The sequence below is a fragment of the Anomaloglossus baeobatrachus genome, chromosome 1 (genome assembly GCF_048569485.1).
Source record: "Anomaloglossus baeobatrachus isolate aAnoBae1 chromosome 1, aAnoBae1.hap1, whole genome shotgun sequence".
In the NCBI taxonomy this organism is placed as follows: Eukaryota; Metazoa; Chordata; class Amphibia; order Anura; family Aromobatidae; genus Anomaloglossus; species Anomaloglossus baeobatrachus.
In genome coordinates this window covers 166,061,167-166,133,255 of record NC_134353.1, presented here as the reverse complement: position 1 = coordinate 166,133,255, position 72,089 = coordinate 166,061,167, and the positions used below count along the sequence as shown (strand labels likewise).

Here is a 72,089-nt window from a genome sequence, read left to right as displayed (position 1 = left end):
AAAGCAGTTTATACAATCAGCTGATGCATCAGTGAAAAAAAAAAATACACACGTCTGTGCTGACTCCTGTCCGATCGCTGCAGGAGCTACCGGTAATCAGCTGCTGAAGTCTCCTGACGGCATCAGCTGATAGTTTAAGCTGGCCGGGCGGTAAAAAGCCAGCGTCACCGCGAGACTTACGATCAGCTGATGCCTCAGGTAATCGCATCAGGTGATCACCTCCAGGTCCTGCAGCTACCGGACGTGCCCGGGAGACTGCACACAGCCGGAGCGGGGGTGGTGGTACCGGGAAGAGGAGCTGGAAGCGGACATGGCACCGGGAGTCTGCAGACAGGTGAGTATTATGACTTTTTTTTCTACTGTTCACGTTTGATTTCATAGCTTCCGCCACCTCCCAGGCGGGAGGTGGACGCAGCGGTGGCGATACCGGGAGGATTCACACTTCTATGTTTACCAACAGAAGGAATCCTCTTCCTGTACACGTCACTGTACTACCCACCCCTTGCGTCTATAGCTGCTATATTTGCAATTTGCATATTTCATTGCGTTTTTGAACATCTCATTGAACTCAATGGGTGAAAAACGCAGAAATAATTGACATGCTGCATTTTTGTGGTCACCACAAAAACGCAGCTACAAAAAACGCTGTGTGCGGACAGGATTTCTGAAAACCCATAGACATTGCTGGGGAAGCAAAGTCACAGCGTTTTCTGCACAAAAATGCGGTAAAAACGCAGCAAAAATGTCTAGTGCGCACAGGGCCTTAGTTAGTTGCTCTTGGTCATAACCATAGATACGTAAGGTCCTGCAATGCCCTGTACATGAGGTAAGGGACAGTGAATCAGTAATACTATACTACATTTCTAATTGGAGTTATTTGCTAATATACTGTAATTATTATTCCACCTATTATACAGTGCTGTGCAAATTATTTAGGAGAAAGCAAAAAACACATTTTTGAATATTTAATAATAAAATGTTATAATGCAGTGTAAAGCCCGCTTTACACGCTGCAATGTATCTTATCTTGTAAGTTACATTGCAGTGTGTGACAGGTACGTGCGATTGCGATTGAACGTTAAAACGTTCCTCGCATACACATCGTACCTTTCTCTAGAATTGCACGTCAGATTGTTCATCGTACCCGGGGTAGCACACATTGCAGTGTGTGACACCCCGGGAACGATGAACAGATCTTACCAACATCCTGCGGCTCCCGGCCAGCAATGCGGAAGGAGGGAGGTGGGCGGGATGTTTACATCCCGCTCAGCTCCGCCCCTCCGCTTCTATTGGCCGGCTGCCGCGTGACGTCGATGTGACGCCGAACGTCCCTCCCACTCCAGGAAGTGGACGTTCGACGCCCACATCGAGGTCGTATAGACCGGTAAGTACGTGTGACGGGGGTTACTCGTATGTGCGGCACATTCAACAAATTGAACGTGCCGCACATACGATGGGGGCGTTGCAAATCGCATACGATATCGTATGCGAAATTGCAACGTGTAAAGCAGGCTTTACATACCATTTTTAGTTCCAAACACGTCCTCCTTTAGCAGATATGAGATTTTCAATGAGTTTTGGCATTGATTCTACCAAGTTGTTGCATAAATTATCAGTTCTTGGTGTCGTTTTCCTTTTTCTTCCACGTTTCCCTTTTTAAAGCAGTTAAAACTGGTTTGAATCACTGACTGGTAACCAACTTACGATTTTACTTAAAAAATGCTTTGTCCCAATTAATTTGCACAGCACTGTACATTAGGATAGGATCTTGGAGATGAGAATACCCCTTTAAGCCTGAAGTAGATAGATATAGATAGACAGACAGATAGATAGATACAAAAGTGCAAAAAAGATACATGTAAAGTCCTAGAAATGCAAACTCACTATACAACTACATGCCATGTGTGGACTATGTTATATGTATGATTGCTTCCTATCACACTTTGTAATATTCTATCTTTCCTCCAGCTTTCCATCACCAGGATACAGGTATACACATTGTCACTTCTACTACATCTGCTACTGAACCATAAAGCCAGGGCTACACAGGCACATGTGAAGCGACACTGAAATCTCTGTGCCACATTGCAGCATCACATCTTCTGATTCCTATGGTGCCTATGACAGTCGCAATTTTAATTTTCTGGAGATGTCACACAGGCGTCACTTGCTGTAGACTTCTATACAAACCACATGTACCTGTCACTAGCACACAACTTAGATGTGATTTGACTTTTTTATTACAGAAAAATCACAGTTTTGGAAAAGGCACCGACACATTGCACAGATGTTTTCGATAGCGCAACACGTTGTCCTGTAGCCGCAGTCTAATACATGTAGTGTAGATGAGGCCAGGCCCATAACCAGCTCATGTATCATGGTCTTCATGTTCATTAATCTCCAAATAACAATCCTGCCAATCGCACTTAGGCCAGCTTCTCAAGTCCATGGTTCATGGTCCTGTGGAGACAGCTATTTCCAGCCTGGCAATACAGATCTGTGAACGGACTATGAAGGCCCTTGTTCTGTTAGGTTCTTCCAAATGGGTCTCTTTGTCCTCATCACATTAAGTATATTTCTTCTTTTGTACCACCGTATCGGTTCGGTAAATATTGTCACACACCTCTCCTATACACTGGTTGTCTCCCTCTGCGAGTGCTCCTGAGCTCACTGTAAGAGAGCCACCACCAGCCAACTCTGGAAGCAGCTTATCCTGGAAGAAACAAAGAATCGGGAGTCCAAAATCAGCTTTTTTGGATCCTTATCTTCCCCGACTATCATGTCTGGGGCCCTCATACACATTAGATTGTTGGCTAAACACATTATCGGCAGGTGCATCTGACTCTAGTCTAATGGGGGCCTTAATGTTGTTGTGGCCATGATGCAGTTTTTTCCCACACTAGTGGTACAAATGTATCTGTTTGCCACGATTTTCTAAAAATATTGCAGGAAGAGAAAAAGGCAATGCAGTCATGAAGGTGGATGTCGCCTGTAAAAGCGGTTCACCAGATTTTTCTGCCCCATGTGAGGGAAGCACAAAGTAGAGATGGAGACTGTGATTCCTAATTATATTTTTTCCTGCCTTTCATGAAATCCCTGTATATCTGCTGCAGTGCCAGCTAAGTATAGAGAAATCCTATATACGTGGCTCCCAGCACTTACCACACAGTTTTTGCAGGTAGGTTGGCAGATGGTAGCTCGTAAATTTGAGGACTTTTACTTTGGCTTTTGCTGCAGCAAATTAACAGAGGTTTTATGATGGCAAGAAAAAGGCCACACTGTTAAATATGGGGGTCTGTCTGTATGTTAAGTTGCTCTCAGGTAGGGCAGCATAGATGTAGGAACAGGTTTTCTTTTAAAAGATGTATTCACAAGTTTGAAAGGGGATAACTTCCGGGACGCTGGGGTCCAACTGCTGGAACACCCACAGATTCAGAGAACCAGGGCTCAGAACAGGTCCGGGTGACTGGAGTTGCGGTTGATTATGCACATTGCAACTCCACTCATTTGTAAAGGAACACTCAGGGATTGCTGAGAGCTGCACTCGACTGATCTTCAGCACTCCCATAAGAATGAATATAATGGCAGTGCACAAGATTTACCTCCCCTCCATTCATGTTGGGGTCTTCAGAGCCCTACTTCCCACGATCGATAGGGGCTCAGCAGTTGGACCTCTAGTGTTCGGGAAGATATAAATAGGGGACAACTTTCAAACTTAAGAATACCCCTTTAATGGTAGTAAATGGTTGTTTCATCAGTCTTAATATTAAAAGTGAACATTTCCAGTGTGGATTTAGAGTTTAGTCGAATGAGGATTCCCTGAAATTACCACATTGTCAGTTTATTATTTAAAGAGTGTATCAGTATAAAATGACTGTTCAAACAAAGCACAGCACTTAGAGGATCCTTGGTGTGGCCAAGCAGTTCAGTACAAATTGTCCCCTATTTGTTTTCCATTTATCTCTGACTTCCTCTTCCTTCATTGAAGGAGACAAAGGAGGTTGGAGATAGATGGAAATAAAGTAGGTGGGAAGGCGCATTGAACTGCTCGGCCAGGCCAAAGCTGCAGTGATTACCCATCCACGGTTTGAACAATCATTTTGTGCAGATAAACTCCCTTTAAAGGGAACCTGTCAGCACCATCTTGTAATTTAAAGTAAAGAATTGGCTGTAATACAGGTTAAACTGATACCTTTTTGGTTCTTCTTTAATCAGCATTTGAAGTTTTCTCCCGGTCTGTGATTTTCTGGCCACTCTATCTCTAGTCTATGAATGCCCTGGCTCATCTGCTTCATATCTTAGCAGTGACCAGTCATTCAAAGACCGTAGGCAGACACAGGGTCGGGGAATCATAGACAGAGAGACCTATTTAGTAGAAAACTACAAATGCTGATTTCAGAACAACAAAGCGGATTTCATCACCAAATCTATCAATGTAATTAATATTACAGCCATGTCTTTACTTTACATTGCAAAATCTTGTGGACAGGTTCTCTGTAAATAATCTCGGAAACAGCCACAAAAAGAAGTCTCCAGGATCAGGGAGAACACTTCCTAAGGATTCCTCCAGATCCATTATGTTGTTTAAGTCATCATTAAAGGAGGTCTGCAACCAGCTTTTTGGTATTTAATCTGAGAGTAGTATAATGTAGGGGCCAAGACCCTGATCCCAGGCATTTATCCCTTATTAGGCTGTCTGCTGTAGTTTCAATACAATCAGTGTTTTATTAGTAGAACATTATCACTACAGGACAGGTCTCACTGCTGGTCAATTAGGCTAATCTGTATAACTCTGCCCCCACCACTGATTGGCAGCTTTCTGACAATGCACAATGTACACAGGTAGCTGCCACAAGAATGTTGGCGGGGTTATACACAGCTCAGTATTCTGACCACTACTTCATTTACAGCAGGGAAAACAGGGATTCTAACCAAACTGCACCAAGCAGGCCAGTAAGTGGTACATCACTGGAATCAGGATCAATGTCTCTACATCATGCTGTTCTTAGATTACATAGCAAACACCTGCTGACAGATTCCCTTTAAGAATTCACAGCACATGGCCATTCTTTTCTATTGACATCATATAAATGTGTATAGTCCATTAATAATTACTAATTAAGAACTAAATATTGAAGTCATTGTGATTACAGTATTTACCTTGTCTTCATATTATACAATTGTGATGGTTTTGGAGTGTGTTTTGTACAGATAGCACCTGTGTATTGCATGTTTTTTTTTTCTTTCGGCATGGATACTTGTTTCTCTTTCCCAATATATTCTATTACAGTAATCACTTTCATACATTGAAAAGCTCAGGATTTATATTGTTTAATTTTTTTATTACAGTTATATGAAAAAGTTTGGTCACCCCTATTAATGTTAACCTTTTTTCTTTATAACACTTTGGGTTTTTGCAACAGCTATTTCAGTTTCATATATCTAATAACTGATGGACTGAGTAAGATTTCTGGATTGAAATGAGGTTTATTGTACTAACAGAAAATGTGCAATCCGCAATTAAACAAAATTTGACCGCACCCTTATCAATGTCTTGATTTGAACACTCCTAACTACTTTTTACTGACTTACTAAACCACTAAATTGGTTTTGTAACCTCTTTGAGCTTTGAACTTCATAGGCAGGCGTATCCAAGCATGAGAAAAGGTATTTAAGGTGGCCACTTGCAAGTTGTTCTCCTATTTGAATCTCCCATGAAGAGTGGCATCATGGGCTCCTCAAAACAACTCTCAAATGATCTGAAAACAAAGATTATTCAACATAGTTGTTCAGGGGAAGGATACAAAAAGTTTTCTTAGAGATTTAAACTGTCAGTTTCCACTGTGAGGAACATAGTAAGGAAATGGAAGAACACAGGTACAGTTCTTGTAAAGCCCAGAAGGGGCAGGCCAAGAAAAATATCAGAAAGGCAGAGAAGAAGAATGGTGAGAACAGTAAAGGACAATCCACAGACCACCTCCAAAGACCTGCAGCTTCATCTTGCTGCAGATGGTGTCAATGTGCATCGGTCAACAATACAGCGTACATTGCACAAGGAGAAGCTGTATGGGAGAGTGATGCGAAAATAGCCGTTTCTGCAAGCACGCCACAAACAGAGTCACCTGAGGTATGCAAAAGCACATTTGGACAAGCCAGTTACATTTTGGAAGAAGGTCCTGTGGACTGATGAAACAAAGATTGAGTTGTTTGGTCATACAAAAAGGCGTTATGCATGGAGGCAAAAAAACACGGCATTCCAAGAAAAGCACTTGCTACCCACAGTAAAATTTGGTGGAGGTTCCATCATGCTTTGGGGCTGTGTGGCCAATGCCGGCATCGGGAATCTTGTTAAAGTTGAGGGTCGCATGTGTGTTTCAATATTTTTATTACATAACATAACATAACATAACAGTCATAGAATTTCAAACACTCTTATGTAAGTATATCCAAAAGTAGATAAGTAATCATAAAGATGTTTAACCATTGAAATTTAAGGGGGAGGAGGATATTGGAAGGGAGGGAGGAAAAATAAGGAAAAAGGCTTTTATTGGGGGAATTTTGGAAATATATAGGGAAAACCACAGGGGGAGGGAAATTGGAGAACATACAGGATTAAACTATTTACAAAAATCGTATCAGACTAGTGAATATTGTAGACTTGCAGATGTTGACACCCATAACATTTGCTATTATTTACATTATTATTGGACTCTGTGAAGATATATTTAAATGCAATAACAAGCAAAGAATGAAAAAGAGAAGAGAGAGAAAAATAAAGATAAAGAAAAAAGGGGGGAAGGGGTTCATTCCATTTACATTGAGGCATTACTGATGTTTGTAGGCCATAGACTCCATCTTTTGTAGTATGAACTGAAAAGATTATTGTATATTGCATACTTTCTCTCATATTCTTGGTGTTTATTCATTAGCTTAATTATTTCCGAGGTGGTAGGAATAACATTACTTCTCCAGTTTACTGTTAACAGTTGCTTAATAATCAGAAATATATGTATAAATATGGGAACCAAGGCAGGGTCAGTGTCCTCCAAATCTAGGGACAGAAGGGCCATTTGTGGGGAGACTGTAACCTTTGAAGTAGATATTCGATTCAAGAGGTTGTTGATCTCTGACCACATGTTTCCAATTTTAGGACATTCCCATAGGATATGCAATAGGCTACCCTTATGTCCACATCCTCTCCAACAATCAGGAGAGTTTGATTTATCAAATTTGTTTAAACGGACCGGAGTAAGATACCATCTTGATAAAGTTTTATAAAAGGTTTCTTGTAAGATAGTGGAGATGGTGGAGGAATACGTAGCTTTTAGGCAGTTTTGCCATTTCTCATCAGAGAAACACATCTTTAAATCCTTCTCCCATCTTTCCATGTAGGTTTGCTTACAAAATATATAGTCATCATTTAAGAATCTATATATGTTACTAGTACTCCAGACGCTTTGTTTCTCTAAGTTGCAGAATAGGATACTAATAAAGTCCGGGAGAGGATAGTTAGTGCTTAGGATTTTCCGGAGGGAGGTCCTCAGAGAAATTAGGAACTTAAAGTCAGAGTCAGGTATATCATATCTTATTTTAATGTCTAAGAATGAGATGAAATCTCTGCCATTGTGTATGTCTTTTATTAGTTTTAGACCCAAAGTATTCCATGTTTCAGGAATGGTCTCATTTGTCATTAAGGCAAGGAATTTTAGGGGGAAATTACTGATTTGTTCAAATTTGGTTAATTTGGATTTTTGCTTGTTAAAGTTTTTCCAGATTGATAAAGTGGATGCAATTGTAGGGGAGTTTGGGAGAGGTAGCTTAGGGTTCAGGATATGAAGTAGGATAAGGGATCGCAGGGAAGAGTAGTTATTGAGGGATAATTCCAAATCGAGCCATGGGAGGGTGTGAATGTTTAGAATCCAATTTATACTCTGTTTGATGATATTAGTCTTATAGTAACATAATATGTTGGGTAAGCTGAACCCACCTCTTCTTTTGTGTTTTGTCAGTGTATTCTTGGCAATTCTTGGCTTTTTCTTGTCCCAGATGAACTCATTCAAGTGACTTTGTAGTTTGTATAGATAATTTAATGGGATTAAGAGGGGTATCGTTCTAAAGTAGTATAAAATCTTAGGTAATATAATCATTTTGTATGCCATAATTTTTCCCAACCAACTTATATTGTTCTTGGGCATTTCTGTAATCTTTCTTTGAGTAATCTTAATTAGGTCCTCCATATTTGTTTCCACTAAAGAATCCAGGTTATTGGTAATTTTGATCCCTAAATAGGCAAATGAGTTTTCTTCCCAAGTAAAAGAGGAAACTTTTTTAATGAGACTAATAGTACTAGTTTTAAGGAAAAAGGGAAGAAGTTTAGATTTATTGTTGTTTAATTTATAATAGGAAGCCTTTGAATAGTCATTCAGAATTTTTTGGGCTTCTATGATAGAGTTTAGGGGGTCTGAGAGGGAAAGAATAATGTCATCCGCAAAAAGTCCAATTTTATGATGGCGGTTACTTGTTTTTATACCTAAAATGTTGGAATTGTTTCTGATTAACTCTGCAAGGGGTTCTATAGCCAGAACGAAAAGGAGGGGAGAAAGGGGGCATCCTTGTCTAGTACCATTTGTAATTGGGAAGGGCTTTGATAAGTGATTATTGGTGTATATTTTTGCAGTGGGATTAGAATAGAGGGCCAAAATGGTTTTAACAATTTTTTTGTCGAATCCAAATTTAAATAAAGCCAATTCCAAATATTTCCAATTGATTCGATCAAAAGCCTTCTCTGCATCCAATGCCAACAGCAGAGAAGGGATTTTTCTATTGTTGATATGAGAGACTAGATTTATTACTCTCCTTGTACCATCAGAAGTTTGTCGGTTTTCCACGAATCCCATCTGGTCATTATTGACAATATCAGGAAGTATTTTTTTTAACCTGTCCGCGATCAACTTGGCATAGATTTTTACATCAGTATTTATCAAGGATATAGGCCTGTAGTTGCTTACGAGGTCTTCATTTCCCTTCGATTTTGGGATTATAATAATTGTAGCTTCTAACATTTCTTTAGGAAATGTTCCTGTGTCAGCGGCTTTATTAAAAATATTGACCAGATAGGGGGATAGAACATGTTGAAAAGCTTTATAGTAGTCATTGGTAAACCCATCTGGCCCCGGTGATTTTTTGGATTTTAAGTTTGATATTGTTCTAATAATTTCTGTATCCGTAAATGGGGAGTTAAGAGTGTCTAGTTGTTGTTTGGAAATTTTGGGAAGTTGAATTCTGTCTAGGAAACTATTAATGGTCGTGTCATCTGGTTGGGAAATTGATGGGTCATTTTTTAGGTTATATAGTTTGATGTAATAGTTGGCGAAAGTTTCAGCAATTTCCTTTGGATGATATGCAAAGGAGCTGTCGGGTTTTGCAACTTTATGAATCCTTTTCCGGATTCTGGCTTGTTTGACTCTTTGCGCCATCAGTCTACTGGGTTTATTGATAGAGGTGTAAAAATTGAAATGCATATTGTGGGAATATTGTTCAAAATCTTTCAATAGTTCAGATTTTAATTCAGCTCTAAGAGTTAAGATTTCCCTGTGGATTGTTGTGGATGGAGAGACAAGTTTTTGTTGAGCTTCTTCCTTCTGTCTGATCATATTTTGTATTGCTGTAACTTTTTCCCTTTGACGTTTTTTATGCTGCGAGGATAATTGGATGAGGCTCCCGCGAATTACCGCTTTATGAGCATTCCATATTACAAAAGGGCACATATTTTCAGTGGAATTTTCATCAAAATATAATTTAATTGACTTTTCAATGTCTTTTTTATATGTTGGGGAGTTTAAGAGGAAAGAGTTACATTTCCATAAAAAATTGTTTGAAGAGAGAGTATTGAGGCATACAACGCATATTATTGGCGAATGATCCGAAAAAGTTTTGGGTAAAATTTCAATTTTTTTTATTTTAGAGATTGTGAATGAGTCCGTTAGTATTAGGTCAATCCGGGAAAATGTGTTGTAGATGTCAGAATAATACGTGAATTCTTTTGATGTAGAGTTTATACATCTAAAGGCATCAAGAAGTTCCTGTCTTTGTAACCAATGTTTCAGACAGTGCTTCTTGTGTCTTGCCTGAGCTGTTGAATCAAGTTCATTGTCTGGGACAAGATTGAAATCACCCAAGAGTATAAAGGCCCTGTCACACTAAACAACATCGCTAGCAACATCGCTGGTAACGAACAACTTTTGTGAAGTTGCTAGCGATGTTGCTGTGTGTGACATCCAGCAACAACCTGGCCCCTGCTGTGAGGTCGTTGGTTGTTGCTGAATGTCCTGGGCCATTTTTTAGTTGTTGCTGTCCCGCTGTGAAGCACAGATCGCTGTGTGTGACAGCGAGACAGCAACAACTAATGTGCAGTGAGCAGGGAGCCAGCTTCTGCTGAGGCTGGTAACTAATGTAAACATCGGGTAACCAAGAAGCCCTGTCCTTGGTTACCCGATATTTACCTTTGATACCAGCCTCCTCCGCTCTCACTGCCTGTGCTGCCGGCTCCAGCTCTGTGCACATGTAGCTGCAGCACACATCAGGTAATTAACCCGATGTGTGCTGTAACTAGGAGAGCAAGGAGCCAGCACTAAGCAGTGTGCGCTGCTCCCTGCTCTGTGCACATTTAGCTGCAGCACACATCAGGCAATTAACCCGATGTGTGCTGTAACTAGGAGAGCAAGGAGCCAGCGCTAAGCATTGTGCGCTGCTCCCTGCTCTGTGCACATTTAGCTGCAGCACACATCTGGTTAATTAACCTGATGTGTGCTGTAACTAGGAGACTGGGGGCTGGTCACTGGTTGCTGGTGAGCTCACCAGCAACTCGTGTAGCCACGCTCCAGCGATCCCTGCCAGGTCAGGTTGCTGGTGGGATCGCTGGAGCGTCGCAGTGTGACAGCTCACCAGCAACCTCCTAGCAACTTACCAGCGATCCCTATCGTTGTTGGGATCGCTGGTAAGTTGCTTAGTGTGACTGGACCTTAAGATCGCCTTGTTTGACCTCCTGGACCAACTCGAATAGTTTATCCAGAAAGCCAATTTGGGCGTGGTTGGGAGCATACACATTAACTATAGTGCAGGGATGATTATTTACTAAACAGGTAATGACAATATACCTACCTTCCTTGTCTTTGTTCTCAGTAAGAAGCTTAAAGGACACTGTATCTTTAACCAATATCATTACTCCTGCTCTTTTTCCAACACTTAGTGAGGAGAGAATGTGTGGAAAGTTTTTATTAACGAATTTTGGATGGTCGTCTCTAGTGAATTTCACCTCTTGTAGGCATGCTATATCTGCTTTAGAGTTTCTTAGTTCTTTCCAGGTCAGATATCGTTTTCGTTGAGGGTCGCATGGATTCAACTCAGTATCAGCAGATTCTTGACAATAATGTGCAAGAATCAGTGACGAAGTTGAAGTTACGCAGGGGATGGATATTCCAGCAAGACAATGATCCAAAACACCGCTCCAAATCTACTCAGGCATTCATGCAGAGGAACAATTACAATGTTCTGGAATGGCCATCCCAGTCCCCAGACCTGAATATCATTGAACATCTGTGGGATGATTTGAAGCGTGCTGTCCATGCTCGGCGTCCATCAAACTTAACTGAACTGGAATTGTTTTGTAAACAGGAATGGTCAAATATACCTTCATCTAGAATCCAGGAACTCATTAAAAGCTACAGGAAGCAACTAGGGGCTGTTATTTTTGCAAAAGGAGGATCTACAAAATATTAATGTCACTTTTATGTTGAGGTGCCCATACTTTTGCACCGGTCAAATTTTGTTTAAATGCGGATTGCACATTTTCTATTAGTACAATAAACCTCATTTCAATCCAGAAATATTACTCAGTCCATCAGTTATTAGACATATGAAACTGAAATAGCTGTTGCAAAAACCGCAAATTGTTATAAAGAAAAAAGGTTAACATTAATAGGGGTGCCCAAACTTTTTCATATGACTGTATATACCAGACATCCGTGTCAAACAGATCTGAATGTATACAGTAGGTTTGCATAATGTTGTTAAAAAAAAGGAAAATTGCTTCACTTGTCCTTGCCGTGATCCATTAGATGATCAGTAAATATATCAATGTTTATACCCGTTATACACCCAGTAACAGAGCATACAGTCAATATATTGCAGGAAAGGATAAACAATTGACAATTAATGTGCAGCATAGCTGTGGGGTATATCTCAGCAGCCATCTGTATATAGCGGTGGTGGCTAATGCTCGGCTGATAACACCTATGTGAGCAGAATGTTTATATTACAGGGACCTGGCGACAGATCTCCTCAGAATGATACCTGACAATGATCTCTTCCTAGTCAAGCTGTGCACGTTTTACCCAGGCTGCAGTGCAGAGATTAATGACCTACATAGCAAAGTACGTTCCAGAATCCTGCCTGATATTATCTGATAAGTATTTCATGAATGCGACTTACTGCATGCAGGCAATCACTATGTCTATATATGATTTAGGCCATCTCACTGGGCATTGCAATTCTAAAAGGTAAAGGGGCTGTCCGTTACTTGGGTATTCCCTTCTCAATGTTTTCCCCAGTAAAATAATACCACTCATACTCTCCTTCTGTGCTGGTGCTGTGCCAGCGGTGTCGGCATTGGTTCTCCTGGGGCTTTCATGACATTATGTCACACGATCCCTGCACCCATTCAGCAGCCTTTTCACTCTCCCCTCCTTCTGATGGTATTGACATCCGGAGGGAGTGTGCGAGCAGCAGCTCTCAATTCCTCCGGATGTCTGATTTGTTCAAATGAGGAGAGATTGAAGCCAGCACTGAGCAGCCGCAGCGATCACGTGATGTAACAACTTCACGTGAGCCCCGGAGCTTTTTGAGTTATTAATATGGGTAGACAGGTTGTATTCAGCTGAAATTAGTCATACCTGTGTGCCTCCTGGGTGATGGATTGTTCAGTATAAATTATCTGTTATAGCTTTGATTTTCCAGGCTACGGGCATACGCTGCCTGTAAGATAAGATTGCTTCCGGTATGCATTATACAAGATTTCTCATCCTTAGTGTCCCTGTGACGTGAGGTGCACAGGCGTAAATCCTGCGCCTACACATTCTGCCTGTCGTCTCTCCCTTGCACTGACTTATGAAACTTAGGAAACCATAAGTGTTTGTCTGCAGGCGGGAAGTAAGGAAGTGGGGAATTCACCTTTAGGGGTACTTTGCACGCTGCGACATCGCAAGCTGATGCTGCGATGCCAAGCACAATAGTCCCCGCCCCCGTTGCAGCTGCGATTTCCTTGTGATAGCTGCCATAGCGAACATTATCGCTACGGCAGCTTCACATGGACTCACCTGTCCTGGCCTGGGACGTTGCTCTGGCCGGCGACCCGCCTCCTTATTAAGCCTAGCCATAGCCTGAAAGATAACAGCTGTAAAAGGTGATTTTTATTGAACAAGCCATCATCCAGCTGTATACAATATATCTGCCCATATTAATAACTCAAAAAGCTCAAAAGGGTGACAGATTCCCTTTAATGTGGTTATTCAGCCTTTCCAAAGTATATTGTTATCAACACATGTACACAGATAATAAATATACTAATATACTGTGCATTTCTAATATGGGCAGAACCGTCACTCAGAATCTGTGTCATGTCACCACAAGCCACTTTGATGTGAATTTTCACATTTTATTCCTGATGTCTCTTCTGTTTAGTGAATACAAGACTCATTAAAGGGCCACTTTTGACTTTTAGGATTGTTACTTCCAATAGGTGGCACTAGAATTTGTCTTCTTCCTCCCTGAAGAAACAATTTGCATATTTCCCAGAGGAGCATTGCGGCTTAAAGTCTCCTCACCATTGGCATGCTGGATTGGTGTGTCAGTGTTCGCAAGGAGAAAAGCTTTCCCCTTAAACCCTGTCTTAAGCGGGCTTTACACGCTACGATATATCAAACGATATGTCGTCTGGGTCACGTCGTTAGCACACATCCGGCCTCATTTGACATATCGTAGCGAGTAACACAAATGAGCGACTGTGAACGAGCAAAAATACTCACCTTATCGTTGCTCGTTGACACATCGCTCATTTTCAAAAAAATCGAACGTCCTTCTGTGCTCCGGTTGTTCATCGTTCCCGAGGCAGTACACGTCGCTCCGTGTGACACCCCGGGAACGATGAACTGCAGCTTACCTGCAGCCGCTGGCAATGCGGAAGGAAGGAGGTGGGCGGGATGTTTACGTCCCGCTCATCTCCGCCCTTCCGCTTCTATTGGCCGGCGGCAGTGTGACGTCGCTGTGACGCCGAACGTCCCTCCCCCTTCAAGAAGTGGATGTTCGCCGCCCACAGCGAGGTCGTTTGGGAGGTAAGTACGTGTGACGGGGGTTACTGACTTTGTGCGCCACGGACAACAAATTGCCCGTACCGCACAAACGATGGGGGCGGGGCAAATGCGATTGCACGTCATATCGACACGTGTAAAGCAGCCTTTAGCCTCTCATATAACCAGATCAGAGCTCACACTTTGCACTGATGAGGGGAAATCACCTCCAAAACACTGTGTCTGCAAATTGAGGTTCTGACTTGGCATAAATCCGAAGTCATGTGACAAGACTCGTTAAAGGGTCACTTTTGACTTTTAAAATGGGCCATGGGATATTGTGCACAATGTTAGGTGGGATTGCACCTTCTACCTGGAGTAATTAGTTTAGTTTCTACAGTATTTGCATAGTAATATCAGTAAAGCGGAAGAGGAGTCAAGGGACATTAATGTAAATTGGGATGCAGGCGTAGGACGGACTTTCAAAGCTACAGGTTATCATGAGAGATGTCGTTTTCCTTTCCCCAAATTAGCCAAGTAGGATCGGCCACATTTCTGTCTCTGCAGTTGGAGAACATAAGTTAAATTTGACAAACAGTACATTATGTGACGCATGTGTTATTACAGTAACTGCAGCCTTTCTTATGATCTTGGATACCCCCTTTATGAGGCCACCATCATATGCGACATTTTGGCTCTGCTCATTGGAGCCTTTCTCCAGTACTATTCATATTCACTGCTGTGTACGGCTTGTGTGTGTATTCACAGTGTAACCTACCTAGTACGGAAGAATGTGCCCAACTTGCCGAGAACTGTCAAGGAGATGGAGACGTGTTTCAAGCAGTTAAATATTATCTGCTAAGTTCAGAACCCGAAAAGGCCCTGCCCGCTGGGATCGATTATGTAAAAGGTACTGGATAACTGATACTATGGTATTAACTAGTATCAGTAGATGTTATGGCTGTTTCTGGTGCAAAAAATAGAACTATTTGTCAATGTGTGCTCTCATGTAGTGAAGGGCATCTGGGGAAGACGCAGGAATAGGACTCATTTTTGGTAGTATTTTAGGCTGTATTAACCATGACCATTAGGACACTGTTATTAGGGGCATTACCTGGGAATTTTATACAGTTTTTCTGCATGTCGAGGTGTAAAGATGTTTCCCTCTACTTGAAATTTGTGTTGGATGAAAGGAGCATTTCTGCACTAACTGATCGGTGTATTTACTCCATTTTCTACAGAACAAATCAGCACTTGTGACTGGACCTTGGATTCCATATGTCCAATTCTTGATCTTCTCAGTTACATTAGGACGGAGAGATTAGTACTACATAAATGTAGTGAGTGAGTATTCGTTGTCCTGCCTGTACACCTCTGAAACAAATGGCTGCTTTTCTGTTACCTATTGCATTTAGACCCCCATACATATTAGACTGGCACTGGCCAGACCCAACAATATACAGTTTAATATGTTTGGCAGCTTCCTGCCGTTTCTCCGACAGATGATCCGGTATGTCCGATCTCAGATTGCCAATACTTTTTATTCTCATAGAGCAAGGGTCTCAAACTTGGCTCGGTGTATGGGCCACATACAGAAAAAAAATGATTTGAGGGGCCGCATTCTTTTCAGGACAAAGCGACATTGTTAGTGATACCATTTTTTTCTTTCTATACACCCTTGGATCACGGTTTTATATATATATATTATATATATATATATATATATATGTATATATATATATATATATATATATATATATATATATATATATATATATATATATAGAGAGAGAGAGAGAGAGAGAGAGAGAGAGAGAGAGAGAGAGAGAGAGAGAGAGAGAGAGAGAGAGAGAGAGAGAGAGAGATACAGTGCTGGCCAAGAGTACAAGAGTATTGGCACCCATGCAATTCTGTCAGATAATACTCAGTTTCTTCTTGAAAATGATTGCAATCACAAATTCTTTGGTTATTAACTTCATTTATTTTGCTTGCAATGAAAAAACACAAAAGAGAGTGAAACAAAAATCAAATCATTGATCAATCATTTCACACAAAACTTCTAAAATGGGCCAGACAAAAGTATTGGCACCCTTAGGGGTACTTTGCACACTACGACATCGCAGGTGCGATGTCGGTGGGGTCAAATCGAAAGTGACGCACATCCGGCGTCGCTGTCGATATCTGAGTGTGTAAATCGTTTTTGATACGATTAACGAGCGCAAAAGCGTCGAAATCGTACTATCGGTGTAGTGTCAGTCATTTCCATAATTTCGGAAGGACCGATGTTACGATGTTGTTCCTCGTTCCTGCGGCAGCACACATCGCTGTGTGTGAAGCCGCAGGAGCGAGGAACATCTCTTACCTGCGTCCTGCAGCTCACGCCGGCTATGCGGAAGGAAGGAGGTGGGCGGGATGTGTACGTCCCGCTCATCTCCGCCCCTCCGCTTCTATTGGCCGCCTGCCGTGGGACGTCGCTGTGACGCCGCACGACTCGCCCCCTTAAGGAGGCGGGTCGCCGGCCAGAGCGACGTCGCAGGGCAGGTAAGTCCATGTGAAGCTGCCGTAGCGATAATGTTCGCTACGGCAACTATCACAAGAGATCGCAGCTGCGACGGGGGCGGGGACTATCGCGCTCGGCATCGCAAGCATCGGCTTGCGATGTCATAGTGTGCAAAGTACCCCTTAGCCTAATACTTGGTTGCACAACCTTTAGCCAAAATAACTGCGAACAACCGCTTCCGGTAACCATTGATGAGTTTCTTACAATGCTCTCCTGGAATTTTAGACCATTCCTCTTTGGCAAAATGCTCCTGTCCCTGAGATTTGATGGGTGCCTTCTCCAAACTGCCATTTTGAGATCTCTCCACAGGTGTTCTATGGGATTCAGGTCTGGACTCATTGCTGGCCACTTTAGTAGTCTCCAGTGCTTTCTCTCAAACCATTTTCTAGTGCTTTTTGAAGTGTGTTTTGGGTCATTGTCCTGCTGGAAGATCCATGACCTCTGAGGGAGACAGCTTTCTCACACTGGGTCCTACATTATGTTGCAAAATTTGTTGATAGTCTTCAGACTTCATAATGCCATGCACACGGTCAAGCAGTCCAGAGGCAGCAAAGCCACCTCATAACATCAGAGAACCTCCGCCATGTTTGACTGTAGGGACCGTGTTCTTTTCTTTGAATGCCTCTTTTCTTTTCTTGTAAACTATGTTGATGGCTTTTCCCAAAAAGCTCTACTTTTGTCTCATCTGAGCAGAGAACATTCTTCCAAAACGTTTTAGGCTTTCTCAGGTAAGTTTTGGCAAACTCCAGCCTGGCTTTTTTATGTCTCGGAGTAAGAAGTGGGGTCTTCCTGGGTATCTTACCATACAGTCCCTTTTCATTCAGACGCCGACTGATAGTACGGGTTGACACTGTTGTACCCTCGGACTGCAGGGCAGCTTGAACTTGTTTGGATGTTAATCGAGGTTCTTTATCTACCATCCGCACAATCTTGCTTTGAAATCTCTCGTCAATTTTTCTTTTCCTTCCACATCTAGGGAGGTTAGCCACAGTGCCATGGGCTTTAAACTTCTTGATGACACTGCGCACCGTAGACACAGGAGCTTTCAGGTCTTTGGAGATGGACTTGTAGCCTTGAGATTGCTCATGCTTCCTCACACTTTGGATTCTCAAGTCCTCAGACAGTTCTTTGATCTTCTTTCTTTTCTCCATGCTCAATGTGGTACACACAAGGACACAGGACAGAGGTTGAGTCAACTTTAATCCATGTCAACTGGCTGCAAGTGTGATTTAGTTATTGCCAACACCTGTTAGGTGCCACAGGTAAGTTACAGGTGCTGGTAATTACACAAATAGAGATGCATCACATGATTTTTCAAACAGTGCAACTACTTTTGTCCACCCCCTTTTTTATGTTGGTGCGGAATTATATCCAATTTGGCTTTATGGCAATTTTTTTCATTGAACACATATTAAATGAAGATAATAATACCAAAGAATTTGTGATTGCAATCATTTTCAAGAAGAAACTGAGTATTATCTGACAGAATTGCAGGGGTGCCAATACTTTTGGCGAGCACTGTGTATATTATATATATATATATATATATATATATAATATATATATATATATATATATATATATATATACATACATACATAAATACACACACACTTTTACATTTTACCCCCTTTTTTTAAGTAATACAGTTTTACAATTAGCACCACACAGTAATTTTGGCCAACAGCTTGTAGTGATGTGCCCCATTCTGTTCCCCATTTTGTAGTTATTTACCCATCCTTGTCCCCTTGTAGTAATGTGCCCATCCTTATTTCCATCCAGTAGAAATGTGCCCCATGCAGGACCCCTTCCTGTATTAATGTGCCCCATGCAGGACCCCTTCTTGTAGTAATGTGCCCCATGTAGGACCCCTTCTTGTAATAGTAATGTTCTATCCTGACACACACACTCTTTTGAGCCTCAGCTAGCAACACACACCCACCCTGTGCAGCCTCAGCTAGCAACACACATACACACACACACACACACACACACTCTGTTTCTAGCTGAGGCTGAACACACACACACACACACTGTTCAGCCTCAGCTAGCAACACACACACACACACACACACACACTCACACTCTGTTCAACCTCAGCTAGCAACACACACACACACACACACACACTCTGTGCAGCCTCAGTTAGGAACACACACACATCCCTGTGCAGCCTCAGCTAGTAACAGAAACACATACACCAAAACATTCCTCTCACCTGTCCTCTGTTTCCTCGGCGGCGGCTCTTGGACCTGGTAATGATCGCAGCCGCTGTCACCGCTGAACGTTTAGCCGGCGTGCGCAGAGCCAAGTTCTTGCTGCATAACAGCCACTGGCCAATCACAGGCAAGCAGCTGAGGTCATACGCAGCAGGTGGTTGCATCTGATTGGTGGGTGGCTGTTATTGAGTTCTGCAACGAGAACGTGAATGTGTACAGCACCGGCAAAATGGTCAACTGAAATAAAGCACTGGCGGCTGCGGCCCCTGCACTGGCCGCCATCTTTACGGGGTCTGCGGGCTGCAAGAAGCAGCCTTAATGGCCGCATGCGGGCTGCGTGTTTGAGATCTCTGTCAGAGAATAGAAACTGGCTTATAAGGACGACAGATGGAGTATGTGAGAGAGTCTGGCATCTATTATGTTTAAAGGGGTTGTCCACTAGTTTTACATTGATGACCTATCCTTAGGGGTACTTTGCACGCTGCGACATCGCTAGCCGATACTAGCGATGCCAAGCGCGATAGCCGCCGTCGCACATGCAATATGTAGTGCGAGCTGCCGTAGCGAACATAATTGCTACGGCAGCTTCACACACACATACCTGGTCGGTGACGTCACTGTGACTGCCGAAGAATCCCTCCTTCAAGGGGGAGGTGCATTCGGCGTCACCGCGACGTCACTAAGCGGCCGGCCAATAGCAGCTGAGGGGTGGAGATGAGCGGGATGTAAACATCCCGCCCACCTTCTCCCTTCCGCATTGCCGGTGGACGCCGGGCGCAGGTAAGGAGATGTTTGTCGCTCCTGTGGCTTCACACACAGCGATGTGTGGAGCCGCAGGAGCGACAAACAACATCGTACCTGCGGACGCACCGACATTATGAAAATGAACGACGTGACACAGATCACCGATTTTGGACTGTTTCACGCTCGTTCATCTTCTCTCCTAGGCTTTACACGCTGCGACATCGTTACCGGCGTCGGATGTGCGTCACTTTCGATTTGAACACGACGATATCGCAGTAGCGATGTCGCAACGTGCAAAGTACCCCTTAGGATAGGACATCAATGTTTGATCAGCTGGGGTCCAACACCTGGTGCCCCAGCCGATCAGCTGTTCTTGTTGCCAGCGGTGGCAGCAGGCAGTCGAAAATGCTCACTTCTGGAGCTGCTTCATTTTCTGATAGTGGCTGTGGCCTGGTACTGCACATTCACCTCCCATTTAAATCAATAGGAGTCGGATATGCAGTACCAGGCCACCGCCGCTATCAGAAGACTGAGTATCTATGGAACAGAGCATTTCTGGCTGCCTGCTGCCGCCACTGGTACCGAGAGCAGCTGATCGGCGGGGGCGCCGGGTGTTTGACCCCGGCCAATCAGACTTTAATGACATATCCTAAGCATAGGCCATCAATGGAAAAGTAGTGGACAACCTCTTTAAGGCCCATTAGTATTGTCACTTGCCACTGTAGGGTTTTATTCTTGACAAATGGCTTTTACAGCCTGAATCCTAATAGAAGTTAAGGCAAAATCAACTGATCAACTTAGCAACCAATCCGAATATAAAAATCATGTTGAAGATGCTATGTGTACAGATCAATAACTGATTTCAGTAATCTAGAGGGAACTACCGTATTTTTTGCTTTATAAGACGCACTTTTGTTCCCCCAAATTTTGGGGGAAAGTAGGGGGTGCGTCTTATAATCCGAATATACGGGGGGGGATGTATATATATATATATATATATATATATATATATATATATATATATATACACACACACACACACTACAGAGTCCAGGGGAGGTGGTGGCAGCTCTTGAGCGGTGCTGGGGGCAGGTGACAGCTGCGAGCGGCAGCGTTTGATCTCCTGCTCCCGCTCATATAATATGCACAGCCGCTGTCCATCACCATGGTGCTGAAACTGCACTACGGCGATGGGCTGGGGCAGCGCGCATATTATATCTGCACATGATCGCACATGCCCCCCCTGTGTTAGCTATGGCCCCCATACTGCTGCCCATAGTAAAATAAAACACTTTACTCACCTCCTCCAGCGCTGATCCCCCGGTCTCCTACTGCCGCTGTGATCATGCAAGCAGAGATGATATCACTCTGCCGTGCCGATCACATGACCGGCCGAGAACCAGGAAATGCAGGAGGCCGGAGCTCAACCCCGAGGAGGGAGTCACGAGACAGGACAGTGCTGGAGAAGGTAAGGAAAGAGTTTATTTTACTAAAAGCAGCAGCAAGTGTGCAGCCACAGGGGGGCCGTGTGTGCAGCCACAGGGGGGGGGACATGTGTGCAGCCACAGGGGGGGCCGTGTGTGCAGCCACAGGGGGGGCCGTGTGTGCAGCCACAGGGGGGGCCGTGTGTGTCAGCCACAGGGGGGGCCGGGTGTGCAGCCACAGGGGGGGCCGGGTGTGCAGCCACAGGGGGGACTGTGTGTGCAGCCACAGGGGGGCCATGTGTGCAGCCACAGGGGGGCTGTGTGTGCAGCTACAGGGGGGCCATGTGTGCAGCCACAGGGGGGCCATGTGTGCAGCCACAGGGGGGCCGTGTGTGCAGCCACAGGGGGGCCGTGTGTACAGCCACAGGGGGAGCCGTGTGTGTCAGCCACAGGGGGGGGCCGTGTGTGCAGCCACAGGGGGGGCCATGTGTGCAGCCACAGGGGGGGCCGTGTGTGCAGCCACAGGGGGGGCCGTGTGTGCAGCCACAGGGGGGCCGTGTGTGCAGCCACAGGGGGGCCGTGTGTGCAGCCACAGGGGGGGCCGTGTGTGTAGCCACAGGGGGGGCCGTGTGTGCAGCCACGGGGGGGGGCGTGTGTGCAGTCACAGGGGGGGGCCGTGTGTGCAGCCACAGGGGGGGGCGTATGTGCAGCCACAGGGGGGGCGTGTGTGCAGCCACAGGGGGGCTGTGTGTGCAGCCACAGGGGGGCCGTGTGTGCAGCCACAGGGGAGGCCGTGTGTGCAGCCACAGGGGGGGGGGCGTGTGTGCAGCCATAGGGGACGTGTGCCAGCACAAGGGGGCTATATTCAATATAAGGTGGCCATATCCAGGTTAAGGGGGCTAATTTTAGGATGGGGGGCTATGAGGGACATATACCCTATACGATTTGTTAGACGGACACTGGCATTATAAGACGGACCCAATTTATTAAAAAAATTCTCTATTCCTTCACCAAATTTGGGGGTGCGTCTTATAATCAGGTGCGTCTTATAAAGCGAAAAATATGGTAAGTCAGTAGGCCACTGTTTTCTTAAGCATAAAAATATATGAGTACATTAGCATTGTGCCGTGTCCCACCACAGTCTGAAGCTGCCCAATTAGTACCGGCTGTCAGATTGCAGGTACATGTGTTTCCAGGAGGAATAGCTGGGGAACTGCACAGTTTGTTTTCTCACTTATTCCTACTGAAAAGATTATTTCAAATTGACATTTTTGGTGGGAATTACAAATTATCGTTACTAAAACTGACATGGGGTGAGCCAAGATAAATCAGGTATAAAACAAAGTAATGGATAGACAGTTATCCCCTCCTTTCATGTTATAAAGGGTCCCAGTATATTGTGTTCTGTGAATATTTCTTGCATTTTGCCCCACAGGGTCCGTAATGAGCTGCTCATCCTTTGTGGATACATCGGGGCATTACTAGCTATTAGAAGGCACTATACAAGCATTGTTCCTGCACTTTATGAATATACCAGGTAAGAAATAGTGGCACAAAAAAGACACATAATAACAACATGGAACATAAACACAATCTGGCGTAGAAACCATTAACTGTCTGTCTAAAATCCAGTGTGAGGACAATGATAAGGCTTGTAGAAAAACATGCTGCACCATTCACATGCCGGAGGGGCACATGGAGTTACACAAGTCATGCTGTGCAATGTGAGGAAGGCATCTTAATTAAAAATACCATTCTCAATCACTTTCTGGTAAAAAGAACAATGGAAGAGGCCTGAAAGGTTGTTACAGAGGACCTTTCAACAGTTTGAGTTTAAGCTGGCCACACCATGGAATAGTTGCTGCAAAGCTGAATAAAGCATGTACTTTGTTGGGGTTTTTTTTGTATATTATTATTTTTTTTTATTTCTTGTCTTTATTTAGAAGATATTAGCTTGCAAAGTTCAGCTTCTAATTTCTCTTTCAACTATTAGGGCATTAGCAGATATTCATTTCAGAGGGCGTTGAGTTTTTTCAATTATGACATTAACCAACCAAAAGCAGAAGGCATCTTGCAGGAAAAAAAAGAATACGCTTTCAGAGAAGCTTAGAACAGGCTTTCTCCTGTGTGAGACGTGATGACACACAGCTCTGCTCGCCCCACCGACTGTATCTACTGTGATTACAAATGGAAAAGAGTAAAGCAGAGCTGTATGTCATTACAAACATCTCTGCACTTGTAGCTCTCATCCCACAGCAGTCAGTGTGGGGTGAGTGTAAGTAATACATAGCAGAGCTGATAGGCTGGGATGAGAGATTCCGCTGCAGAGGTGTTTGTAATGTCACATAGTTTTGCTTTACTTCCCTACCCCTTTAACATTGAACTCAATGAGGAGAGCAGATCTGTGTGCCATTACATGTTTTACTATATCACGCAGAGAAATATCAACAGGAAAAAAATCAATATATATTTTTTTGCAGGAGTACAAAAGTCAGAAATAATTAATTAATACATTTTTATTAGAGACAAAAATCAAAATCAAACCACACACTAATACATAAAAGAGATAAATGCAGCAAAAAATCATGGACAAAGCAGCATCATAATATTGCACATAATGAAGTCCAAAAATAGGACATAAAAGTGATCTGTGCCTCAATATATCATTACCCGATATGTTTGTGATGAATAGCCATGCTAAACCATAAGGATTATAAATAGAAAGTGTCTAAGTGCATCAAATTGCACATATCCCATATGAAACATAACCAAACATTATACTGGTAATATATGACCCAAAAAAGGGATGTAAATGCACTCAATTGGTCACCATAAATTAATTATGTGCTACCACCCAGTGGCTTAAAGAGCTGTGATTGCAGTGCTAATCTCATACAAAGATGGATCCACTACAACACAAGCTGCATTGATAACGTGCTCTACGTTAATCAACCATGTGTCTATAGACACGTGGTGTCCGCCTCGGCTGACTGCACGGAATCACATAAACATTGAGACCGTTAACCACAGCTCTTAAGGGTGCTTTACAGGCTAGCGATCTCATTAGCGATGTGACACTCCAGATCGCAGATGCGATCTGCCGAGATCGCACATAGGTCCTTTTTATAGCGATCTGCGATCTGGCGTGTCACATCGCTAACGAGATCGCTAGCGATGTCGCAGCATGTAAAGCACCCTTTAAGCGATAAATTACCTGGGTGTTATGCGGGCGTCACTCAAGACGATCTATCGTGCGATGCATTGTCAGGGTCACGGTTTTCGTGACGCACATCCGGCATAGTTTGCAACGTCGTTTCGTGTAACACCTCCGAGCGACTCTGAATCGGTCACAAATCGTGAGTCGTGTACACGTCGCTTATTTTTAAAAAATTGTTTATTTTTCATGGCGCTGGTTGTTCATCGTACCTGGGGCAGCACACATCGCTCTGTGTGACACCCCGGGAACGATGAACGCAGCTTACCTGCGTCCCACGGCACCCGCCGGCTATGCGGAAGGAAGGAGGTGGGCGGGATGTTTACGTCCCACTCATCTCCACCCCTCCGCTTCTATTGGGCGGCTGCTGTGTGATGTCGCTGTGACGCCGAACATCCCTCCCCCTTCAGGAAGAGGATGTTCGCCGCCCACAGCGAGGTCGCTCAGCAGGTAAGTACGTGTGACGGCGGTTTAACGACTTTGTGCGACACGGGCAGCGATTTGCCCGTGACGCACAAACGATGGGGGCCGCTACGATCGCTCATGCGATAAATCGTACCGTGTGACTCCCGCATAAGTATGTCAAAATGCTGCTGCCGTCCTTTCCCCGACGTACGTTTCGCTACCCGACTTGTTTTTTTCCGAGTGAGCGCAACATTATGTTCTCCCTAGATTAGTAGTATGCTCCCCCAGGTGGCTGCAACCAGAGTTATTTGAATCAACTATATGACCATATCTCCATACAGTGCATGATATATTTTAGAATTATGCCAAAAATATAGATCTATTTAGATAAAAAAAATCACTATTGTACTGGGGATGTGGGCGGAAGGGTACTACTACTTTAAAATTGTCATGTAAAATATTTTAATAAAAGTATACTTTGGAACATCCTTATAATGTGTGATTAAATCCCATTCATCTTTAGCATGAAGAAGCCCTCAGCATCCTGCCCCTTTGTGTTGTAGCTCAGACATCTTTGGATCTCAGTCGCCGGCTAAAGAGTCTCCACTGAAATCCATAGGACTGTAGTGTTCCTTCCAGTTATGTGTGAAGCTCCTATCACAGAGCCCAGATATAGAAATAAAAAAGGCATCCCCACACCCAGAGCATACCTCTATGAGTGGTGCGTGTGTAGGTATACGTATTGTGGCTCAAATAACAGCCAGATACTGTCCTATTAATCAGGTAAAATTATTTGTTGAGAGCTAAGTATCCTTGATTCTATCACTGCAACCCATGATATAAGGAAACCTATATTAGGGTAAATATATAGCCACATATGCAGTTAAAATTTCACTCATAGCCTCCCCATGATGTTTCACCTAAAAAGGCGTCATCAGTGGAATGAGGCTATAATGGCGTAATTCCCCTGATGACGCCTATCTAGGTGAAACATGTTGGAAAAGCTATGAGTGATAATTTAGCTGCATATGGGGCTATATATTTACATATATATATATATATATATATATATATATATATACACACACACCGTATTTTTTTGGACTATAAGACGCACCGGACCATAAGACGCACCCTGGTTTTAGAGAAGGAAAATAGGAAAATAAAATTTTAAGCAAACAATGTGGTCATAAAACATTGTTATGGGGCGAGGATTTGCTGCTGACACTATTATGGGAGTAATGTCCCCAAATTCTCTACTAAGGTACCCCAGCCTGGTAATGATCCTCCTGCCTTGTGTATATATATGTCCCTCATCCTGGTATAGCCCCATCTTGCTATATACTGCCATCCTGGTTTGTGCTCCCATCCTGCTATATACGCCATCATCCTGCTATATACGCCATCATCCTGCTCATATACGCTATCATCCTGCTCATATACCCCCATTATCCTGGTCATATACCCCCATTATCCTGCTCATAGACCCCATCATCCTGCTCATATACCCCCATCATCATGCTCATATACCCCCATCATCCTGTTTATATACCCCCATCATCTGCTCATATACCCCCATCATCCTGCTCATATACCCCCATTATCCTGCTTATATACTCCCATTATCCTGCTTATATACCCCCATCATCTGCTCATACCCCCATCATCCTGCTCATATACCCCCATCATCCTGTTTATATACCCCCATCATCTGCTCATATACCCCCATCATCCTGCTCATATACCCCCATCATCCTGCTCATATACCCCCATCATCCTGCTCATATAACCCCATCATCCTGCTATGTCCTGCATCCTGTGGCACACAAAAAAAATAAATAAATAAACGTTTACACTCCCCTTTCCTCGCTCCACGCAGCGTCGCTCCTCCTCTGTCTGCCGGCAGCGCTATGTTGAGCCGGCCACGATCCCTGCAGCATCGCGATGTCCTCCTGTCTGCCGGCGCGACTGTGTGGATATGTGCGCACAGCGATGACGTCATCGCTGTGTGCACCGCTAGTTTCCATACAGCCGCGGCCGGCAGACAGGAGGAGATCGTGATGCTGCAGGGGAACGGTGAGTACATTGATTCACTGCACCCTGCGCTGATGATGATGCGCGGGGGGGGCAGTGAATACAGCCGAGCATGATCACTCCAGGCTGTAATTGCCAGGGGTGATCACACGAGCTGGCTGTCTACTATGCGCGCGTCCCCGCCTATCACCCCACCCACCTGTAGCGCCGGCTTCAGCGCTGAGAGATGAGCGGGAGGATGGGCGTGCATATGGAATGAGCGGGCCCATGTGGTCACGGCAGGCGCTTCTGCAGCCTGCTCGTGCCCCCGATGACCCGCTCCACCGCAGCACCCTCATTCCCCGCACCCCTATATTCAGACCATAAGATGCACCCCCCACTTTCCCCCAACATTTGGGGGGAAAAAAGTGCGTCTTATAGTCCGAAAAATTACGGTGTATATATATATATAATATATATATATATATATATATATATATATATATAATATATAGGCTTCCTTATATCACTGCACCAGTAATGGAGTCAGGGATACTTACCACTTAATGAATAATATGGCTATAGTATTAGTCAAATAATACTTTGACCCAATTAATATGACAGTATCTGTATACTAGAACTAATAATATATATCCACTTTTTGTGTTTATTAGAACTCATTATGGATATTAAATTTAATTAATAAAAAAAAAATGTTATTAACATTCCCTAAAGATAGGGTTTCTGCCCTAATGGACAATTTGTAAATAAGAATTTGACTCAAAGAGCACCCACATATTCCATTGCCCACTCATCATTTCCTGACTACCTGGGCTCACTATCTACTGTACATCGCCTTGTGCAGCATTATATGACTCTGATTGTATAAGCAAATTACCTGTCTGTGCAGAAGACATAACCTCACTTTCCTCTTTGTAATACTTTGCAGTCAGCTTCTAAAACGTCGGGAAGTGTCTGTTCCTTTGCAGATTGAGCAGCTCTCGGTGGAGTTAGATGCATGGAGAGCATGTACAGTGTCCACCAGCAAGTAAGGTCCGACCTTCAGGAGACATTTTATCATTTAACTCTCATTATAGAGAAATATGCTGGGTTTATTTTGGGCAGGATATGGGGCTAGGGTGACTATGGGTAAATTTGTATTTTGTTTCCTATGGTTTCCATTCTGTCTGAGTTGTAGTACAGTATTTGGGATACCTGACCTTCTCTTCAAGTGACTGCAGTTGTATGTAACTTTCACAATTTTAGAATAAAAGGTATGTGTCACCAGGTTTTTGCTATATAAATCTGAGTGCAGCATGACGTAGGGGCAGAGACCCTGATTCCAGTGATGTGACAATTACTGTGTTGCTTGCTGCAGTTTTTATAAAATCACAGTTTTCTCTGCTGCAGATCTATCAGTTCTCTGAATGCTGAGCGCTATATAACCTCTGTATAAGCTTTCTGTTTACACTGTGCCTAGGCAGAAAGCGGTCAATAAGTGGTGGGAGTGGGGTTACATAGAGCAGAAGAATTGCATGGCAGGAGATAACTAGTCCTCTAGTGATAATCTCCTGCTGATAAAACGTTGATATTATAAAAATTACAAATAGTATCCCATAAAGTAACTGGAATCAGGGTCTCTGTCCCTACATCATGCTACTCCAAGAATTAAATAGAAAAAATCTGCTGTGTTTCCTTTTAAAGGGGCAGCCCACTACTTAGACAACCCCTTCTCATTTCCCACGTGCACCCCTATAAAAATAACAAAGCCTATACTCACCTCTGGTGCCGGAGTGGTTCCAGTGTTGTTGGATCTCGTGTGCCCCGATACCAATCTATGCCAGCTTCTTTCCCCCGTCTTCGGACGCTTAAAGGCTGCTTTACACGCAGCAACATCGCTAGCGATATTGCTCGTGAAAGCACCCGCCCCGTCGTTTGTGCGTCACGGGCAAATTGCTGCCCGTGGCGCACAATATCGCTAGGCCCCGTCACACAGACTTACCTTCCCAGCGACGTTGCTATGGCCGGCAAACCGGCTCTTTTCTAACTGGGCGGTTCGTGCCGCGTCACAGCTACGTCACATGGCAGGCGTCCAATAGAAGCGGAGGGGCGGAGAACAGCCGCATTATCGACACGCCCACCTCGTTGCCGGAGGACGCAGGTAAGTTGTTGTTCGTCATTCCCGAGGTGTCACACGTAGCGATGTGTGCTGCCTCAGGATCGACGATCCACCTACGTCCACAACGACCAACGAGATTTTGAAAATGAACGACGTGTCAACGATCAACGATTAGGTGAGTATTTTTGATCGTTAACACTCGCTCAGAGCTGTTACACGCAACGACGTCGCTAACGACGCCGGATGTGCGTCACGAATTCCGTGACCCCGACGACATATCGTTAGATATGTCGTTGTGTGTAAAGCCCCCTTAAGTACTTAACAGGAAGTGAGCACTGTGGCTGCCACTCACTTCCTGTTAGTTACTTAACTGTACATAAGCGGGGATACTGGAGCCGGTGTTGACTGGTCACGGGGCTCGCATGTGGGCCCCATGAACGCCAGTTTGCTGGAACCGCACAGACACCAGAGGGGAGTATAGGCATTGTTATTTTATGGGGCAAAAATGGGAATGAGAAAGGGATGTCTAAGTGGTGGACAACCCCTTTAATACGTGAAAAGAAAACATTGTCACAATATCTGTGTATTCATCTCCCATTGTGGTCTCTTTCGTGTAGTCACCCTATTATTACCATATCTTACTAGGACATAGCAATCGTATTTGGTATATAGACTTGACATATTAGAATATAGTTTAATATAAATTGTATGTTTTGTCCAACTTTTTGGGCACTGCTTATAGTTTTTACACTTTTTAAGGTCCGGCGATGATCTTCCATACACCCCTCCTACAGAAATGCAAAGAAAAATATATTCAAGTATAGTGGAGAAAATAAAGGAGGAACCTATAAAAGGCCTGACTGGACCAGACTATGTCACAGGATCCAATCTACCTAGTCATTCTGATGTCCATGTGTCTTGCTTAACAGGATTACGAATACAGGTGGGTTACATGTTCGTGCTGTAAGGGAAAGCTACAGGCACCCAAACATATCACATGTATTACATGGCTTCTATTCACATTAGTGATTCATTATGTAGTAACAAGACCCTCACACTGAGAGTCAATCATTTATTTTCTTCTCCAGTCTATGCCCAGGGAACCCAAAGCTATAAATTTGGAGATGTCCTGGCAAGAGGAAGCAAAGAATTGTGCAGACAGATAGTGTCCATTCTTCTACTGAAGACTGCACTATAATACGCACAATTTAATTTTTGCTCACAGGATTTTCGGTTTCAGCATACCTCCACCTTCACAAGAAAGAGGTTACATAGTTACATAGGTTGAAAAAAAGACTGTAGTATGTTCATTTTCCTATATCATGCTATTACACGTTTTTGCTGATAACCCACGGCACTGACTACCAGAAGTCTAGTTTAGACTACACTAAACTAAGCAGCGTCCTCCTTGTCACTCTTAGCTTCCTTCTTCAGTATGGGAGTGAACGCTATATAATCCAATGACACTCACTGATGTCAGTAGCCTAACAGAAGAAGGACAATGCACAGATTAGTGTACCCGGCTGAGTAGACGTCAGGTAGTCCGTGCTGCAGGTTATCAGCAAAAACATGGAATACTGTGATATAGAAAAATTATTATACTGTAGTCTAGTGATAGTGGAAGAATGCTTTAATGTGATGTCTGGTTATCGAGTAGTCCATACTGTTGAAAATAAAGAATGAATGCAACCACTGATCAAAGACTACTTACATTGGGCCGGTCCATTTTTAGGGCTAGTCTTATTCTTAAATTTTGAATATGACTTGCTAGGCAAAGTGGACGAGCGCAGGAGCTGCCCAATATATACATTCACTACTATAGACCAGACCAGCCCATGCTCAATTTTTAACTGAGGTCTGTGTAAAGAATAACCCTTGTGGACTAACACACAGGCTAACCGTTGGACCAAATGCTGTTCGTTTTACATATAGAGAGAAAACTTGAATGTACCCATACGTGTGAAGCTTCATTTAATCCTTTACAAAGTACTTTCAATTAGCGCTCCCTGCATAGATCCCTGTATTAGGCGTATATCTTAAATGTATCCTGACAGAGGCCAAAAGAATGTATTTTTGGCCTCTATAGGACAAGTATAAGGCAGTCTTTATTTCTCCTCCAAAGAAGGGAGATGCTACTGGCTGTGGACTGGAAACTATCGAACTAGGGCGCTCATTCCTGATGCCAGCAAAATACTACTTAATATCCTACAAAGACGGCTACAGCCTTACTTTGACAAAACTGCCAGAGGAACAAGCAGGATTCAGAAAAGGCAGAGGAACAAGAGATGTAATTACTAACTAACATTAGATGGTTGATGGAAAAGGCCAAAGAATAGAACAAGAAGCTCTATTTTTGCTTCATCGACTACAGCAAAGCCCTTGACTAATCACCAGAAACTTTGGTATACTATGAAGGTTATGGGTGTGCCAAACCATCTGATCAGCCTCATCAGGAACCTTTACATCCACCAAAAAGCAACAGTCTGAGTGAAACAAGGTGAAATGGCACGGTTCAAAGTAGAGCGAGACTTCAAAAATGCTGCATCCTGTCACCATTTCTCTTCAATTTATATACAGAAGCTATTTCAGGAAGGCTGGACTTGACGAAAAAGGAATCAAAATTGCTGGACGAATCATCAACAATCTTAAATACGCAGAGGATACAACATTGATAGCAAGAAGCATAGATGGAATGAAGGAATTATTACAGAGTGTCAAGATGGAAAGCTCAAACATGGGATTCTTACTTAATACAAAGAAGACAAAGATATTGACTACTGCCAGGTATGACACCGGAAGTCAATAGGAGAATAGCTATGGGCAAATCAACAATGTAGTCACTGGACAAGGTCCTCAAATCGAGGAACCTTTCACTGGTAATGAAGACACGGCTTGTACATAGTCTGTTCTTTTGTGTAGTCAGATATGGATGCGAAACGTGGACGATGCAGGAACAAGACAGAAGAATAATGAACATTTTCGAAATGTGGTGCTGTAGAAGGATGTTATCAATACCATGGATGGCAAGACAAATAAACAAATCAATTTAAGAACAAATCAAGTCAGACGTGTCACTCGAAGCAAGGATCACCAAGCTCCAACTTGCCTACGCCTACTTTGCCACATCACACAAAGAGAGCAATCACTGGAGAAGGACATCATGATTGAAAGAATAGAAGGAACAAGGCGAAGAGGAAGACTGGCAACCCGATGGCTGGATACTATCAAGATAATGGCAGAGAAGACCCTGGTGGACCTATCTAGACAAGTTCGATCTTCCTACAGAGCACTCATCCATCAAGTCTCCATGGCTCAAGATCGAGCTGAAGGCTGTTAAAAAAAACAAAAACTAGGGCAAATATATATTGATATATATTTTTTTCTATTATATAAGAAGCCGCAGCAGAGTGCACATACAGTCCCTTTAAAGTGGACCAATGCAAAAAAAAAAAAAAAAAAAAAAAAAAGTATGCCACTTGGAAACTGTTTTTATACAATTGGATTTACTGGGCAACATAAGTCACTGTATGACTTTAAAGCAACATACGTCAAAGCCTTGCAGTACAGATAGACATCAAGACTCATACACAGTCTGCACAAGGCCTAGGCTTGTTATCAGACATGTTGTGACTGAGCAGATACTTGGTGGCAAATAATTGATGTAATCATTGAATACATTTTCTTATATGTATGTTTTCATATAATACAGAACTTACAACTGTTGTGACGTTAGTAAGTGTTGCTTCTGCATTGTACACCTCACGAAGCAATGACTTTTGGGGTCCTGCGATTAGCGCGGTATACAGATCTGTATAAAGAATACTCATCAGTGTGTTCCATATTATATCTGGGTTTACAGTGATCATTTTTTCTTTTCTCACGCAGGGTCCCGTGTTCTTTCTGGAAGATGGGAAATCAGCTATTTCACTGAACGATGCATTAATGTGGGCGAAGGTTAACCCGTTCTCACCTTTAGGGACCGGAATACGATTAAACCCTTTCTGAGTGTGGATGGATTTGTGATGTGTGGAGGATAAAGATGCTTCTCACAAGTAAACACCCAAAGACAGAAGGGGCGAAGAGTAAGCAGCGGTGACGGGATGATAACCCTTCTCTCAGACGTCATTCTGACGCAGCTGCTTTACGTTTGTGTTTGGTAATGGTGAAGTCAAATCTATGAACATAGAAGAAAATGAAGAATATTTGGCTAGCCAAAGACCACCACGCTCTGTCCTACTGTGCACAGGACATTCCCCATATGTACTGTATATGTGGAGTAACACTAACTAGCTTTTGTTCAGACACCTCGGTATAAGCTGCTCAATGGATATTCCAGTGCTGTACGTGGCCAGGAAATGAAACTGTGACATTTACTACCATTTATAAGTAATGTAAAGATTTAGCACACGGATTTGTACTGTACCTTTACTGTGTAGTTCACCACTGGTTGTCACATTTTATCATAGATGTTTCCTTGGTTTATACAGATGTTCTATTTACAGAATAAAGCTTATAAAGTACGCCATGGCTGAAGGTGCTGGAAATGGTGGCATTTTCCCTCATCATTATAGGAGCCTGGCTCCAGCCGAATAAAACTTGTCCCTATCAGCCGCCATTAGTCCCTCTACGCTTTATGCTTCATGATTGCTGCCTAAAATCTTAGCTTTCAAGTGATACAAGGATCTAGGGGCATAATTTGAGGTGCAGCTTTCTTTTGAAGTTGGAGATCAAAATGTTTTACTGCTTGGTCCTATGTGTAAAAGGGCGACATCAGAAAGATCGCTGCCCGTCCAGCCTTCTAGTGACTCCATGGAATGGAAATACAGGAGTGGTTATTCTGCTATCACCTCTCTAACCAGACAGAAGGAATCTGTGAAGCCTGTCACTGTGGTAAGATAAAAGACCATATAAATCTTAAAATTCCCTACACCTTAGGCTTAGTTCACATGGTGAAGTATTGTCCACAAAGTTCACATGTCCAGTAATCTTCCGTTAGAATAGATCCAGCAGCAATCCATTCACAAAAAAGTTGTGCAGACACATCTTTTTTGTCTGTCAAAAAAATCAAACAATTTCAACTGGATCCATTTTTTAACATTGAAGTCTATGGAAAATGGATCCGTTAATTAGCCATCCATATTCTTTCATTTAAAACGAATCCAGTTAGCCAAAAAACGGATAATTTTCAAATGAAACAAAAACGCATGGCTAATTAACGGAACATTTCTTCAGCGCTCTATTGGGAGACCCAGACGATTGGGGTATAGCTACTGCCCTCCGGAGGCCACACAAAGCACTACACTAAAAAGTGCAAGGCCCCTCCCCTTCTGGCTATACCCCCCCGTGATATCACGGGTTCTCCAGTTTTAGCTTTGTGTGCGAAGGAGGTCAGACATCCATGCATAGCTCCACAGATTTTAGTCAGCAGCAGCTGCTGACTATGTCGGATGGAAGAAAAGAGGGCCCATATAGGGCCCCCAGCATGCTCCCTTCTCACCCGTGGATGGTGTTGTAAGGTTGAGGTACTTATTGCTAGTACAGAGGCCGGAGCCCACATGCTGTTTTCCTTCCCCATCCCCATGAGGGGCTCTGGGTGAAGTGGGATCTTACCGGTCTCCAGGCACAGAGACCGAGCTCCATCCACAGACCCAAAAGAACCTGCTGGATATGGAGCTGAGTATCGTCAGGGACAGGGCCCTGCTACATCAAGGTACTCTGTGTTCCCATGCACATCGCGCCCACACACACCAGCATTGCTGGGAGTGTTAGTGCGCCGGGGACAACAGCGCGGAGCGCTGGTGCTATTATTCACTGCAGCTTTGCTGAGTGAATTTATGTATTGAAAACGGCCGCGCCGGCCGCTGCTGGTTGTTTTTTACATTGTGGCGCGGCTGGGACTTGTGGTGCGCCGGGGGACTTCGGCGTCGGCCGTGCACATAGGACGGCCGCGCTTATTACTCGAGTCCCCGGCTTTGCGGCCTAGTTTTCGTTTCGTTCCCGCCCCAGCCCTGCCAGTCAGAGGAGGGGCGGGACGCTGTACAGTAGCTCAGCGCAGGGAGCTGGAGTCTGCTTTGCATTCTCCAGCCCCCTCTCACTGAACACAGTGAGACGCCGGGTTCCCGCTCTTGGCTGGGGCTCGCCCACGGCCCGCCCCTCTGCACAGGACGGGGAAGAGAAGCCGGCAGCCATTATGGTTTCCACTCTGGGAGAACGGAACCAGTCACAGGTTTTTGGGCGACCTCGCACCCGCTCTTGTGCGGGCGGTAAGCAACTGACACCACTAATGCTGAAGTGGGCTTTTGGGCTGTGTGCTGATATGCTATGCACTGTACTGTACTGTCGCTATTCTGGGCAACAGCAGCAAATAAGCAATGCTGCTGAGGCACAAGCTTTCAATGCTTCTTCGTTTGCATGTGCTGCAGTGTTTACTGTCAGATTGGGCAACAGCAGCAGTAGAGCAATTTGTGCTAAGGCACAAGCTTTCAATGCTGCTTCGCTTGCATGTGCTGCACGGTTTATTGTTATGATATACATTCACTGTATGTCGCTATTCTTGGCTAATGCGCCCAGATAAACAGACAAAAGCAGCAGTAGAGCAATGGTGCTACGGCACAAGTTTTCAATGCTGCTTGACTTGCATTGGCTGCAGTGTTTACTGTCATGCTTGTATGCTATACATTCACTGTATGTCGCTATCCTTGGCTAATGTTCCTGGATAAATAGACAACAGCAGCAGAAAGGCTAGGGTGCTAACGCGCAAGCTTTCAATGCTGCTTGGATTGCATGGGCTGCAGTGTTTACTGTCACGCTGTATGCTATACATTCACTGTATGTCGCTATCCTTGTCTCATGCTCCTAGATAAATAGACAACAGCAGCAGAAGAGCAAATGTGCCAAGCCACAAGTTTTCAATGCTGCGTGTACTACATGTGCTGAAGTGTTTATTTGTACTTCATGCTTGTATGACTATTCACTGTACGGTCGCTATCCTCGGCTAGGCTCTTAGATAGCTAGACAACAACAGCAGAAAAAGACAAGTTGCCAATGCACGGGCTTTCTATGCTGCTTGTACTGCATGTCATACGGTTTCAGGACCCCCAGTGCGTGCAATTGCTCAACCGGGGTCTCTGCTATATGTGGCCAAAGGAACCACCTGTGATCTCTGTCCAGAGACAGGGACGAAGTTGCAGTTTTTCCGCTGATATATTGTCTGTGACTATGACTGACATCTTACAGACTTTGCACCCCAAGCAGACCGTGGGCAATATGGTTGCAATGACCCTGGCCGCCCTGATCTGGAGCATCTCAAGGCGCCAGAGTGATTCCAGGCATCCCAGAGAGCAGGCATCCGACACGGTCGACAGTCCCAGATGGCCTAAGCGGGCTCGCTGGCATTAGCCCTCGACTACATCACTGGTCAAGGTCCCAGCTGGAGTACTCTCTGTACGATGAGGCAGACGTAGCTGTTCAGGACTCTGTTCCTGAGACCGCTCTCAATCCGGATACACCGGATGGTGACGCTATAGTGAATAATCTTATTGCGTCCATCAACGAAAGGTTGGGTATTTCTCCCTCAACTCCTCCAGTGGAGGGGTCAGCTTCACAGCAAGAGAAATCTCTATATATTGAGTACTTGTTTAGCACTCTGACTCCAGAGACGCAGTCCAGAAACGACACGCTTATCACGATAAGCGTTTCTCCGACCGTATTAATGAGACACGTGTCGCTCCCCCTGACGTGGTCAAGCGCTAGACCCAGTATCCAAATGTGGATCCCCCAATCTCCATGCTTGCAGCTAGATCTATAGTTGTAGTGGTGGATAGGACTTCACTTCAAAATGCCATTGACAGGCAGATTGGCCTCTGGTTGCAATCTGTCTATGAAGCTATCGGCAGGTCGGCTGCTCCGGCAGTCGCAGCCGTGAAGGCACTCCAAGCTATTTCAGCTAGTATTGCGCAGAGGGTCGCTGTCACAGGTACTCTCGGTCCCAGCAGCGTCTTTAACTCGCAATGTCGGCATGGCGAATCATGCTGTTATTGCTGTCCGAGACTCTACGAGCCGGACGTCAGTGGCATCCGCCAACTCCGTGTTTTTACGCAGAGGCTAGTAGTTGAGAGATTGGAACAGAGGCTGCTTCCAACGAAGTGCTTAACCAGGTTGCCTTTATCTAGTGATAGTCTGTTGGTAAGGGTTGAATGAAATCATTCAACTATCCAAGACGACTCAAAAAGCCCAGAAGGGCATAGATTCCTAGCGGGCTCAATCACGCCCGGGGAAGGCAGCCGGAGGAACCGCTACCAAAGCGTTTTCCTCATAATTTTCAGCCCTCTCACTCCGCAACCGCGGGGGGGCAGACTCCCCCGCTTTAGCGGCATTTACCTACCGCAGGTTAAGGGCCTGTGAGTGAGAGTCAGTTTGTTTTCAAACTACCGCACCGACCGAGCCGAGGCTCTTCTGCAGGCGGAAAGAGCGGTAATCCCTGTTCCTCTTCAGGAACCAGATACGCATTTTGCCCCGACCTGGTCGTGGTGCCAAAATAGGACGGCTCCTTCCGTCCCGTTCTGGACTTTATACTGCTTAACGAGCACGTGAAAACCAGGCGGTTCCGGATGGCATCACTCCGCTCCGTCATTGCCTCTCTGTCTCAAGGAGTTTTCCTAGCATCAATAGACATCAGGATGCTTATCTACACGTGCCGATTGCTCCGAGGCACCGGCGTTGGCTACGATTCGTTATTAAAGACGAGAATATTTCGTTTCGTAGCCATACCCTTTGGCTGGCGACAGCCCCACGGGTGTTCACCAAGTTCGTGGCAGCAGAGGGAGCAGTCCCGCGCTCTCACGGTCACTCTGTGATCCTTTACTTGGGCAATCTACTGGTCAAGGCACTCTCCTTTAGAAGCATGCCAACACAACCTGAACATGGCGCTGGACCCTTCCCAGAGTTTCGGGTGGGTCTTCAACTTTTCAAGGTTGAACCCAATCGCTGGCATCTCCTGGAGAGTTTTCACACTCTCTCAGCGATAGTGAAGCTTCCGCTGGACAAACAGCGTTCACTACAGACGAGGGGACAGTCTCTCCTTCAAGGAGGCGCCTCATCCAGAGGCGAGCTCTTTTTTTTTTTTTTTTTTTTTTTCACGCAGTTTCATCTGCGTCCGCCTCAATAGCACTTTCTTCGCTTATGGGAGGGAAGTCGATGTCCCTACACAGGAACGTGCCACTTTTCCAGACGGTCAAAGACCATCTTCAGAGGAGTCCACTCTTCAACTCAGTGGTCTGGAGCTCTGGGCAGTGTATCTTGCACTGCAAGCCTTCCTGCAGTGGCTGGAATGCAAATAGATCCGAATTCAGTCGGACTATCCACAGCGGTGGCATACACCAACCACCAAGGCGGACTACGCAGTCGACAAGACTCCCAAGAGGTCCGGCGGATTCTGCTATGGGTAGAAGACAGAGCATACACCATATCAGCTGTTCACATCCCGGGCGTACGACACTAGGAAGCAGACTTCCTCAGTCGCCAGGGCGTGGACGCAGGGGAATGGGCTCTGCACCCGTTTGTTTGCAAGAATTCTGTAGCCGCAGGATGAAGACGGACGTCGACGTCATGGCTTCTCGGCAACAACAAGGTCCCGATTTTCATGACGCGGTCTTACGATCAAAGAGCTCTGGCGACAGGCGCCTTGGCTCAGGATTGGTCACAGTTCCAGCTACCGATTGCTGCCACACCATCCTCGTCGCCCCAGACTGGCCGGGGAGGTCGTGGTACCGAGATCTGTGACATCTCACCGTCGGTCGACCGTGAGCACGACGTCATTGCCACCATGAGACGGGCTAGCCAGCCGCGGTCTGCCAAGATCTACCACAACTCGTGGAAGATATTCTTATCTTAGTGTTCTGCTCAGGGAGGGTCTCCCTGGCCATCGGCATTGCCTACTTTGCCTTCCCTCCTGCAATCTGGTTGGGAAAGAGGTTGGTCGCTCGGCTCCCTTTAAGGGCAAGTCTCGGCACTATCCGTGTTCTTTTCAGAAGCGTCTAGCACGTCTTCCTAAGGTGCGCACGTTACTACAGGGGGTTTGTCATATTGTGCCCCCGTACAAGCGGCCGTTAGATCCATGGGATCTGAACAGGGTACTAGTTGCTCTCCAGAAGCCGCATTTCGAGCCTCTGAGGGAAGTTTCCCTTTCGCGCCTGTCACAGAAAGTGGCCTTTCTGGTTGCGATCACGTCGCTTCGGCGAGTGTCTAAGCTGGCGGCTCTGTCATTCAAGGATCCCTTCCTAGTGTTCCACCAGGACAAGGTAGTGCTGCGCCCTATTCAGGAGTTTCTCCCTAAGGTTGTATCCGCGTTTCTTCTTAATCGGGATATACCCTTTCCTTCCTTTTGTTCTCATCCGGTTCTCCGGTATGAAAAGGATTTACAGTTGTTAGTTCTGGTGAGAGCACTCAGAATCTACATTTCCCGCACGGCGCCCATGCGCCGCTCTGATGCACTCTTTGTCCTTGTCGCTGGTACGCGCAAGGGGTTGCAGGTTTCTAAAGCCACCATGGCTCGATGGATCAAAGAACCAATTCTTGAAGACTACCGTTCTGCGGGGCTTCCGGTTCCTTCAGGGCTGAAGGTCCATTCTACCAGAGCCGTAGGTGCGTCCTGGGCATTACGACACCAGGCTACGGCTCAACAGGTGTGCCAGGCAGCTACCTGGTCGAGCCTGCACATTTTTCACCAAACATTATCAGGTGCATACCTATGCTTCGGCGGACGCCAGCCTAGGTAGAAGAGCCCTGCAGGTGGCAGTGGCTTCCCCATAGGGGAGGGCTGTCTTGCAGCTCTAACATGAGGTATTTCTTTACCCACCCAGGGACAGCTTTTGGACGTCCCAATCGTCTGGGTCTCCCAATAGAGCGCTGAAGAAGAAGGGAATTTTGTTACTTACCGTAAATTCCTTTTCTTCTAGCTCTTATTGGGAGACCCAGCACCCGCCCTGTTGTCCTTCGGGATTTTTTTGTTGTTTGCGAGTACACATGTTGTTCATGTTGAACGGTTTTTCAGTTCTCCGATGTTACTCGGAGTTAATTTGTTTAAACCAGTTATTGGCTTTCCTCCTTCTTGCTTTGGCACTAAAACTGGAGAACCCGTGATATCACGGGGGGGTATAGCCAGAAGGGGAGGGGCCTTGCACTTTTTAGTGTAGTGCTTTGTGTGGCCTCCGGAGGGCAGTAGCTATACCCCAATCGTCTGGGTCTCCCAATAAGAGCTAGAAGAAAAGGAATTTACGGTAAGTAACAAAATTCCCTTCTTTCCATAGACTTCAATGTTAAAAAACGGATCCAGTTGAAATTGTCTTGTTTTTTTTTTTTTGTCTGACAAAAAAGTTGAGCCTACACATCTTTTTTGCCAACGGATTGCTGCTGGATCCGTTCTAAGGGGCACTTTGCACACTACTACATCGTAAGCCGATGCTGCGATGCCGAGCGCGACAGTCCCCACCCCCGTCGCAGCTGCGATATCATGGTGATAGCTGCCGTAGCGAACATTATCACTACGGCAGCTTCACATGCACTCACCTGCCCTGCGACGTCGCTCTGGCCGGCAAACCGCCTCCTTCCTAAGGGGGCGGGTCGTGCGGCGTCATAGCGACGTCACACGGCAGGCGGCCAATAGAAGCGGAGATGAGCGGGATGTAAACATCCCGCCCACCTCCTTCCTTCCGCATAGCCGGCTGGGACGCAGGTTGGAGATGTTCCTCGCTCCTGCGGCTTCACACACAGCGATGTGTGCTGCCGCAGGAACGAGGAACAACATCGTAACATCGGTCTTTCCCAATTCATGGAAATGACCGACGCTACACCGATGATACGATTACGACGCTTTTGTGCTCGTTAATCGTATCAAAAATGCTTTACACACTACGATGTCGAGAGCGACGCCGGAAGTCCGTCACTTTCGATTTGACCCCACCGACATCGCACCTGCGATGTCTTAGTGTGCAAAGTGCCCCTAACAGTTGATTACTGGAAATGTGAACTTGGCCTAAAGTAGATTGTTGATACTGGGTCACCAATGTTTACTGGCATTTGGTTACTGAGACTTTTGGGCTTATCAATTTTGATGAATTTTTGAATATACAAGTTCACTTAGTTCATAAATGCAACTTCTGCCTTTGTATAATACCCCAAGGGCTCATTAAGTTGTCGGTGATCTTCTTGTACGAGAAAAACTGTCCAAGTTTCATCAGAGTTTTATTAGGCCATGTGCCCACGGGGAAAGTGTCCTGTGGATATATCCGCAGGACATTCCGCAGGAGCTCCCAGAAATCCGCAGCACTACTTTGTCTGAGTTGTGCTGCGCTTTTGGTGCGGAAGTCCAGCGGAATGTCCTGCGGATATGCTGCAGGCAGTCTGCATTGAGGATACAGTACCATGACTTGGGCACTGCATCCTCAATGAAGAACAAGTGCTGGAGTGATCGGTACAATACTTACCTGTATTGCACAGCAACTTGGTTTCCGGCAGCCTCCTGAAGAAGATGGGTGGGGCTTGGATGAGCTCACATGACCGCAGCTTGTGCAGGCTTCGCCCACCTCTTGCAGCCCGCTCCTGGCTCAGTCCCGCTCTTCTACACCGAAGGAAGAGTCTCCGTTGTCTTCAATTAAGGCAGGTAATTATAGAGATCGCGCGTAACATTCCGCAGGCAAATTGACATGCAGTTCTTTGCGGCTGCGGGAAATCCGCAGTATCTCCTGAAGGTGCAAAATCCGCAGTATTGAAACAGTACTCCCCAAATCAGATAGGATAACATGGGGAGTGCCTGTACTTGCATAAACCTGCGGATTTGTCTGAAAAATCCAGAAAATCCGCAGGTTTTCCACAGCAAAATCCACATGAATTTTGTCCCGTGGGCACAGGGCCTTAGAGTGTCAGTTTTTACCAATAGTATTTGGTCTGAGCTTCATCAGATTTTCTCGGAGGAGAAATACACTGTGTTCCAAATTATTATGCAAAAAATATTTTTTCATATTTTCCTAAATTAACTTTATGAATTGCAGTCATTGTTATTTTCCAGTCATCTACTATTCGAGTATAATTGAAATGTTTTTGATCAAACTGCCTATGAAAAAAGTATATTTTTAAAAATAATAAACACTCAAAATGCACTCAAAATGCATGTTCCAAATTATTATGCACAGCAGAGTTTTCAACCTTTTTATTTTTATTTTGAAAAACAAAATGGTCAATTGTGAAATTATAAGCATTATCAGCTTATTACAAAATGAAATCAAACAGTTTTCAAGTGAAAACTTAATTCTAGGTGATGCTACATTTGCACATAGGACCCCTTGTTTGAAAGAAGCTTCTGAACTCTCTCGTCCATTGAATTTGTCAGTTTTTTGGATGGTTTGTGCTTCAATTGTTTTGCATGTGGACAGAATACCCTCCCAGAGCTGTTGCACATCTGACTTGCCTCCCGCCATCATAGACACTCCTTTTGATGATGCTCCAGAGGTTCTCAATGGGGTTGAGGTCAGGGAAAGATGGTGGCCACACCATAAGTTTGTCCCCTTTTATGCCCATAGCAGCCAGAGATGCAGATGTGTTATTTGCAGCATGAGACGATGCATTATCATGCATGAAAATGATCTTGCTGCGGAATGCACGGTTCTTCCTCCTGAACCATGGAAGGAAGTGCTGTTTTAGAAACTCCACGTAGATTATGGAGTTCATCTTTACCCTTTCAGGGATCCTAAAGGGGCCGACAATCTCTCTCCCCATGATTCCAGCCCAAAACATTACTCCACCTCCTCCTTGTTGGCACCTTAGCCGTGTTTTCATGGGGTGTCCATCAACCAGCCATCCTCCACTCCATCCATCTGGACCATCGCGCATTGCACGGCACTCATCGGTGAACAAAACAGTTTGGAAGTCAGTCTTCATGTATCGTTTGGGCCACTGGAGCCATTTCTGCTTGTGTGCAGTGGATAGAGGTGGTCGACAGGATGGCTTACGCACAGCTGCAAACCTCTGAAGGACCCTGCATCTTGTTGTTCGTGGGACGTTGGAGGCACCAGCAGCTTCAAAAACTTGTGTGCTGCTATGACAAGGCATTTTAGCATCTGCTCTTTTAACCTGACACAATTGCCTGTTGGAAAGAGTCCTCAATTTCTCCTTATCAGCAGGCACACGCGTGTGCTGTGAATCAGCTACATAATTCTTGATTGTGCGATGATCACGATGAAGTGTCTTGGCAATGTTGATTGTAGTCATGCCTTGACCTAAATACTCCACAATTTGTTGCTTCTCAGCAGCCGACACATTCTTTTCCTTTCCCATTTTGACAAAAAATGTAGGCTGCTTAATAATGTGGAACAGCCTTCTTAAGTACTCTTGCCTTTATTTGGACACACCTTCCAAACTAATTTGCACAGGTATCTGCAATTGCTTTCAGAGATATAAAGAGCCCTGACACACATCACCAGCAATGAGTTTACATGACAAACAAAAAATTTCTAACCTTATCACTCCTAAACTCTTTTTGCATAATAATTTGGAACACAGTGTAAACAAACAAAAAAAAAATTGGTATCTATCCCTAACTGTGCTATCCAAATTTTTCAGGAACCCATAGAGCTACATTGGCAAGTTTGATCCAACACTTGTATCAATATTGGACATGTCAAGGCAATTTTGCATAGAACCCTCAGTGCCCAAAGAATCAAATGTGTGCCAAAGGTGAAAAATACAGATTGCACTTTTATATGCAGACAACACAGACCTCTCAATGACCCTTAAGTTGTCTACATTTTATACTAACCACTTTTATGTAAACTTGCATGAGAGTGCTCCAGAGTACAAATTACTAGGCAGCCAATGCACAATGTGCCATGAGGCTACTGATTTTTTTATTCTATTGTTTAAGTGACATTTGTATATGATAAGTGTGAGTCTATTTAAATCCTACAGTAAAAATAAAATAGCATAGTATTGTCCCTTAGACGAATTGCCCGGGCTCTGTGCACATCGTGGCCCCAATTAATTAAGACTGGCGTGCGCCTCTGAAATTAATTTGACACATCTTACAACTGCTATGCTTCTCTTCTAGAAATGTAATTCCATCTAGAGGCTGGCGCTCATTCCTGGCATAATTCATGCAACTTTTGGAACATAAATTATGATGAATTTGTCTGGCAGGCTTTGCGATGCGCTATCCTGGCCCCAGGTCTATCCACTTTAGTGGAGCTGGCTGGGACTTGGGTAGAAACGGCAAAACTTGCCAAATTTTTTGCAACTTTGAGGCAATAATTTGGCAACATTTCAAACAATTTTGCACTAGAATGCTGGCTAAAAAAAACTCCTTGATAAATCAGGCTTTGTATTTCTACTCTCTTAGAAGTATACCACAGGCACTGGACATAGGACATTGCTGTGTGCTCAAAGAGAACCTGTTACCATAAAAATGCAGGTCAATCTGCAGGACCATGTTGGAGGAGCTGAGTACATAGATATATATATGTTGGATTTTCAATCCAATGGGCAGTCCTAATAGTGATTGACAGCGCTCTTTGTATAAGTGTTCCCACCAGATATAGAAAATATACCCTAAAAGCGAAGAATCGTATTGGAAGGTAAAAACATATTGTCTAAGGCCTTGTGTTGGGGCATAGTGGATGATGACAAATTTCATAGACAATTCAGACTTGGATTTTTTTTATGAACTCTAACAAAAGGACGTTCCAGGATAGAATAGCAAGACTGGGCAGTAGCTAAACATATAATTCTGTATTCATAGGCCAGCCTTCTTACACCAGTTACATGTGGTATTCCTGACTTTGATCATGTCCGCCTTGCTTTCAGACCGTTTACTGCCCAGTACTTCTGAGCTAGGCCTGGATAGGGGAAGAACTCGCATGGGAGAGGGAGTAATAGATCCCACTACTAATCTACCTGCCACTCCTTAAAAATCCAAGCCCTGTGAATAATATACTAACGATCTACAGCAGGGGTGGGCAGTTCATTTACCTGAGGGCCCGCTTACAAATGGTGACTATTGTGGAGGGCCAAAATGATAGGCTGAAATTAATTCTGCCCAATATTAATATTAATATATTAATGTTATCACTTAATATTGAGAATTAAGTATGCTGACATCCCTCTATATGCCATATGAGCCCCCACACAGTCTCTTATATATATATAGTATGAGTCCCATCATAGCCCCTATATATACAGGATGAGACCCCCATATAACCCTTTATATACAGTATAAGCCACCACATAGCCCCTAAATATAAAGTATGAGCCCCCACAAAGCCCCTATATACAGCATGAGCCCCCACAAAGCCCCTCTATATACAGTATGAGCCCCCAAATAGCCTCTTTTTATACAGGATGAGACCCCCACAACACTTTATATAGAATATGAGACCCAAGCTAGCCTATATACAGCATAAACAATCACATAGCCCCCCTATACTGTATAAGCCCCCAGATAACCTCCTAAATACAGTATGAGCCCCCACACAGGCTCCTACATACAGAATGTGCCTCCATATAGCCTTCTAAATACAGTATAAGCCCCAACCTAGCCTCCTATATCCAGTATAAAAAAAATCACATAGCTCTCCTATATACAGCAGGAGACCTCATATAGCCTCCATATATAAAGTATAAGCCCCCACATAGCCTCCTAAATACAGTAGGATCCCTCAGACAGGCCCCTGCATACAGTATTAGCCCCATATAGCCTCATAAATACAGTGTGAGCCCAACATAGACTCCTAAATACAGAATAAGCACACACATAGTCTCTTAAATACAGTATGAGTCCCTACATAGCTCCCATATATAAGGTATGAGCCTCTACATAGCCTCTTAAATACATGCAAACATCTTATCCACATATGAAAAAAAAACACACATACTCACCTCGCTCCCATTCCCCCCAGCTCTGCTTAAGTCTCCGAGGCCCTGACTCTCCGTACAGCACACGTAATGTGATGTCATTGCGACTGCTGTCTCACACGCTGATGGCAGGAGGACCCACCAGCCTCATCCTTCACCAATGTAGTCATTGCGGTCTGTATGCTGAGGATGCGAAGAGTGGTGACATAAGGAAGCTGTGGCAGAATGGCGGTGGGTGAGGGAATGATTCCGCCTGTCAACTGTCTCGTCCCTGGGCCGGACTGGAACAGCCACAGGGCCGGATGTGGCCCCCGAGCAGCACTTTTTACAGCTTTGATCTACAGGATTAAAAGTGGTTAGAAGTTGTGCTGCTGTTGGAAGGCTTGAGGGGGAGATACATGACACAAGGCTGCCTCTTTGACCACTCTCCTGCAAAATCAAAGGGCAGGACCTCTCCTGCTGCTTATGGGGTTTACAAATTTGTAAAAACCCCAGAAAACAACTTACTGAAAGATAAAAAAAACAAAACTGCTTTTATCATAAGCATGTAACAATTTCCATGACACTCCTTTACATCAATATAAGGTAATATCATGTGCATTGCAAAGTATTCACTGCAAATGGAGGCAAAAAGTAAATTCCTAAATAAAAAAAATATCTCTGCAAAATGTTTGAAGAATTTTGTAATTTACATGTGATTGTCAATGGATATATTTTTTGCATATACAGAGTGTGGAGTTCATAAAGCTGCACGGAGGGCAATCATTTTTTATAATTACATTTAATATGCAAATAGCCCCTATTAATAGCCACCTATTCCTTCCGCAGAAACAATGTGCATTTAGTAATTCCCAGAGGCGCATTGCATTGCCTATACGTCTCCTTACACCATCTTGGTACTCTCTCTAAAAAAGAACACTCCCCCTTAAGGTCCAGTCACACTAAACAACTTACCAGCGATCCCAACAACGATAGGGATCGCTGGTAAGTTGCTAGGAGGTTGCTGGTGAGATGTCACACTGCGACGCTCCAGCGATCCCACCAGCAACCTGACCTGGCAGGGATCGCTGGAGCGTGGCTACACGAGTTGCTGGTGAGCTCACCAGCAACCAGTGACCAGCCCCCAGCGCCGCGTGGAAGATGCTGCGCTTGGTAACTAAGGTAAATATTGGGTAACCAACCCGATATTTACCTTGGTTACCAGCGCACGCAGCTACACGTGCAGAGAGCAGGGAGCAGCGCACACTGAGCGCTGGCTCCTTGCTCTCCTAGTTACAGCACACATCGGGTTAATTACCCGATGTGTACTGCAGCTAAATGTGCACAGAGCAGGGAGCAGCGCACAATGCTTAGCGTTGGCTCCCTGCTCTCCTAGCTACAGCACACATTGGGTTAATTAACCCGATGTGTCCTGCAGCTACATGTGCACAGAGCAGGAGCCGGCACTGACAGTGAGAGCGGCGGAGGCTGGTAAAGGTAAATATCGGGTAACCAAGGACAGGGCTTCTTGGTTACCCGCTGTTTACCGTGGTTACCAGCCTCCGCAGAAGCCGGCTCCTGCTGCCTGCACATTTAGTTGTTGCTGTCTCGCTGTCACACACAGCGATCTGTGCTTCACAGCGGGACAGCAACAACTAAAAAATGGCCCAGGACATTCAGCAACAACCAACGACCTCACAGCAGGGGCCGGGTTGTTGCTGGATGTCACACACAGCGACATCACTAGCAACATCGCTGCTACGTCACAAAAGTTGTTCGTTAGCAGCGATGTTGCTATCGATGTTGCTTAGTGTGACGGGGCCTTTAGATCCCCAGTCTGAGGCCTACCAATTAGCCAAATCAGATCTCCTTCTTTGCATTGAAAAATGTGTCTGCAAATGGAGTCTCTGGTTTGGCTTCTTATCTTAAGTCATGTGGCAAGGCTCGTTAAAGGGACTTTTAGAATTGATACATCCAATTGGTGGCACCAGAAATTAGGTTCTCTTCCTTGTGAAGAGCCTATTTGCATATTTAAAATCTGAGAGGAGCACTTAATGGCCTATTAGTCTCTTGACGCCAACTTGGCACTCTCTGCAAGGAAAAACGTTCCCCCTTAGTTCCCCTATAATAACTTAAGAATTCTTGTGATTTACATTTAGATTTCACATTTTAGAAAATGATAAATTTGTCCACTTGATTTACTGCTTTTTATTTACCTCCAGACCGTAAATCATACAATGAGCGATAGGAAATCACACTGAATTATGGGCGCACATGTGTTTCATGTCAAGGTGCACTTAATGTGGAGGGTGATGCTGAGCTCACGCTGGAGGACACATAACTTCTGTCTCCTTGGTTTACTTTGATTTCCTTGAAACTAACATTTGTTTTACTTCTGATATCAGTCTGACCTGTGGACACAACAAAGGGAGAAGACTGAGTTGTCACAGTACAGCAAGGGTTCTCTTACATGAATTACTATATACACGGAACTGTTTGTGTGTGGTTAAAAGATTTGCTTTCTTCTGATATGAAGCCAACATATTTGATTTGTTTTATGCAAGAATTTTACGTCTAATGATGTCCTTAATAAATTTCAATAAATCAGTCCATTTTTGGTGAATATCTCGAGAACAGTAGGTCCTAGAGAGTTGGCCGTAAACTAATCTTTTCCATTGCGGTGGATCTCTCAAGAACATTAAGTCCTAGCATTAGAAGTCCCAGAAATTTCGAGCTCCCCCCTGAAGTCCCGAAAGAGGGTCAAATGACCCTAAAGCCTGCTTTACACGTTGCAATTTCGCATACGATTTCGTATGCGATTTGCAACGCCCCCATCGTATGTGTGGCACGTTCAATTTGTTGAACGTGCCGCACATACGATTAACCCCAGTCACACGTACTTACCCGTCCATACGACCTCGATGTGGGCGGCGAACGTCCACTTCCTGGAGTGGGAGGGACATTCAGCGTCACATTGGCGTCACGCGGCAGCCGGCCAATAGAAGCGGAGGGGCTGAGCTGAGCGAGACGTAAACATCCCGCCCACCTCCTTCCGCATTGTGGGCCGCAGGACGCTAGTAAAATCTGTTTATCCTTCCCGGGGTGTCACACACTGCAATGTGTGCTACCCCAGGTACGATGAACATTATCTGACGTGCAATTCTAGAGACAGGTACGATGTGTATACGATAAACGTTTTACCATTCAATCGCAATCGCACGTACCTGTCACACACTGCAATGTACCTTACAATGCCGGATGTGCGTCACTTACGACGTGACCCCGCCGACACATTGTAAGATACATTGCAGCGTGTAAAGCGGGCTTTAGTCAATTATATTATCAAATACAATAAACTGAATAGAAATAACTAGAAACTAAATGGCTAAACTCAATGGAAAACAACAACCTCCTGTGGTGCGACAGTGATGGCCTTAATTACAGAACAAAAGACGGTGATTATAGGATGTTAGCTAAAATCCTTCAGGTCATTCGACGCGTCTCTGGGTTCCAAAGGTAGAAATGGGAATTCTAGTGCTAGAGAGCTGAAACACAGTCTAAAACCTTCGGAAGCGCCTGGTTTAGCAGATTGGTACAGTCGTTTGGCTGAACATACAGAACAGACAACAGAAATTCACTTCTGTATAAAGATAGAACATGTTATGACAATTACCAAGTAACATTGTGACATGAGGGTACTGATCAATGAAGTAGTCGCATGGCAAAGTTTTCTTAGTCTTGCATAACACTCATGGTATTTTAGCTTACATTTTTTTGTTTTGCGCTGCAGGTTTGGCTACATGGTTTGTACAGGTGAAGCACGTGTAAATTTATGTTTCAACTTACAAGCCACATAACCAAACGGCTCAGCTGCGACAGTTTGCTGTAAAACTGCCTGTAAGTGAGTCACATGGTGCAACCGCCTGACGCCAGCATCATGTATGGGCATTACAGTAATGTGGCATCTAATGATCTTTTGTGCGTCTCTAATTTTTATGCCAGTATTTAGCACAATATTTCCTGGCAGCTATCACTGAGCAAAAGTGAGGCCAGCAGTAGTGAAGAGCTCCAGGACTCAGGGTGCGTGCCCTCGATCAAGGTCCACATCGTTTTGGACTCAGCGTGTTTTCACTGCGTCCAAAATGCTATGTTATACAGTAGAAGCACAGTGTATAGGATTTCTAGAAATCCTGTGCCCACTGTGCTTGTTTTTCCCACAGTGTAAACTGACCTGCGGTGCGGCTTCCTGAGCTGCATCATGTCAATTTATACTAAATGTTATACTGATTTATATCAGAATGTTCTCAGCAGGGAAAACAGAGAGAAAGTCCAAACCCTGATCATGGGCATGGAAGCTGTGGTCTCCTGCGGAGAGCACTCGTGGTCCTGCAGGAGATGCTGTGTCCAGGACGCGGCATGTCCGGATCGTGCGCACATAGCCTAAAGGGTGCTTTACACGCTGCGACATCACTAACGATATATCGTCGGGGTCACGTCGTTAGTGACTAACGACGTGACCCCGACGATATATCGTTAGCGATGTCTCTGCGTGTAAAGCACCCTTTAGAGTATGGTCACATTTTTAGTTTATATTTTCTATGTACAGCTATAATCTGCATAAATTGTACAATCACATTGCTTTTCATATCATGTACAGTGTGTCATCGTCCAAAGCTGTATTCACAATTCTCCTGGTTGTCATAGGAAATGGTAAACAATCGTATGGTCAGACACATCTCTAACCTCGAGTAAACAGTCATTGCTGGGACATTTTTCTTCTAAAGCCTAGAGGTTGTCTATGCTTGGGGTAAAAGTCTGCAGTCATGTGAAGCGTGGAATGTGACTGTAGAATTGTGACAGTGTGCCATGCACACACAAATCTAGACATATAAAGGTTTTCCTATATTTTTCACCTACATTAAAGTCCACAGTTGCATTAGAGGGGTTGTCCAGGCCTGGCACCAAAGTCTGCAGTCACTATATGAGTTGGGCACTGTAATGATTCCCGTGTTCCCCGATGCAAGCAGACAATGACATGACCGCTGGCCTGTGATTTGCATACTTATGGTCACATGCCAACTAGACTCATTCCGCATCTCTCAATTGATTTATTTTGACAGAAGACAAATGTGTCTAGTCAGCACGTGACCGGTATACAAATCGCATACATCTGGTCACGTGATAGCCCATCTGCACAAGCGGGAATACAGGCAAGTGGTGACAGTGTGCACATTTCACACAGCGTGAATGCAGACTTTTGTCCCAACCCTGGTCAACCCCCTCTTTCATCCAACTGTGGACTATACTCCAGGAATGGTAAAACTTTGATGTGCCTAGATTTAGATCACGTCATCATGAGTGGCTCGTTCACCGTGTCAGAGGTTTCAGAAATATTTCTGGAGCACTTTTTCTACATACTCACTAGAGCTGGAGGACAAGGAGGAAGAGGATGACCTGTTTGTCAAACTGGCCTCACTTTGGTTTTGATTGGATGAAGGCAGGAGACGAATGGCGCGTTCACCAAGAGATGGTCTGACATTAAATCTTTCTTCAAGAGAAAAGAAACATAATTGAAATGTAATGATAAAAGCCGTTTCAGTAATGATCTGCTAAACATAACTGTATTTTACCTCCATGTCTTTGTGGGATACTTTTTTGAATGAAGTCTCCTTCACGAGTGTACCTGATACACCATATTATGGATCCACTATACGGATTTATCATGCAGCAAGATGCATCAGTATTGGATTGCTACTTTTTCTGTTGGGCAAATATGGATTTACATTTGCCCAACAAAAAATAATGGCATTCAATGAAAAAACTAATGTGAAAAAAGGTCTGTGTGAATAGCCCCAGAGAATTATATTAAGACCGCATTTCAGTCTATACATAAAAAAAAGATCAAATATGATGACAAATCCACTTGTTTGAAGGGGACCTTAGGCTATGTGCACACAATGTCTTTTTCAGGAAATGGTGCAGTAAAAGCACAAAAATATGAACATAATGCACAACAATGTAAAACCGCCATTGCTGTGCACATTGAGCCTTTTGCTGCTACTTTTATTCTCTTCACTAAGAAAACTGTAAAGTGGTTAAAAGAAGTGACATGTTTATTCTGTGGGCGGCTTTGTTTGACACCGCCTCTCTACAACCAAAGAAAAAAGAACTACCTGCTATTTTTTGCCTGAAGCGACTTTGTGAAAGAAAACTCCAGCATGTTCTTTGATGGATTAAAGCCGTCGTGTGCACATACCCTAAGGCCCCCTTCACATGTCCGTAATTCCGGTACTTATGATGTCCGTTTTCATACGTACCAGAGCCACGGACATACTGTATGTAGACCTATTAAAATCAATGGGTCTGCACACATCCCTGTTTTCTCATGGACGTATGTCCATATGGGGCACATGTATGTCTGTGTGTTCCGCACGGAGACAAGTCCGTTTTTCTCTGGCAGCAGTGATGGCACACAGATCACAAACTGATGTGATCCGTGTGACATCAGTGTGATACGTACCGGAGAAAACAAGTATCTTTGAAATAAAACTATATTCTGTACTCAACTGTCTCCAGCCCTGCTGTCTTCGGCACTTCTGTCACTTGCTTCTGAGCCCTCTCATTTTGCACATGAATATTCACTGCACCGCGGACCCAGAAGGAGTAGCAGCGCTGGAGACAGCACCGCCAGGGACAGGTGAGTATAGACGTTCTTGTTGTCCATGTGCTATCTGTGAGTACACTGACATCACACGCTGAACACACACGCGGAACATGCACACACATATGCACCCACACCATGGACCGTCAAAAACGTGCGTTTTTACCACGGACTTGTGAAGGGGGCCTAAGGTTGTATTATAGAATAAAAAAGGGGAACTCCGGCACTCATGAAACCCCAGTACTGGGCACCTACTTGGTGATGCTGGGTCTCTTTTAATCTATAAGGCTGTATTATATCTGTTTTATACAGAGATGTAATACTGTAAGGCTATGTGCGCACAGTGCGTTTTTCGCGGCGTTTTTGCTCGTTTTTCGGGTGCGTTTTTGGCCTCAAAACTGCAGGACTTTGCTTCCCCAGCAAAGTCTATGAGTTTTCATTTTTGCTGGTGCCACAAAAACGCAGCATGTCAATTATTCCCGCGTTTTTCACTGCGCTTTTCATCCATTGAGTTCAATGGGATGTTGAAAGACGCAATGAGAAACGCAAATAGCTGCGTTTTGGTGCGTTTCTAAGACCAAAAACGCAGCTATAAACGCAGGAGGTGGGTAGTAAAGTGACGTGTACAGGAAGAGGATTCCTTCTGTCAGTAAACACAGAAGCGTGAATCCTCCCGGTACCGTCACCGCCGCGTCCACCTCCCGTCCTGTGCATGTATGCTGCCGTGCGGCGCCATGTTCGGGCGGGAGGTGGAAGCGGCTGCGAAAACAAAAGTTAACAGTAGAAAAAAAAAAAAAAAAGTTATACTCACCTGTCTGCAGATTCCCGGTGCCATGCCCGCTCCCATCTCCTCTCACGGTATCGCCACCCCCACTCCGGCTGTGTGCAGACGGCCGGGAAAGCTCCGATGGATGCAGGACCTGGCGATGGATCACCTGATGCAGTCACCTGACGCATCAGGTGATCGTAAGTATCGCGGTGACGCGGGCGCCCGGCCGGTATCAGCGGATGCGTCAGGAGACTTCATCCCTGATTACCGGCAGCTGCTGCAGCGATCGGACAGGATCAGACTCCCGCCCCATCGCTGCAGGAGCTGCCGGTAATCAGCACATAAGTGAGTATTATTTTTTTTTTTTTTTTGCACCGATGCATCTGCTGATTGTATAATCGGCTTTTATACAATCAGCTGATGTGTGATGGGATTCAGGCACTTGATCCTGACACATCATCTGATCGCTTTGCCTTCCAGCAAACCGATCAGATGATATTGGATCCGGATTGGACGGCGCGGGACCCTGACCCAGGATTACTGCGGAGGGGGGTTCTTTATTTCAATAAAGATGGAGTCACTAATTGTGTTGTGTTTTATTTCTAATAAAAATATTTTTCTGTGTGTTGTGTTTTTTTTTTTTATCTTTACTAGAAATTCATGGTGGCCATGTCTAATATTGGCGTGACACCATGAATTTCGGGCTTAGGGCCAGCTATACAGCTAGCCCTAACCCCATTATTACCCAGCGAGGCAGCCGGCATCAGGGCAGCTGGAAGAGTTGGATACAGCGCCAGAAGATGGCGCTTCTATGAAAGCGCCATTTTCTGGGGTGGCTGCGGGACTGCAATTCACAGCGGGGGTGCCCAGAAAGCATGGGCACCCTGCACTGTGGATTCCAATCCCCAGCTGCCTAGTTGTACCCGGCTGGACTCAAAAATTGGGCGAAGCTCACGTCATTTTTTTTTTAAAATTATTTCATGAAATTCATGAAATAATTTTAAAAAAAAGGGCTTCCCTATATTTTTGGTTCCCAGCCGGGTACAAATAGGCAGCTGGGGGTTGGGGGCAGCCCGTCCCTGCCTGCTGTACCCGCCCGTACCTGCCTGCTGTTTTTAGCGGCCAAAAACGCACAAAAACGCAGCGTCAAAAAGACGCAGTGTGCGAACCTAGCCTTAGGCGTTACAACACATGCATAAGACCTTTAAGAGGTAAATGAAGTCACTGGAGATTTTCTATTCCTGTCCTGTTTTATAGTCGAACAGATAAGGTTCTGCAGAATGAAATAAGATTGCTGATTGATTATCTCCATTGAACACAATGAGGATAAAGAACTCCACAAGCAAGTCTCGCTTACCTCTCCCGGCATCATATCTCTGGTCTATGACATTTCTTTGTGCATCTGGCGTACAATGACGTGCTGGGCACACATGGCTGTACAGCAGCTAATTATAGGCCATGGTCATCAGGACAATGACGCGCCATGGCTGGGGGCTGGGTGTACCGAGAACAGGGACCATGACAGCCATATGGGATATAGCGTTTTGTGTTTTATTACGCTCTAACATACTTAGCAGGGAAATACACAGATATAGCTACACTAAAATCCGCACAGTCTGGTACAGATTTGTCGTCTCTTGAGTTTGATTTATTACGGTTTTCTCTGCAAATTTTCTGGAGTAAATCTGGAACATGTAAACCTACTCTAATAGTTATCTACCAAAGGGAAGTTGGCCAAAAGTAGCAGAGCAGGGCACAACTCATGGAGATCACAGTGCAGAGTGTAACGGCCTCTTCCTAAAATGTACCACTATGCTTCTTTAGTTAAGAAGATGCAAAACCTTTTTCATTTCGAAGACCATGTTCACACATTTAGTATGTGGTCAGTTTTTTTAGATCAGTATTCAGGAGTGGAAGAATCTGTGCTGAAGTGTTAGGGTACGCTCACACGAGCGTATAAATCGAACGAGTGCAATGCGAGAAAATCTCTCATTGCACTCGGCCCCATGTTAGACAATGCTGCAGCTCAGATCAGCAATTTTTTTCTCAGCCCTAATCGGACTGAGGAAAGAATCGCAGCATGCTGCGATTTTCTGCAAGAGCCGTATCACTCGCACCCATTCAAGTGAATGGGGGGGGGAGAGAAACATTGGACTGCACTTGGATGTTATCCCAGTGTAGTGCGATATACGCACAGGCTGACAATGGAGGAGATGGGGGGAATTAACCCCTCCCTCTCCTCTGTAGCGCCCACCCTCAGCTTCACAGCTGTGACCTGATTGCAGGATCGGGTAACAGTTGCATGACACTCGGCTCACGCTCGCAGCAGAGCCTGAGCCGGGGGTCATTAGCATATTGCATCCGTTGCTCTCGCATCGTATGCCATACGCTAATGTGTGCAGCCTTATGGAAACTCATGCACCACTTCTACATTTGTTTACCCACTCCTGGTTTTGGCTACAAATACTGACGTAAAAAGCTGACCAAAGTCTGAATACGTGAACTGGTCCCACACAAAGCCTCCACGGCGCACGCACAATCATACAGCACAGCCTACGGCTCCACTCACTTGGGTCAGCGATCCTGTCCTGCTGTCTCTGCTGTAGGTGGATATCCAGCACTGCTTGCACCTTCTGCTTGTTGACGTCAATGTCTGTCTCGGCCAGGATTTCGCTCAGGGTGATATTGGATTTCACGGCTTTTGTTGCTGTAGACCGGGCCACCATAGGCAGGCCATCCTGGTAATGTCGATCTGTGAAGTCTACTTCGTTGTCCTGGATGGTTTTAACCCTTAATAAAAGTTATAACTATGTATAAAATGTACAATTTTCATTATCAGCCCTCTCCACTCACCTCTCTTTCCTTGTAGATACACACTATTGGTATATAAAGTATGTTTAAAGGGAACCTATAACATTCAGATATAATGGTAATCTGCAGGTAAATAGGGTTTAAATCCTGTGTAGATGGCGAATGGGAGCAGGAGGCAATGCAGGAGGTGGTCACTACTCACTCCCCTGCACAATGATTGACAGCCTGCTCTGCAGCATATGTGTACAGCTCAGGCCGTCAATGTATAGGGGAGTGATTACAGTGAGAAGTGACTGAAACAGACCCGATGACTGAAAGTGAGCAGCTGCAGGGAGAATATAACTTCATTTTCTTATTTTCTACCTCTACCTGCTTAAGTACACTAGCTATACAGGATCTATACACACTGCAACTAACTGCACAGTACCACTATACCTGCAGGTAAAAAGTGTTTCTGGATGTGACTGGTTCCCTATAAAGATTGATAAAAAACATGACAGCAATACACATGTTAATTCAGAATAATTACACTATGACTACTAGTAAACTGAATGTATATGATGTGCATTAGTGGAGATGTACATGTGGTTGTACTGATTGGTGTGCCATTAGTCAGAGATAAATAATTTGGAGCTGAGGCTCTTCTGTCAGCGCCATCACATGTGTTTTCAATTTTGTTATAGTTAGTCCCATTTTAAGGCTAAGCATACATGGCGACTCTGGTCACACAGGAGGAACGCTCAGACGAGGCTTACGAATGATTGGCTGTTGTGTGACTATATTAGACCACCAATTGGAATGGGAAACAAATACTGAGTGCAGACAGGTATCATGCATGCCATACACTGCATGTGGCTTACATTGAAAGCCATGGAGGCAAAGTCCTGTGTGACTTGCAGCAAACATTTTTAACAGTTCTTGTACAGAGAAAACCTGTAAGTGAATAGACACCCTGATTTTCAGACAAGGTCTTTTATTTCAGAATATTTACGCCATACAAATACCAAATATGCATATTAAATCTTACTTTCTTCAAAACCTTAAAGGGAATCTGTCAGTAAGATGAACCCTCCAAAGCCGTCTATGTGGGCATGTAGATCATATGAGGCTGAATAAAATGATACCTTCATACATGTGATTTGATGTCTTATTCCAGAGAGATCCACATATTTCCTATTATGTAAATGAGATGTTAAGATCTATGGACCGAACACTGAACCCCCTGAGAATCTTCCTCTAGAGCCTATTGTAAATGCAAGGGGCATTACCAGTAGGAGACATGTAATGACTGACAGTCTGCTCTGCGGTGAGATCAGAATTAACACAGTAAAGCAGAGCTAACAAAGTACACCAGAAGACGACTGCCAATGTGTTTGTATTTAGGCAAGTTTCAACTCTGCTGTACTGTGTTAGTTATAATTAAGCACAGTTCAGCAGCACTGCTTCTGCAAACATGTTTGTAATGAGACAATGTTCACTTCTTCTGTACTGTGTTAGCTCTGATCTCACTGTGTGTAATTATGAGAGCAAAGTGTCAGTAATTACCATACATGTCCTCTGGTAATGCCCCCTTTTATTTAAAATCTGGAAGCAGATTCTCAGGGACATCTGTGTCTGGCCTACAGATCTTAACAGCTCATTTACATAATAAGAAAGCATGACTATCTAGAATCAAACATCGGATCACAGATATCAAAGTATCATTTTATTCAACTTTGTATGAGCAACATGCCAATATAGACAGCTTAGGAAGGTTGATCAGACTGACATATTCCCTTTAACCTGGTCATGCATGGAATCAATGAGTTCTGCCATCCTTATCTGTGGGATTCATTCTAGGAGACTGACTGCCCCAAAGAAGCTCCCAGGAAGGGGCTGGGCCTGGGGGCAATTGCCCCTTGGGCTGGTCTCCTAACAACAGCTAAGGGCCGCTCAGCCAAACATTACTTTAGCAGCCACACTGTATCTTCAAATGCTCTTCCGGCCAGCAGCATCTTGCTGATTAGTGGATCAGAAGAGGCTGCTCTGTCCTTCCTCTTCTCTGATTGGTGGGGGCAGCAATCACTATAGGTTGGAATGTCTGATTCTTGTTCACCGATTGGTGGAGAAGCAGTCACTATATGTTGCCTCACCAATTGAAGAGCAGGAAACAGACAGTGCTGCACCGCTGAGGATGTTGCTGGGCCATTCCACATCAAGTGGACCAGTTTTAAAAATCGTCCCTACTTGACCTTCTCCGATTTTGCTGAAAATGTATAAGGATGTACATGTATGTTTGAAAAGAGGTTCTGTAAATTGTTAGGGCCAGATCTCAAATATATTGGGCACTGTTGACCTTTCACGGGAGGTCCCACCAAGCCTGCGGCTTCAGCTAAGAGGATTTTGCAAACTTTGGCACATAGCCATTAGAGTTCTATACTGGCTATGATGCTAAAATTTGGCATACTAGCTCAACTTTTGCTGCTAAACACGATAAAATTATTACCGGCTATGACAAAACAATATTTCGGCTGCAATTTTGTGTCAAAGTAGCTTGTAAAACGTGTTGCATAAAATTTATGCCTAACTTTGCCCATATATAACTCAAGACCAAAAACCAATAGTAACTGGTGCTTTGCCCTTTACACCAAACATCTACATGACTTTGCATTTCTGCAATATCACGGTCAAAGCATATGTATTTGTGGAAATATTCACACACACATATGATGACAAACTTTAAAAAAAACGAATTTGACCTATTTTTAGGTCAAATTTCTCAAAAAGGGTACCCCTAAAATATATTAATTCTGATATCATTAGAAAGAGCACATTTTTCTCTACAAGGATCATTGGGGTTTTTTTGGAGTCTCTCAGTTTAAGAAAAGAAAAATGCCACTGAACATGGTGTTATTTATTAATACGCAATGAATGGTAACTGCACTATTCAAACCCTTGCGTTGGTCCATGGTGGTTATACCACAACCAATTCACTAAGAATTGGTCTTATAATCCTATTAAGAATTGTAATAATGCTGTCTTTCGAGAATTGGCAGCCCCATCGCCTAGAAGCCATGGCCAATAGCCGTGCAAGGCCAGCTGCGGGCGGTCTCTTTATCGCAGGTTCCGAAGCCTGAGGGTGGATGTCTTTGCCTAGGATCCCAAGCCTAATATTGGGTATCTTTTGTTGGTTCCCAAGCCATAATGTTCAGTCTAAGTGGTCTGGAATTGTTGCTGAATTTGCAACATAATCGGGTTCAGAGAAGCTGTATTGTCGGCCCATTGCTGTTGCAGCTGGTGCTGGAATTATTGCAATGATTGACTGCTCGGGAATCCATCATGTATCATTTCTCACAGGCCAATGAAAGAAGCTAGCTGGTCCATGAGGATGCATAAAATGTATTACTGCATCATGGTCGTCGACTGAAATTTCAGAAATATTTCCAATCCACCAGTTCCTATCGTAAATGCAGGAAATGTATTGCCCTGGCAGGAGGTTTGCAATTGGCACAAAAGGCATTTCTGATCTGACAGATCCATCTACATGGGCAATGAAAGATGAAGGGTCATTTTACACCCTTGAAATGCAAATCTTTTTGTCATCAATTGGCACAAACTGGTGATTTTCTCTTGTTCCAGCAATTGTATGTCCATCTTTGAACCTTTCCTCTTGAACTACCCGTATTTCGTCAATTTTTTCTTTTGGAACAAAAAAAAACTTGATTCCATGCAGTTGCTCATTGCAAAAGTTGAATAAATCCACCGGGGTCAGTATTTGGTTTTCAGTTGGACGTTGAAGACTGGCACGAGCTGCCAACCTCTTTGCTGTCCCTCCAATCCCATCACAGGGCGACTTTCCATGACTGGTACCAAAAAAAATCCATTCAGCGCTGATATTGAAATCAGCATTGTAGTGGCACAAGTTGAGAAAATGTTTGAAATTTTTGTACTGGGCTGCAGATCCATCGCTGAAGCAACAATTCCAGACCACTTAGACTGAACATTATGGCTTGGGAACCAACAAAAGATACCCAATATTAGGCTTGGGATCCTAGGCAAAGACACCCACCTTCAGGCTTTGGAACCTGCGATAAAGAGACTGCCCGCGGCTGGCCTTGCATGGCTATCGGCCATGGCTTCTGGGCTGCCAATTCTCGAAAGACAGCATTATTACAATTCTTAATAGGATTATAAGACCAATTCTTAGTGAATTGGTTGTGATATAACCACCATGGACCAACGCAAGGGTTTGAATAGTGCAGTTACCATTCATTGCGTATTAATAAATAACATCATGTTCAGTGGCATTTTTCTTTTCTTAAACTGAGAGACTCCAAAAAAAAACCCAATGATCCTTGTAGAGAAAAATGTGCTCTTTCTAATGATATCAGAATTAATATATTTTAGGGGTACCCTTTTTGAGAAAGTTGACCTAAAAATAGGTCAAATTCGTTTTTTTAAAGTTTGTCATCATATGTGGGTGTGAATATTTCCACAAATACATATGCTTTGACCGTGATATTGCAGCAATGCAAAGTCATGTAGATGTTTGGTGTACAGGGCAAAGCACCAGTTACTATTACTATTGGTTTTTGGTCTTGAGTTATATATGGGCAAAGTTAGGCATAAATTTTATGCAACACGTTTTACAAGCTACTTTGACACAAAATTGCGGCCGAAATATTGTTTTGTCATAGCCAGTAATAATTTTATCGTGTTTAGCAGCAAAAGTTGAGCTAGTATGCCAAATTTCAGCATCATAGCCAGTATAGAACTCTAATGGCTATGTGCCAAAGTTTGCAAAATCCTCTTAGCTGAAGCCGCAGGCTTGGTGGGACCTCCGGTGAAAGGTCAACAGTGCTCAATGTATTTGAGATCTGGCCCTAACAATTTACAGAACCTCTTTTCAAACATACATGTACATCCTTATACATTTTCAGCAAAATCGGAGAAGGTCGAGTGGAGACCACTGGTCCACTTGACATGGAATGACCCTGCTGGGTGCTCCACACCTTGTGTAAGAGCCTTCATACAGAAATATGAGTAGCATCACTCAATCATGCTGTCACCTTTCGTCACTGCCCAGTGCGGCTTACACACTACAGTGTGACCCGCTGCAGTGACTTGGGCTGACCTCATGAGGTCATCTCACTTTACTGCAGTGGATCTCACAGACAACAGTGTGCGATCCTGCAGTGACTGCTCTCCCAGCCAATGAGGAATGATCTTTTCTCCATTAGCTGGGACAGTGAGTATGGGAACATCATCTTTATTTCTTAATCATTTTCTCTTTTTATGTTGTTCAAATTCGCTTTTGGGAAGCTTCGTGGGGCATCGCTATGAATTATAGCAGACTTTTTTTTTTTTTAAAAAAAAAAAAAAAAATTATAATAAATCTTTTCACACCCGCCTAAAACTTTTGCACAGTTCTCTAAATCTTATTTATGTGTCAGTAAAAAAAATGTTGTGATGCAAGTACAAGTTGTCCAGAAAATATAAAAGGACAAAGGTTGTCACCCTGTTCTCCCCAGTCCTCCAGGCTTTCTAATGAACAGCAGGTAGAATCCTCCACTGCTTTCCACAATGGCCATACCCCTGTGCGCACTAGATAACTAGCAACACCATTGACACATGGTCTTCATTGTGCTTGTGAAGAAGTTCACTTTAATCCATTGACCCTTGAAATAAAACCATGAATAGCTCTAGGTTTCCTAAGGGCTGTATTGCTGGGAGTTAGCAATATGTGTTGGAAATATACAATAGTCACTCCTTCATGAACAGAATCCTTGTGGTTTGCTCCCTGCACAATGTGCATGCACTATAGCAGAGATCCCCAACCTTTCGGACCATGAGAACCACATTCAGCTCTGACAGGGTTGCAAGCCATGGCTAGCTGTCGCCCTCTCACAGTAGTGACACCTAGAGACCCCAACAGCCAAAGCTTTTCCACAGAAATCACACCGAGGCAGTATACCAAGATCCAGAGGATCCAACTTTACCACCATTTAGATCTGCTGTTCTGTGCAACGCTACTTACAAAAGTCACCATCTGGAGACCTGCTTTTGATAGCTGTTTATTAGACCTTGTGCTTATGCACCAAGCTTGAAGACAGCCACACATCACAGTCCTGCGAGCCACATGTGGCTCCCGAAATACAGGTTGTGGACCCCTGCACCATAGGGTAGAACAAAACAAACCATTAAGGCCTGATAGTGGCTGTCCTTACCACCAGAGCACCTGAAGCGGTGCTCCTGTTTTTGGGGATGGGCACCACTAGCTCAGCTCACCTTCTGTGTGTTAACATTACATATATTTCTTGCACAAGGATTTCAGCGGCTCCAGGTTTGCAGTGTATTGCCCCATCTATTAATTCCTTGGAAACATTTAGTTTCTTCTTCATGAAAAACTGTGAAAGATAACAGATGGATTAGAATCTTTCCCTGCATGTGACAGAATGTGAAGGAAGGAAAACTCTTACCTTTTCTAGTACTGACCAGTTTCCTAATTTTGCAGGGAGGGAAGTTCCATTGTCAAATGAATGCATCTGGATGTCCTCGGGGTAGTACCAGTAGAAGATCTCTGCGGTGATGAATCCATTCGAGAGGTCTCTAAACAAGTATTACTATAAATTAGAGCTGGTGCTAATCAATTCCCTGGACCCTGATACGGTGGGCATGTCAGTCATCTATGGCCGCTGGACGGGAATCGTGAGGATCGCTTCCTGCTTCCCGACATCCCAGCCTGGATCTATGTTATACTGTTGAGTGATGTACATGTGTGAGTCTAGCTGATCAAAAGAGGAGCTGTGGACACCTTCAGGTAGGAGGTTCTCCTCATGGCTCCTGTCTAGGGGCCAAAGGTTCCTGACATGGTCACTGGATCAGAGTTCTGTGAATCGATTCTGCTAATTACATAAGACTGAGTGTGATCATTAAAGGGGTCTAATGAATAACTGTGGTAATTGGAGACGGACAAATGTTTAGTAACATTACTTTTCTATTTATGTATGGTCATTTTTATGGTGACAACATATTCCATGGCACAGTGCATCAGACTCTTGCTTCTCTATGGCTCCTGCTAGTCAGCCATCTTAGACATATGGTGGTAGGGTCCCAAATCTACTACAAATCACATCTAATGACTGTCTATGAGGTCACTTGCACACCAAGACTAATCGTAGAAAGACAATTACCCTGAATAGAAGGGGGAGGACATGTAAACTCCAAGAGAAAGTTTCCTTGATTTCAGGATTTAAAGTCACAGTAAATCCTACAGATCACAGACAGGCTCTGTGTAAAACAAGGTAACCCTATCATCATCGATCCCCTAATGAAGGTGACGCTGAAACGCGCATCAGGGTAGGCGTTCTACACACATTCGAATTCAGTCGAAACACAGGTATTTTATCTATTTTTACCTCGTTTTACCAAATATAATTCTACCAGTTTACTGTGTACGCCGCAGTAGCTCTGCAGCCCTCACAAGCACTGCCCTAATATATAGCTGTGTTTAGTTGTACATTGAATTACATTATAGTAAGCAGATGCTTGTATAGCACATTTAATCTTTTTTTGAAGTCCTCTCTGCCAGTAGTCATTGTGGTACATAGATATACTGTATACATTCATTCATCATTATTCATTTTTTTGAACTTTGTAATTTTTAATACTTTTATGATACCTGTACATATCAACCTTTGATGTGTGCTAACTGTGGACGCCCCAATTTTAGATGTTACATTTAAAAATGACCATGTATCGGTTTTGTGTTTGTTGGTTCTGATCATTATTCCCATTTGATCAAAGCTAAATTCCCAACCCATGCACTTATAGATCTTCCTACATACTTTGATTACCCTTTTGTGCATGTATGGTTGCTTTTTCTTGATTTAATCGGTTACTATGATGTCAGAGATTACAGAAAATTCACACAGCGATGTCACAGCTCTGGCATAATTAGGAAGCACAGGGAATACACAAGACGTGATGTAACAGTAAGGGCACGTTCACATGGAGGAAATCGCCATGGGAAAGATCCCGCAAGTATTACGATGCTGAAGATGATTTTTTATAACGCAACTTCTTATTCGACAAATCTTTTTTGTGTTTTTGACTGGTTTAATAACAAAAAGAAAACAATGACAATAATAAAATACAATGCAGTGATGATTCCTGATGTGAACACACCTAAAAGCAGCAACAAAATATATAATGCTGGCACATATATGGGCCTCAAAGTGGGCACAAAAGGGTGTTATTGAAAGGGATAAATGACTTTGGGCCACTGATCTCACACTGCATAAATGCAGACAGTGATGACTCTTCAAACTCAGGTCACACCAGCCTGGTCCAAACCGGTACTGGGCATCAGAACTGGCATCACAGTGGGCAAATTGTGATGATTTGAATAAGTACCTAGTGTTTTTAAAGGGTTAAATGACTTTGGGCCACTAATCACACCCCACCAATACACAGATAGCGATGCTTGGTTCAAATCCATGTCATACCAGCCTGGCAATAACGCACTCTGATACCAGAACCCATTTGGACCAGGCTGGTGACCATTGCTTGATGCAGGCATCACTATCTGTGTAATAGGGGTGTGAAATTAGTGATCCCCAAGGCATTTAAATCTTTTAAAACATTAGTGTTACTTATTCAAATCTGTGAAAATTGGCTAATTGCCCACTTTGACGCCGGTTCTGATGCTCAGAACCTGTTTGGACCAGGCTGAAGTGATCGGAGTATGATGCGGGGATCACTATCTGTGTAATGGTGGGGTGGGATCAGTGACCCAAAGTTATTTAACCCTTTCAATAGCATCCTTCAGAGCCCATTTTGATGCCCATTTTTATGCCAGTGTTATATTTTTTTGTACTGGTTTTAGGTGTATTCAGGGCTAATCACTGTACAATGTTATTGAGTTTGTTTCAGAAAACAAAAAATTGCTGAATAAGAAACCAACTTCAGCATCGTCTTGTATTTCCTATTGAATCTGCATTGGAGAACAGGGGCTGAACCTCAGGTTCCTGCTGTGTATTGGCAAATATTGTCCTACATCCGGGCACAGGCTGTGGAGAACACATGGGAAATAACTCCAAAGATCCCACACCTTTTAGATGTGGTGTTAGTGACCACACCATCCACGTGGTTTGATGGAGTAAGGAGGCTCCTCTGTAATCCTCCAGTGGTCTGTGAGACTGTGGGGTGCTACTGATACGAGGGGCTGCTGATAAGTCTTTGGCTTTGTGATTTTTTTTGTTTCTATGGTAACGATTGTTACATCAGATGAAAGCCTTATGTGTCTAATATATGTTTTCAAAATTTTGTGTTTGTTGCTTACGGCAACAGTGTTCTACGCACGCGGGAAAACAAAATGGCGATGTGTAATGCGATATTCACAGCAACTGAAAGCAGAGGAGTGATAAAATTCTTGTTTCTGCAAGGAAAGTCTACGAAGGATATTCATGGTGATATGTCACAGACATTGGGGGATCAATGCCCTTCATATTCCACAGTTAAGAACTGGGTTACCAAATTTAAAATTAACCACTTCAGCACCAAAGATGAGGAACATCCTGGATGAGAGTGGTTGCTGTTCGGGAGATCGTCGATGCTGTGCACAACATCATACTGGATAATCAGCGAATTTCAGCTAAAGAAATAGCAGACATCATGGGGATTTCCCGTGAACGTGTTTGTGTCATTATCCATCAACATTTGGACATGAGGAAGCTATCTGCAAAGTGGATCTCCAAATGTTTGACAACAGATCAGAGAAGCATGCGAGTGAAAACTTCCCGGTCCATTTGTCAGCGTTTCCGGACTGATAAGAACTTCCTGGATCGACTGGTCACTATGGATGAGACCTGGGTTTATTTGTATGTCCCTGAAAACAAGGAGCAGTCAAAAGAGTGAAGGCACAGTAGTTCTCCTCGTCGAAAGAAGTTCAGGGTGCAAAAATCAGCCACTAAGGTGATGTTGTCTGTGTTCTGGGATAAGGACGGCGTGCTGCTAGTGGACTACCTTTAAAAGGGTTCCACCATCAACGCAAGGTATTACATTGAACTTTTGGACCAATTGAAGGCAGCTCTGAAGGCCAAAAGGCGCGGCAAGCTGTCCAAAGGAATCTTGTTCCTGGATATTGGTAATGCAGCTGATGTGATTTATTTGGACTTTGCAAATGCATTTGATACTGTACCACATAATAGCCTTATACTAAAGCTCCAGAAGCAAGGACTAGGGGAAACTATATGCAACTGGGTAAGGAATTGGCTAAAAGATAGGAAACAAAGAGTAGTCATAAATGGTACATTCTCTAAATGGGCTATAGTCAGCAGTGGGGTGCCGCAGGGATCTGTGCTAGGACCAATTCTTTTTAATCTCTTTATTAATTACCTTGTGGATGGGATTGATAGTAAAGTGTCAGTCTTTGCTGATGACACCAAACTATGTAGGATATTAAAAACTGACCTTGATAGTATAATATTACAAAAAGATCTGGATAAGATGTCAGAATGGGCAGATCCTTGGCAAATGAGATTTAATGTTGATAAATGTAAAGTAATGCACCTAGGACAGAGTAATCCTATAACTGCGTATACATTAAATGGAAGTAAACTCGGGACTACAGAACAGGAGAAGGACTTGGGTATTCTCATTACAAATAAGCTGAGCAGCAGCACTCAATGTCAAGCAGCAGCTGCTAAAGCAAACAAGATTCTAGGGTGTATAAAAAGAGAGATTAGATCCCGTGATCCCAAAGTAATGTTACCCCTCTATAAATCACTTGTAAGGCCACATCTGGAATACGGGATCCAGTTTTGGACTCCACATTTCAAAAGGACATTCAGAAGTTAGAGTCAGTTCAAAGGCGGGCAACTAGACTATTACAAGGAATGGAAGGCCTCCCATATGATGAGAGGTTGAAAAAGTTAGATATGTTTAGCTTAGAAAAAAGACGTCTCAGAGGAGATCTCATTTATATGTATAAATACATGTGTGGTCAATATAAAGGACTGGCACATGACTTATTCCTTCCAAAGACAATACTAAGGACCAGGGGGCACTCACTGCGAGTGTCAGAAAAGCGATTCAGACAGCTAAATAGGAAAGGGTTCTTTACAGTTAGAGCAGTCAGACTGTGGAATGCCCTACCACAAGAGGTAGTAATGGCAGATACTATAACAGCTTTTAAAAAAGGGCTGGATGATTTCCTCAGTACACAACATTGTTGGTTATAAGTGACTTAGTGACCAAATGTAGAACTGGTGGAGGAAGGTTGAACTAGATGGACCTAGGTCTTTTTTTCAACCTAAGTAACTATGTAACTATGTAAGACAATGCCTCCGCTCACACTGCACAAGCGACCACGGCAAAAATGGCAGAGCAGGACTTCCAGCTGGTTGACCACCCACCTTTTTCACCAGATCAAGCTCTCTCCAACTATCATCTGTTTCCAAACCTGAAGAAACACCTCAAGGGTACCAAATTTCACCCCATTTCTGATGCCATGGCTGCTAAAGATGCCTGGTTTAAGGCACAACCGAAATTCTTCTTTATGCTAGGCTTACAGAACTTGGAATACCAATGTAAGAAGTGTGTAGACATCAGTGGAGACTGTGTGGAATAAATGTAAAGCTTCATCATCCTATCTCATTTCTTTCTGGGTAAAACCAAAGACTTATCAGCAGCCCCTCGTAATACATGTGGGTATGGGAACAGCCGCCCCGCCAGTGCCACAGAAGTATAAGGTGAGACGCTTATACCTGGACACTAGGTTGTATCTGTTTGTTATAGGCCGTATCTGCCTGTTATTGACTGTATCTTCCTGTTATTGGCTGTATTTGGGACCCCTGCTGTTCTCCATCTACACCTTCGGCGTGGTACAGCTCATAGAGTACCAGAGCTTCCAGTATCTTCTATATGTTGATGATATGCAGATCTACCTCTCTGGCCCTAATAATAGCTCCTTACAAACCCAAATCCCAAAATGTCTGTCTGCCATTTCATCCTTTTTTTTCTGATCGATTTCTAAAGCTGAACATGGACAAAACAGAATTCAGCATCTTTGCCCCATCTCACTCTACCACCCCACCTGACCTATCCATCAAAGTCAATGGCTGCTCACTCTCCTCAGTCCCACGTGGTCACTGCCTGGGGGTAACCCTTGACTCTGCTCTCTAACTCAAGACACAAATCCAAACCCTTTCCACCTCCTGCCACCTCTGACTCAAAAATATTTCACGGATCTGTACATTCCTTGACCAAGAATCTGAAAAGACACTAGTGCATGACCTCATTATCTCCCACCCGAACTACTGTAACCTCCTGCTCTGTGGGCTCCCCACTAACACTCTCGCACCCCTACAATCTGTCCTAAAGTCTGCTGCCCAACTGACCGACCTGTCCCCCTCTGCTATTTCCCAGCCTCTCCTCTCTGCCAAAGACTCCGTTTCAAAATACTAACCTTGACATTCAAAGCCATCCACGACCTGTCTCCTCCATACATCTGTGACCTAATCTCCCAGCACTTACCTGCACATAACCTCCGATCCTCACAAGATCTCCTTCTCTACTTCTCTCCTATCTCCTCTTCCCACAATCGCATATAAGATTTCTCCCGTGTCTCCCCCATACTCTGGAACTCTCTACCTCAACACTTCAGACTCTCACCTACCATGGAAACTTTCAAGAGGAACCTGAAGACCCATTTCTTCTAACAAGCCTACAACCTGCAGTAACCCTCAGTCCACTATAGCGTCATTCTTACTCTCACCTACTGTATCCTCACCCATCCCTTGTAGACTGTGAGCCCTCACGGGCAGGATCCTCTCCTCCTGTATCGATCTGGGCCTTGAATTGTTCATGTTTATTATACTTGTCTATGTATGCCCCTCTTTCAAATGTAAAGCACAATGGAATAAATGGCGCTATAATAAACAAAATTCTGCCTGTTGCAGGCCGTATCTGCCTGTTATTCGCTAGATCTGCTATTGGCTGTATCTGTAAAGCCCCGTCACACACAGAGATAAATCTTTAGCAGATCTGTGGTTGCAGTGAAATCATGGACATATTGTTCCATTTGTACACAACCACAAGCCTGGCACTGATTGTCCACAATTTCACTACAACCTCAGATCTGCCGCAGATTTATCTCTGTGTGTGACAGGGCCTTTAGTGGATGTCTCTGTCTGTTTGTGGTTGTATCTGATTCTCTGTGGTTGGATCTGCCTGTTATTGGCTGTATCTATTAGTGGCTGGATTTGTTAGTGGCTGTATCTGCCTGTTTGTGGCTGGATCTGCAATGTCATTGACTGGCTCATGCCCGAAATTGGCTGGATCTGCCTGCTATTGATTGCATCTGCCTATTATTGACTGATTCTGCCTGTTATTGGCTCTATCTGCCTGTTACTGGCCGTATGTGTCGTATCTGCCTGTTACTGGCCGTATCTGTCGTATCTGCATGTTATTGGCTGTATCTGCCTGTTATTTTCTGAATGTAACTGTTATTGGCTGTATCTGTTATTGGCTGGATCTGCCTGTTATTGATTGGATCTGCCTGCTATTGGCTGTACCTGTTATTGCCTTGATCTGCCTGTTATTGATTGGATCTGCTTGTTATTGGCTGATTCTGCCTGTTATTAGCCATATCTGCCTGTTATTGGCTGTACTTACCTGTTATTGGCCATAGCTGCCTGATCATTTCTGTATCTGCCTGTTATTGACTGGATTTGCCTGTTATTGGCTGTATATGTTATTGGCCATATCTGCCTGTTATTGGCTGTAACTGCCTGTTATTGGCTGGATCTGTTATTGGCTGTAGCTGCCTGTTATTGGCTGGATTTGCCTGGTATTGATTTATATGTTATTGGCCATATGTGCCTGTTATTGCCTGTATCTGCTCGTTATTGGCTGTATCTGCCAGTTATTGTCTGTATCTGCCAGTTATTGTCTGTATCTGCTCGTTATTGGCTGTATCTGCTAGTTATTGTCTGTTGTCTGCCTGTTATTGTCTGTATCTGCCCGTTATTGGCCATATCTGCCTGTTATTGTCTGTATCTGCCCGTTATTGGCCATATCTGCCTGTTATTGTCTGTATCTGCCCGTTATTGGCCATATCTGCCTGTTATTAGCTGTATCTGCCCGTTATTGGCCATATCTGCCTGTTATTGGCTGTATCTGCCTGTTATTGTCTGTATCTGCCCGTTATTGTCCATATCTGCCTGTTATTGTCTGTATCTGCCTGTTATTGTCTGTATCTGCCCGTTATTGGCCATATCTGCCTGCTATTGTCTGTATCTGCCCGTTATTGGCCATATCTGCCTGTTATTGTCTGTATCTGCTTGTTATTGTCCATATCTGCCTGCTATTGGCTGTATCTGCCTGCTATTGGCTGAATCCTCCTATTATTAGCTGTATCTGCCTGCGGTGTGAGACTGCAGCCCCAGTCACACAGCAAGAAGCGGCGCACACCGAGAGAGCAGCCAGCACAATGCAGCACACGCCCCATCAGAAGGCGGCATGCTGGTTGTTGTAGTCCCCCCACACCAGCAGGACCACATCTCATCTCCCAGCATTCCCTGCAGATACCCTCGGAAGTTCTTGGGGGAGAAGCTCAGGTCCAGGCTCTGCAGCCATTTCAGCACGTCTCTGGGGACGCCGGTTTTTTTCGGGGCCTCGGAATATGACGTCATTGTGACCGGGGACGCCGCTTATCCCGCTCTGCACCGGAAAGTCGGCGTTCTATGTAACCGGGCAACGGTTACTATGACTACAAGTGTATACTAATGAGGATCCCGCCCTCTACCTGCTGACGTCACCAGGGAGGGCTCCGGATTGTCATAACGCGACGCAGGAGGAGGTGTGGAGCAATAGCGCCCTCTGCTGACTGTGCGCGTAATTACCGGCCGCTGCACACGGGTGATCAGCCTGAATACAGCCGACCGGATGGGTCTCTTAACCCTTTCACTGCAGGATATGTTCTTCATCTGCGGCTTTTTCTCGTTTGGTGTGATTACGTCCCAGTTTTAGGATAGGACTTTTTATTTTCTACTGTATGAGTTGGGTAATAACTTTATTATTCACTTCTAGCATTTTGTAACATTGGATGCAGAAATTCTATAAAATGATGATATAATTGTAAACTTCTGCTTGTCAGAAAAGCTGCGTATATAGTGATCAGAGGCGAGACACATGTGTACAATGAGAATGCGTGATTCTAGATACTTCTAGGGGATAGGGCCGCCGTCATGCATGTATAGAGACCACAATGCCCGGACGGACCACGCGGACCCTCAGAGATAGAGGCCGTAGTCATACGGACCACAAAATATGCATCATCCACATGAGCACATAGACACACAGCACAGATTTTCCTACAATAGTTTGCAGTCTCCATTTGAAGAGCCCTTAAGTGCCAGCACAGCAGAAACCCCCTCAAGTGACCACATTTTGGAAATTACACCCCTCTGCGAGTGTATTACTCTTTGGTCTCTGGAAAACACCTATGAAGTGAAATGCAGTGAATGTTGCAAAATTAAAAATTGCAAATAAGCCCTTGTAGTGCTCAGCATATTGTAGTGCCCGTACATCGTGCACAGCTTGTGCTTCTGGAGACACACACCACATAAATTAAGCAGGCTCTCATCACACTACAGCAATGGCGGTGAGACCAAACAGTACTGTACAGTCCCATGTGGGGTATTGTGTGAGGTTTTCAGACTTTTTGCCTTGTTTTCTGTCATTTTGCTTTTAATCTTTTTCTTTCCATCGGCCATCTTGCTTCCTGTTCTGCTGCCCTCATGTTGCCCTCAGTCAATACGGATTCCTCAGCTTCTATGTTCCTGCCCTGTTCCATGCCAATCACCTACTTAAGCCTCCTCAGCTGATGAACCAGTGCTTCTGAATCCTGTTTGCAGTCTGCCTGTAAGTCTAGAGTCACACATCTGGCTT

General features: G+C 44.3%; 2 protein-coding genes across 3 annotated transcripts in view; one reads left to right on the top strand and one right to left on the bottom strand.

Annotated features, from left to right (window-relative positions):
- Positions 1 to 33,809, top strand: part of WDR17 (WD repeat domain 17) — a 148,783-nt gene extending 114,974 nt beyond the window's left edge. The window contains 8 exon segments of the mRNA XM_075347191.1: positions 1,969 to 1,989; positions 12,320 to 12,431; positions 15,111 to 15,252; positions 15,584 to 15,686; positions 22,725 to 22,826; positions 27,871 to 27,969; positions 29,800 to 29,983; positions 32,926 to 33,809. Of these exon segments, the coding sequence (XP_075203306.1) occupies positions 1,969 to 1,989; positions 12,320 to 12,431; positions 15,111 to 15,252; positions 15,584 to 15,686; positions 22,725 to 22,826; positions 27,871 to 27,969; positions 29,800 to 29,983; positions 32,926 to 33,045 (883 nt within the window). The 3' untranslated portion in view covers positions 33,046 to 33,809.
- A 14,275-nt stretch (positions 33,810 to 48,084) lies between these two features.
- Positions 48,085 to 71,024, bottom strand: SPATA4 (spermatogenesis associated 4). Of its 2 annotated transcripts, none has more exons than XM_075334832.1 (6): positions 70,728 to 71,024; positions 62,615 to 62,744; positions 62,424 to 62,542; positions 55,915 to 56,135; positions 51,338 to 51,463; positions 48,085 to 48,326 (listed from the first exon to the last, which is right to left on the bottom strand). In XM_075334832.1, the coding sequence occupies exons 1-6, from the start codon at positions 70,829 to 70,831 to the stop codon at positions 48,202 to 48,204; spliced, it is 825 nt and encodes a 274-aa protein (XP_075190947.1). In that variant the 5' UTR covers positions 70,832 to 71,024; the 3' UTR covers positions 48,085 to 48,201. The 2 variants fall into 2 exon arrangements, with proteins under 2 accessions (XP_075190947.1, XP_075190953.1); XM_075334838.1 differs by lacking the exon at positions 70,728 to 71,024 and adding an exon at positions 69,813 to 69,909.
- Between the last annotated feature and the right edge of the window lie 1,065 nt (positions 71,025 to 72,089).

Bases quoted from the DNA above. Each gene is read 5' to 3' on its own strand.
- SPATA4 (XM_075334832.1), bottom strand. From the start codon at position 70,831: ATGACGTCATATTCCGAGGCCCCGAAAAAAACCGGCGTCCCCAGAGAC. The intron at 62,745-70,727 runs GTATCTGCAGGG...ATACTTGTTTAG, and splicing joins TCCCCCAAGAACTTCCGAGG to AGACCTCTCGAATGGATTCA. The intron at 48,327-51,337 runs GTGAGTATGTAG...TTGTGTCCACAG, and splicing joins CTCCTTGTCCTCCAGCTCTA to GTCAGACTGATATCAGAAGT.